A 72,089-nucleotide genomic window follows, 5' to 3' on the forward strand; every position below is an offset into this window, starting at 1 on the left:
CCTCCTACAACCAAAGTGAAATTGTCTGTCCTACTAAATACAAGTTGCAAACCAAAGGTCCTGCTCCATTCTTCCTCTAACTGGCTTGCTCTAGCAGGAGACATTCAGCCCAACCCTGGACCCAAGACTAGCAACAATCTCACTCCCCCTATCTCTTCAAATAGTACCAACCACAAATACCTCAAACTCATTACCATTAACACCCAGAGTATAAAAAACAAAATAGCACTCTTTCATGCTTGGCTAAACCATACTGTACCAGATATAGTAGCAGTCTCAGAGACATGGCTAAAACCCCACGTTTGAGATTGTACCCCCTGGCTTTCAAGCACTCAGATGTGATTGCCAAAGCAAAAAAGGAGGAGGAGTAGCCTTAACCTATACTAGCCTACTGGACCTCTGTCCTTACCAGAACCCCATTCCTCGGTTCAACAATGCTGAGCTAGTCATAGGAATTCTCAAAATGAATAACTATAAAAGTATTTGTGTTATGGCCATCTATATCCCCCTGGAGATAATACTACCACTCTAGAAAACATAATCTTATGGGCCACAACTAACATTAAACTAGAGGCATACATATTAGGTGATGTGAACATTGACTGGAATAGAATCAATAGCAATAATCCCTCCCTATCTATCAATCTATTTAGTTTCACGCAAGTAACAAACGACATTACCAGGGTCCACTCTGGACTGGATCTTAGTCTCCCACCCAAATAAGATCTCTCACTCTGGTGTACTACCAGACACAATGAGTGACCATCTCCCAGCCTTCATTCACCAAGCTACTCACCACTCCCCTCACCAACACCAATACACTCACACTCGTAATCTTACAAACTTTAATCCTTCTATATTCTCAGAAACCCTTAAACTAACAAAGTTGGGACAACCTAAAAACTCTTCCACTAGATAAGGCCTTAGACTTCAATACTACCTTCCTAGGCATCCTAAACACCTAAGCCCCACCTAGAACAAAATGAATAAAACCCAACTCCATCCCTTGGCTAACAAAGGACACCAAAACACTTATGCTACAAAGAGACAAGACCTGGAAACTTTACAACAAAAATAAGCACCCTGCTACCCTCCTTAAATATAAGCAACTTCGCAATCTAACCAAAAAGCATGTTACAAATGATAAGAAATCTTATTACACCAAACTTCAGGCTATCCACACCAAAAATCCTAAACAATTCTGGAACTCAATCAACTCTTTTGCACCCCAGTACCAAATCCAATCCCTTTCCTGACAATAAAACTGACACAGAAATTGCCACCCTTTTTAACTCCTTTACCAACTCTATAGCTGAACTTACCAAGACCTTCTCCAACCATATCTCTTCCCCTCCTCCCAATCCCACTTTCCCTTCCTCTCCTCAACCCTCCACTCCTAATCCCCCCTTTTCAGCTAAAACCCATCTTGACCCTCCACTCCTAATCCTTTCCCCCTTTTCAGTTAAAACCCATCTCAACCTCCTACATCAAAACGCTTCTTTCCAAACTTAAGCCATGCTCTAATGCCCCTGATAATATTCCCTCACTCTTTCTCAAGCTCACCGCAGATGGTATTGCCATCCCCATCAGCATTCTCATCAATAGGTCTATCCAGGAATCTTATGTCCCCAAAATTATGGCATGCTGCCTTTATCATAGCCCTCCACAAAGGAGACAAAAATAATAGCATCTTTAACTTCTGACCAATAGCCATTCTTTCCCCATTTTCAAAAATCCTTGAAAAATGCATCCACCTGCAACTCATGCCCTACCTCATCAATAATCAACTCCTCACCCCTACATAACATGGCTTCTGTCCTGGCCATAGTACAATAACTGCTCTCCTCTCTTTTTTAGACATAGTTAACCATGCCTGGGACTCTGGAAAAAATTGTCTCCACTGTCCTTCTCGATCTATCCAAGGCATTTGACACCATCTTTCATACCCATCTTCTGAGTCACCTTTCTAACATCAGTCTCTCCCAAAAATCCCTTACATGGTTCAGTAGTTATCTCTGACAGTTCCCAGGCTGTGAAATGGCAAACTGGTACCTCAACTTTCCTACCTACCCCAACCGGGGTCCCCCAGGGGTCTACACTCAGACCAATGCTCTTTAATATATTCATCAATAGTTTTCACGCTATAATTACAAACACTCAAATAGTGCAATATGCAGACAACTCCACTTTAGTCTGCTCTGCTCATAGCTTTCCCAATCTCCAGGCAAAAACTCAACTGGCCTTTACAACTACAGAGAACTGGATGCTTCAAAACCATCTCTCCCTTAATGCCAATAAATCCAAAATCCTTCTTTTCTCCCTCTCAAAGGCCCTATCTCTCAGCAAACAATCTTTCAATATCAGCCATACCAACTCCACTATAGTAGTTCCTTTTGCTAAACTTCTTGGGGTTACCATTGATGAACACCTGAAGTTCGATACACATGTCCAACTAAATATTAAGAAAACTCATCAGAAACTTGGTATGCTATACAGAAACTCTCACTTTCTCTCCCCTTCTACAAGTCAAACTCTTACCACTGCCTACTTACTACCACCACTACTGTACAGTGCTCCACTACAAACAAACCTCTCTTCCACCATCTCTGCAAAACTAGAAATCTGTTACAACACAATCTCTAAATTCGCTACTAAATCTAACCACTCCTCCCATCATTGTACCTCTCTCCAAATGCTAAACTGGCTAGAGCTTCCCAACTACATTGACTACCTCCAACTCACTACAGCCCACAAATTAATCTTTAAACCTACTGCATGCCCTGCTCTAGCAAATATCTTACCATTTTACACACCTCACAGACCCCTGAGATCTACCCAACAAAATCTACTTTCTGTACACAAACCAAAACGTCCCACTGGCCAGTTTCTGCTATCCTTTTCCTTAGACAAAAAATGGAACTCTCTCCCACCCTTGCTACAAATATCTAAAAAATTTGAACACTTCAAATCCCAGCTCCATTCCTACCTCTCCCATAATTGGAAATGTAATTGCACTCTACCTACCTAATCCTGCTAATGTCCCTATCCTGCTAATTGTCTCCTCTACATGTACTTCCACATGTACCTCTACACCTTGCTGTTTTTCCTCTACAGCTTCCCCTCTCTGAATTTAATGTAATATAACTTCAAAACCTTGAATGTATATAATGTAAATATTGTAAATAGGGAGAGAGAGTAGAGTTACAATGCTATCTAGAAATTTTCTTTCTTTTCTACCTACATATAAGGTTGATGCTAAGAGATGATGCTAACTAGCTACGATAATCATCTGACATGTGTGTACTCCACTTTTGCTACTAAACAACTGCCTCTTTTCCACTGTACATCCACTGTACATCTGCCTCTCTCTACTTACACCAGATTCTTTTTCTACTAAACAACCACATTTCTCTACTACTCAGCTTCCCCTCTCTTCCTTCACCAGAACCTTGAATTGCACTTTCCTTCTTTTTTTTCTTCCACATTCTACAAAACCTATACTTCTATCTTTCAAATATTCAGTCTTTGCAACTACTAACAGAAGATTTACAATTTCATAGTTTTTAGTATTTTGTTCAGTTTATTCTGCTGCCTCAGTTCAACTATATGCTGTGCAAATGGCTCTCTAATCACCTACATATATGTCATGAAGATTATTCACTTTTTTTCAATTGTAATTTGCTATATCTTTAAATAATCATATGTTTGATTTACTTGTATGTAATATGGAGCTTTTCTCACCGGACCTCCACTGAAAACAGGCTCTGAGCCCAGTGGACCTCCCCGGTTATCAAACTGGAAATAAATAAATAAATACATTTTTATTACAAGTACCTGGTGTGTGTGAATACAAATACAGGAATACAAATTTGCAGCTTATCTGAAGTGCATTGGTAGCATAGCATTCCCACCTTTCCTTTTTTGACTTAATAACCATCAGGTGTTTCTAATTGTTGTTTGTCTTTTGGCTTTTCCCGATAAGGGGTCACCACAGCGGAACTCCGGTCTGCTAATGATTGGCAGTAGATTTTTTTACGAAACGCTGAGGTGCCAGCTCGATGCCCAACCTTCAACGAAGACACACCCATTTACGCACACATCTCTTTTGAATGCTACCCAACCGCGGGGAGGACATGCAGACTCCACACAGAAGGCACTCCCAAGCCCAGCCGAGAATCGAACGGGAGAATCTCTTGCTGTGAGGTAACAATGCTACCGCCGTACCACCGTGGCATATTAATGATCTTTATTAATTATTGCAACAATGCATTTTTCTTTCTAATGTGGATTATATTTTGTGTTGAATAACTTAAACAATTTTAACATGTGTAGAAAATATCAAAGTGTTTGGAAAACAGACATGTATAATATTCATGTAAACTGTCTGTACTTTTGTCTAGATCTGAAGACTTTGGGATCATGGTTAAAAATGACCTTTTTTGAGTGACAATAAATATGTGTTGTTGTACAGGTTCAACCAAAACACAAGTCCTCTAAGTGAAAATGGTGTACATAACCAAATTTAACACTGGTACTTCCTGCACCACAAAGCTTGTTGTAGATGATGACCCGTGTGAATTAATACTGTTCCCAATTAATTCTTGTAGTTCCTTCCTTGTTTCTGTCCCCTGTTACAGGTAGTCTTTGATCAACGATCATGGCCAGAATATGTCTCATTGCTCATAAAAGTCTCCTGCTGGTTGAACTGTGCCCAGTTCCTTAGTCTCTGAGTATTTAAAGGGAAGGAAATAAAGGGGCATCCAGATGTAAATTAGGATTATCAGGGTCATGGATTTTAGACTAAATTCTTGTTCACAAAATTTGTATTCTGTTTAGCTGGCAAAGGATATGCAGAATTGGCATAATCCTTTTTGTCTCAAACAAGTTTCACAGTTTTTCTAGGAAGTTATCTTTGGTAACTTTTTTCCACTCACTCAAAAATGGCTATATATTAACCCAAATTGATCATAAACATAGGATCTTGTTTCAGACCATAGTCCAAATCAGTTAGTTCTTTAGTTAACTGTTCATTTCTCTCTTATTGTGTTCAGTTAATAAATATACAAGGTCATATCCAAACTGGTGAAACCATTTTAATAAATCATGATGCAGTTCAATCCCCCACTGAACAAGCTTTGGAAAATTCTACATCCAAAGGCCATTAGGTACAAGCTTTTGTTTGATACTCTTTAAAATACATATTTATGTAGAACTAATAGGTTTGGCAATGTTTTATGTAGTAGGACACATCTTATTTCTTGTGCTAAGATTTTTAAACATATATCCCACTTGATACATAGCTTTATTACTTAAGTTAACCATGTGTGCCAAAGGAAAGATTATCATTCATGATTATGCCCAGGTCTTTATATTGGATTATCTTGTTTAGTGGATATTCTAGTAGGTACACAGGTGAATGGATTGCAACCTTTCCAAAATACATTATGTTACATTTATTTATTTTATTTATTTGACATTTTTTTACTGGGCTGGTCTGACTGGGTCTATAAAACCCATTTTCAGCAGAGGCCCTGGGAGAAAAGCTCCACATACAGTACAATACAAATACAGTATAATCCAATACAATACACATGACATTAGAAATACTATACAAAAATAAAATGAAACAAACTATGTTACAAGATGTTACAATATATACTACACATCGACAATTCTATAGAGTTAAAACATTCTAGACAATAATAGTCACTCTCACCATACATGATGTAGATAGTGTCCAAAAATAGTACATAGGTAGTGAAATGCATAATATTGACTGTTATAGTACATGAAAATAGAATGTTAGTTTCATTTAGGAAAATAATAGCCAGAAAGTTTGTGAAGCAGAAAGATAGAGTTAAGAAGAATAGAAGCAATACAGCCTGAGCAATAGCTTAAGGATGTGGTATAGAAACAGAGAAGGAATTAGAAGAGCCTTGGGATCTTGCAGACTGTGAGGGATTTATATGACAGAATAGGAGGATGAGGATAGTGTGGAAGAACAGAAAGAGCTGAACATTAAGCAGGCTTTATGAAGGAGCAGAGCCATATATTTCTGAGATGATTTTTTTAAAGAGGCTTTGAAATGGGTAAGGCCTGGTGGCTAGAGGTAGTGAATTCCAAAGTATAGAGAGATAGAGTATAAATACAGACAGTGACCTGGTTTTCAGTTTGGGTTTTGAGATAGCTAAGAGATTTTTGTCTTCTGATCATAGGGATCGATTTGGTGTAAGGTGTGACTAGACTGCTTAGTGCAGGGCAGGCAGTAGGCTTGAAAATAAGGTTGTGCAAGGTGGATAGGTGAATAAAAGCAAGTTGGTTGGGGAGTTCAAGCCAGTTTAATTCTAGGAGTGGTTTACAGTGGTGTGTGTGATATTTATAGTTTGTGGCAAATGTTGCAACTTTGTTGTAGCACTGTTCCATCTTGCTTAAGGTAAAAGCTTGAGAGTTAGTTAGGATAGAAGCACCATAAAGAAGGGAGGAAAGTAAAAATGTTTTTGTATGTGCAACATTCCATTAAGGAACACTCTGTAGCTACCAAGATTGTATCTTTGCCTTGAGAAAAGAACATTGTCTGCACACTTTATGCTCATCTTTGCTTTCTAAGAAATTGTCTCTCATGCTTGACCAACAAGGTTATTTTTCTTTCTGCTTAACTGTCTTTTATGCATAAATGAAACAATTTATTTTACCCTTTAGCCTGTCTAATGTCTAATAACTACTTTAAAATGGAAGTCTCTAATGTAACAGTTGCCCCTGAGGTCCCTGACAAACGTTTACAAGGACCTACTTCTGTAGTTACCTTACATTTATATTGCTAACTACTGTATATAGCTTTATGCTACCTGATTTATAATCTGAAAATAAAAATAAAAATATTTGGTAACCCTGCAATTTTAATTTTGACCACTAGGAGTCACTTGGGCATTTATGGCCTATTTGGATTGAAGTCTTAAATTTTATGATTTGATTTTTATATTACCTAGATTTATAGTCTTACGAATCTTTAAGTCTAAGTTTTGATGTATTGAATGATTTAAAACCTGTACATTATTCTGAAAATAAATGTCTTTTAATTCTGTGACTTTTAAAGCTAATTAACCTGTCTGTGAATTTTTATTTAAGTTAGACAGAGTACCAACTGTTAACCCTGCCTATTTTTCTTTTATATCTCTATATGCTGTAATGGCAAATTTACACTATTTATTATCTATGTTTTTTTACCTTATGAACTGGTGCTTTAGTGTACTATGATGTCTTTCTTATAGTAAATGAAACCTTTTCCTATTGTTTATAGATTGACATCTATGAACATAGACTATACAATAAAAAATAGAACAATCAAGCATAATGGCTATTTTCTAAAGACTAATTGAAAACTGCACTAAAAAGGTAACTTTATAAGTGGTCTTGAAGCATAATTACCATATTTCAGTGTTAACTTGTGTCTATAAAATTTTATTTAAATTTGATCTATAATTTTACTTACATTTTTTAACTTTTATGAATATTTATGAGCTATAATAGTTTCCTAAAACCTATACTTTCTGTATTTCAATTCTATACCTTTGCATTGTCTGTTAGTGTCCTTTTAATTTCTGACTAATGTAAAGTGCACTGTAACTGAAGTTAATTTGTAAACAATGAAATATTGTTATTTAATTTAACCTTAAATTACAGATTAATGCTCTGATCTTTACAGATAAGTAAAAGAATGCATTCCATAGCTAACACTGAAGTCTGTTCTTCAGTTACACTGGAACATACTTTATTCAAATCTGCACTTTGATTCCGCTTATCTCCCTTCAGTGCAAACAATGCACTTGATTCTGAAAATAAGCTAGATGTAGTAATGTGAACTTGAGACATTGCTTGCATATTATGTATGTTGACTGTGTTGACATTTGTATGTTTAATGCTGCAACATAATCCTGTACTTTGAATTACATGCATTAGACTTTGAACATTTGTATGTTAAACTATATTACAACTGAAATCATTATGTTGAATTACATGTGCTGAAGCATTTTCACAGGGATCAATTATGTCTAAACCCATAGTGACATAAGATGACTTATAAAAATGCTTCTGTGGTTTAACCCTTGTGCATTTAGAAATATTTAACATTCTTGAACTAATAACCTTTAACTTTAAGAGAACATTTTTAAACTTAAACAAAAGATTTACTGATGTTTTAAATGTAGCAGTATTACTTGATGTGTTTACATGCAAATAGGTTCATAGGTTGATACTAGGCTAACAGCCTTAGGGCCTATACAAGCCTAGCCATAACAATTCCCTGGCTATTTTGTCCTACACTATTTACTTCCCTGGACCCCTGTCTAGCAGGGCAACTGATGTGATCCCCAGGGTGAATTTCCTTTCTCTCATCCAATCGTCAGGGTTCCTTTTGAAGAGGGCCAAAGAGGCGCTCTGCTTGACATCTATGGGCAGTCTATTCCAGAGTCTGGGGAGTCTCTGGGTCAAGAACCTATCCCTCCAGCATGTTTTGCTTATTGTGATAATGTTTAGATTCCTGGAGTGTGTGGCTCTGAGAGATTGGGATTTCTTTAAATGTAGCATGTCCAACAGCTCTGGGTTTGACACGGTCTTGTATGTTAAGCAGAGATTGCCTCTGAGTAGACAATATGTGACAGAGTATAGCTGGAGTTTAAGGCAGTCAGTGTAGGGCATCTGCTTTAGGCCTGTGATTCTTTTAGTGAGGTATTCCTGTGGCCTTTCCAGTTGTTGCAGATGTCTTGAGAGGTACATACCAAATGGGGCATTGTATTCTATAATGGGTCTAATGAGGGATGAGTACAGTGGGACAATGACCTCCTTTTTCCTGGATGAAAAGCCCTAAGTGATGAGGTGTGCCACACAGAAGGATTTCCTGACTGTTGTGGCGATGTGGTTATTGAAGGTAAGACCACTGTCCACCTGTGTCCCCAAGTCTCTTATCACACTTTCAGTGTTTAGTGTACTGCCACCTATGTGGTAATTCACGGGTACATGTTTTTCCCCAGAGGGGATAACATTTCTTGGCATTGAGCTTGAGCCCACCAAGGCTGCAAGCATCTGTTTCTGTAAGGCCCTTTTGTAGAGTATCCACATCATTTGGGGATTCAATAATGGCTCCCAGTTTGCAGTAATCTGCAAACTATGTTAGCCAGAGTCCCTTAGCATTTGTCTGTACTTCAGAGAAGTAGATGCCAAACAAGAGCAATCCCAAAACTGAACCCTGAGGTACTCCACTTGTCACTTGTCTGGAGCTGGATTTGGAGTCAGTTACTTTTACAGTGTGGGTTCTGTCAGTAAGCCAGTTGTCAACAAATTGAGTGATGTAGGGATTAATGCCCAGCTTCGTAAGTCTATCTATGATTCCAGAGTGGGGGATGGTGTCAAAGGCCATGGTGAGGTCCAGCTAGGCTGTGTGGACTGCCTTACCCTCGTCCATGGCTCTGGAGACTGATTCAAAGAAATCAATCAGGTTCAGGAGACAAGATCGGCCCTTCATGAACCCAAACTGGGTGGGGTCTAGTGTTTGAAGGTTGCCAATATCTTTGTTTATAGGTTCCATAATAATACGTTCCATGGCCTTGCAGATCAGGCTCGTCAGACTGACTTTAACTGGTTAATTTAAACTATTTTGAGCTGTCAACTAAAAAGTGCATATAAAGTCTTACATAACTTTATGGTCATGGAAGAATATAAGACATCATCTGTAGCTTATAAACCTTTTTCTTGCTTCTTGGCTGTGAAACGTCACACTAGAAACATGAAAGTTTGTGGCGATAGCTGTTAACTGGGTAATAGCTTTTATGTTCTGAAGAAAGAAAGATTCAATACTAGGCTGCTGAAGTTGTGTGAGGCTTTTCTGAAGTAAACACTGGTGCTCTGTTCTTTCTTTAACAGCTGCATTTACTATATGTACAGGTTGTCTGCTGTGTTCTTGTTCTGCATGAAGTATTGCTGTCATTTCTGGCTTATTCTATAAGCGTTTACAGTCTTTATTTATGGAAAAACACTGGTATGCTGTGCAGCTGTTTCTTTTGAAGTTTTCTGATAAGGCTGATTTTCTCTGTAGAACACATGTAGTTGAATGAAACACTTCTATTCTGTAGATTTTTGCAGAACACACGTAGTGTGACCAGGTCTGGAAATGAACAATACCTTTCCTGAAAGGGTGGAGTGTAGCACCATTGATTACATTTACTGGGGCCTCTCAGCTGGAAAGCCTTCAGAGTAATGATGAAATGTCCACAGTACGTTTGCTGTAGTGATTTGAAAGAACAGTTACTGTGAACTGTAGAAAATATATGCTGCACTGGAAACTGGATAACTGTCTGATTTTTAATTGTTCAGAGTTTCTGCTTGCTGGGTTGCAAGAATTATAGATCTCTCCCCAGACAGCAGGCGTGTGGATGCCATTGTAAGAACTGATAATACTGTACTGTATGATAATTAGCTAGAAACACTGTATGCAATGAGACTGAGAAATAAAAGTCTTTATCTGTTAATTACCCAATCTCGTGCTGAACAGCTGCCAGTCTCTCCTTTATGGACCAAGTCTTGTGCACTTTTCAGAATGAATTCCCCAAACACTGTAGTTCATTTTAATAAGGCTTTATTAGATGTTCCCAATATCTGAATTCTGTCTTCATTAACAGTACTGATAAACAATTAGTGTTCAAAGTTACTGCACATCATATTCTGATTGTCCTGAACAATGTAAACTAACATAGTTTTTATATGACCTGTTTTCTATACTCAGGCTCGAGTGTCTGTCATCTTCTCTGAAGTAACATGTTGAACGAACTTACTAACCTTAACTGAACTGCTGTCCTGAACACAACATATTATATTGCTTCAGTCCAGTAATTTTCCTTATTTACTTCTACTAACCTTGGCTTGTATGTACAACATTCCATTAAGGAACATTCTGTAGCTAGCAAGATTGCCCTCCGGATTCACAAATCCTCCATGTAAGACTTAATAAGTCTTACTCGGAGGCTGCAGTTGAATGGTATGACATCAGCGTGCCATGAATATTCATGAGGGCATGCTGACTCAACAGTAAGTCTTACACAGACCGGGTAGGAAAGCAGGTGGTGTGTCCGACTGCCAAGCAGTCTAAACGGCCATGCCCCTGCAAGGTTTGTAAAAGGAAAATGAAAGCATACAAGAGCGAGTCCGCTCAAATGTCCTAGCACCAAACACCACACTCCCTGACATTGTAAAGCCCATCACAGTTATGAAAAGTAAAAAATTAATTTTATTTTTTTTAAATTCCCAAAATAGCTGCCCATATTTGCGCACGTCCGCGCAGGTGTGCCCATTGCTTAGCTGTAGTTAGCAATTCCGACATGGAAGAGCATAAGAAAGAATGTTTATATAAATCACACCAAATAGCAATAGCGTAATGGTAGAGCGTTCGCATAAAGAAGAGGCATTTACGGTTTGAGCCCCACCACTCCCCTTCTTATTTATGTTTTAAATCAGTACATGGAATAATACCTGACACATATGATTAAAATATCAGTAAAAAGCAGTGAAATGGCCAATGTATCAGTGAACAAAATATTAAATTTTTAAAGGATCCTGATACATAATTGCTTGCAGTTAAGCAGTGCTTTACCCAGCGCAATAGAGTTGCCCATAGTTTAACAGTGCTTTACCCAGTGCAATAGAGTTGCCCATAGTTTAATAGTGCTTTACCCAGTGCAATAGAGTTGCCCAAAGTTTAAGAGTGCTGTACCCAGCGCAATAGAGGTGCCCATAATGAAATAGCACTTTAACCAGCGCAATCTGTTTGCACGGACGTGAGCGCCATGCCAACCAGTAGGGCAACGTGGAGCAACATAGAGCAAAGTTGCTTAAATGCAGCCACACCCCATAGCCTGTCTGGACAGTATGAAAATAAAATGAATGACAAGGTTCGAACACAGGACTCTGTGTTTCCTAATCAAAGCACAGAACCACTAAGTCATGATAACTTAGGAGAAACAGCCACTGTTAACATACATATACTTAGTAATGGTAGATTAACCATTACTAAGCAGGTCTGCAGTCAGCTGAGAATTTTCAAAAATGGTCAATCACAAAAAAGTGCGGGAAATGCGGCATATTTAAGCACCATAGGTGGGAATACTCACCATAACTGATTGTAGCTCACATCTGCAGTTAGAATGGCTGGTGCAGGAGAGGGTACACGCTTCCGAGCGCAACGTTGGGTCATCGAGGAGTCGAAATACATGGTTTGGCTCCTTGTCCACCGTCATGAGTCAAGACTCCTGCAGGGCCAGTTCCAAGGGATGGAGTACAAGGCAGAGGCTTGGAACCGGTTAGCTCATGACCTCACAAGTGTCAAAGGCATTCCTCGGACTGGTGAGCAGGTCCGTCACCACCATGCAGACCTGAAGAGACAGAAGCAGGACCACCTGAACCAATGGATACAGGAGGCCCGTGGGATGCAGGATGCCCCACAACTGAGTAGGTAGCCATGGAATGCAGTATATAGGATTTGATAATTGATTCTGTATAATAGATAGGTATGTCTCAATATCCATTAATTTACTTTACAGCTGCAGGTAACCGTGCTGCGAATCAGCAAGCCTATGCAGATAGGCTGCTAAGGCTGTGCCACCAGGCAGGTTAGTGATTATTCTGCATGTATTGTTATATAAAATAGGGGAGAGAGCATGAAATAAAGTGTTGTAGTCCAATAATACAGCCATAAATGGCCTGAATAACTCCTCTGCATGTACTGTCAGATAAAAAAGTCAGAGAGCCAGAAAAAGAGTGTAGTAACCCATTAAGAAAGGTAACATATGTCCGGAATAATATCTCTGCAGGTACTGTCATATAAAATAAGTGAGTGAGCCTGAAAAAGAGTGTTCTAACCTATTAATAAAGGTATAATATGTCTTGAATATGTCTTCCATATGCACCGTTATAACAAATAAAGGAGTGAGCCTGTGGAAAAGTGTGCAATGTCATTAATAAAGGTCTAAAACCCGGAGTGTGTCTGTGTCACTTAGTGTGAAATGTTGTTGTACCCTTGCATTATACAAATAGTACTGTTTTAAAAAGTGCTGGCAACCCAGAGTTGTGAAGTCCCATATAAAGTGGGTGATGGAAGTGCTAGTAGCTGTGAAGCATATATACAGTCCTCAACAGTCAGTTACTGGCTGGCATGCATAAGTAAATCTGGCACATGAGTAGCATGTTAATATGTTCCCCAGAAATGTGAGTGTATGTCAAGAAATGCAGGGTTCTGTGCAAATAGAAGTGAAAATGTCATGTAAAAACATCCAGATATGTAGATAAAGAAATATAAATGTAATCAAGGAATATTTAGCAGTAACATCTGCATCTTGGACAGTTAGTATGTCAGATATAGGTCAGGCATATATTGAACTAGTCAAACCCATTACACAACCTAATGCATGGTGGCAAGTGTAATTATACATGTAGGGGATATACACCTGCAGTTACTAGGAATGTAGTGTAGAGTAAAAGTAATTATAAGATGTTAATCGAGGTTTTTTCTACGCCCTACTGTATGTGTATAAACCATGCAATTCCACACCTCAATGGGTATGTGTAATCTTAAATATTTGTTGGGACATTTGTCCTATTGTTCTATAAATATTTGCATTCAGGTTGATGCATGTGCCCTGTTCAAACCCCACAATCATGGTGGCCTGTTGCTACCAAACATCCCTGCATGCTGTTGGAATATCCACTGTCGTTCAATATATACATGTGTTATGCTTGCTGTTCATCTGTTGGAACCGTGGTGTGTTGGGTTAATGGGAATATTACTGCATGCTGTTACAACTAATCTGGAATGCTGTTGTTTATGTTGTAATTAAACACACCTAATCACAGAACGTATGGGAAGGCCGGTCCCAGCGGACCCACCTGTCCCTCCTCAGCTGGTGAGTGCACCTGGCACCAGCAAGTCTGGTGCCCAGCCCAGGCTCCCCTCCTCTATTGGTCCTGTGCCACCTTTGGGTGGAAGCACTGCAGCGGATGGGGCTCGTCCCCCCAGTGCAAGTGTGGGTGGAGAAGGGCCACCTGTCACCCTTCGAAGGGTCCGGGCTGTGGTGCGTAGGGAGATCCAGCGTTCAGTCACTGATCCCCTACGCCAGCTTGAGGCAAGAGTGGCATGTCTCACGAGTGAGCCTGCCCACCCTACGCAGCCCCCAGCACAGCCACCCTCGGGGCTGTGAAGGTGCAGTGGTGACTGCCCATGGGTGGGGATCTCAGTTCAACTGTTACCATCTGTGGGCTCATGGGCTTGCGATTTCCAAACATCCGTCCCCGTCAATTGAGTTCACACACCCCATGTGTCATACACCGCCCCTGTATGTGTCTTGTCTGTCTTGTCTGTTTACCTCCCCAACCTACCTTCCCGAACATACCTACTTCCTCTACCTCACTTTCCACTCTCACCTGAAAAAAAAAAAAGGGCAATCTGTACCCACAAAAAAATTACGCCCCATACATAGCTGCCCATTTTGCACACATGTCCACTGGACATGTAAACTGATAATTATAATTGACAATACAACATACTTTGTTGTCCTCACTCCTCTCCCAGCTGTGGAAGGTTTCAAATTTCACTCCAAATTTATTGCATATGCACAGCTGTTGCTGGTAAAGAAATGGGCAGCTATGGACCTTCCCTACACCCGTCCTGCACATCCCGAGCTTGTTTACCTACTGTTTGTTCTTCTTTGTGCCCCCTTTTTCACCACTTTCCTATCTCCCCATTTTCTTTTCTTTAAAAGAAATTAGTGTGGGGGTTAGCGGGAGTAAGCACTTTTAAGTGGTAGTAAGCAGGTTTAAGCGAGTGTGCGCATGTGTGCGTTTAGCTAAGCATTGCTAAGCATCACGCAAACCCACGCAAACCCACTTACAACTGCTTAAAAGTGCCTTAGTCACTCTATGGAAGGGCCCTTGTTCTGCTCAGCAGCAAAAGAAAAGACCTCTGCCAGTCTCGAACCCCAGACCATTGACACAATAGACTGCATGAATTACCACTAAGCCACAGTAGATCTACAAATCACTTGGTGCTGACATAAATATATCATGCATTACAATGAGGGAATGTAAATGGAAATTAGGAATTGTATAACACAAATCCTGTTCTGTGGGTCTTTACCAGCAGTTGTTGTGGAATTGCATGACATGACTGTGAAAAGAGAACCAGCCATCCAAGCAGGGCATAATGTTACAGTAGCACCTTACAAACACCACAAAGTATCAGACCAGGATAAATACTGGTAAAGTTGACTAGGGCAGAGGGCAGACACCCCAACTGTGACTGCTTTACAGGGATGTCCCTGATTTGTAAACAAATGTTAGCTCTGCCCCACTGAATCACTCTGGAAAGTACTAACTTTAGGCAGACAAATGTGGAATCACACGTAATGAATAATCTCAATAGGTGAGAATAGACACTGCTTGCACATCAGAAAAGGTGTAGGCATACATATGCTCTGATTCCCAAGAAGGTCTCAACTGCAATATGTCTGTAATATATTGCAGGTGTATCTAACGTATATGTACCTTTCACTGAGGCCATTTAAATACATACCTGAGAGTATCTGAGGCTTGGCAGAGGCAGAAACACACAGGCATATCAGCATTACTGCTGTTACACACTCTGCAAATAGCTTTGGAAGGAGTTCCACAAGTATGCCCTTATGTAGGAGTACAACACAGAAATATCACAGGATGTAGCCATGTACTGCTAACAACCAACTGTGACAATGCCAATGTGCCAGTGCTGAAAAGACTGGTGTGGTGCACAGACAAAGTATAATAGGCTAACCTCTAGCTACCATCTGGATATGTCCACAGGTGGGAGCTATGCAGACAGACTACTTGCCTTGATAGACTAACAGGTACACAGCAATCCTGTATGTTCAGCAAGATAAACCTCACATGATAATAAAAATGCTCTTTGCAGTTCTGCACCCCTACCCAAAGGTACAACACACCTGTGTATTGAGGCAAAAAACAGGGTGTAGGTAGGCATACTCAGTACTGAAATATGTCCAGTTGTATTGAGCAGCCTGTGCTAATTGCAACACAAACAAACCACAAACTGTTCAGAGGTGAATAACGTAATAATTACAGTATAGCAGTTCACAAACACTGCATGTGCTACAGGAATACAGTGCACTAACCACATTTGTATGGCAGTTAAATGTCTAATTCAGACAGTACATACTCCCATGTATCCTGTGTTAGCATTTGGAGGGGTGAGTACATGTCTACACTGAGAAGTGTGTACTGGAAGCAGCAACATTCAGATTTGAGTACGACATCCGTATCACTGGCTACAACCCTAGCTTCAGATAAGAGACATATACCAACCTTCTGATTGACACAACGGTGTCCAGAGCAAACAAGTATGGGCCCCACCTTGGAAAGCTGAAAGGGCTATGCCTACCTAACCTAGCATTTTATAGCAGTGGGCTGCAATCACAGTGAGTAATGCAATCAGCACACAGCAGGCTGCATGCAATTACTGAATGGTGGGCAGCAATTGGTGCAGAGGCTGTCACATGCACAAGTGCAGATACCTAGAAAAGCAGGCTGTACCTGCTGTCCACACATGCAATAATATCATTGCAGGTACAGGGAGATAGAGAGCGAGAGTGAGAGAGACACAGACACAGACAGAGACAAAGGCAAAGACAACAGAGAGAGAAACCGAGACAGAAACAGAAACAGAGGGAGAAAACCCAAAACAAACAACCAACCAAAAAAAAAAAAAAAAAAAAAAACCTACAAAACTGTAACAGACGGAGCAGGGAAATACAAAAGTAAGGTATGTGTAACTCATATGTATGTGTTGGCATGTATTAGATGTTCCTGAAGAGTACTCTACACACTGCAAATCATCCATGTGTGGCAGCAGTAAGTTTCCATCTGTAGCTGCATATGTGCATAGGGCAAGGGACATACTGCAACTGTTAGTGAAGGGTGGACAGATATCTGTTGTTGAAGGTTGTTATGTGCATATATCTATGTAGGTCATAGTGTGTGGCATAGAAAACAGCATGCAGTGCTGATATATATCATGTGCTGGTTAAACGCTGTGGGACTGATTTGTCAGATCTGTTGTGTTACAGCCAGTGAAGCCTGCTAAAGCTACATGGGCCGAGGACACCCACATGCATTCTGCACAACACTGTGCAATATAATCACATAACTGTACATCCCACAACTGTCGCATAACTGATATCCCCACCATGAAAGGTGGACTGTACATGTGCCTATATGTACATCAATGTCTACAGCAATGGATGTGTACATGTATGTATATAGATATGTATATATATATATATATATATATATATATATATATATATATATATATATATATATATATATATACAGAGAGAGAGAGAGAGAGACATGGGGCCATATGTACTGCAACAGGTGTGTGGTGACCAAGGCATGGACTGTAGACAAGTGTAGATACTGCAGTGCCATTCCTCCTTTCCAAAACACTGTACCCATTAACTACCACATAGGTAGAGATCTACCCAACACCGAAGGTGTGATAAGGGAACTTGGGACACAGGTGGACAGTAGCCACCTCTTTGATAAAGACAGCACCACAGTAGACCTGTAAACTGTCTGTGTGGTATGTGTCATGACAACAGGTGTGTCATCTAGGGAAATATCTACTCATCACAATGCCCTGTGTGGTATGTACCTCACATGACAACTATAGCAGGTGAAAAGGCCACAGACATACCTCAGAGAGGGTACTACTGGCTGCAAACAGATGCCCTATGCAGACTGACTCACAAAACCACATCTAGACTGTATTGCATACTGGCCACACAGAGGTGACCTCTGCCGGACATACAGAGGTATGTCACACCCATAGCTGGGTGACAACCACCATGGCAACATATCACAATCCCTCCGGGATACACACTGTAGGGCCCTAAACCTCGTCAGCTCACTAAACAGCACATGCTGGAGGGATAGGTTCCTATCTCAGAGATATGCCATAGACTGGAATAGACCACCTAGCAATAGCAAACAAGGCTCCCCATCAGCAGTTGTCATAAATACCCATGAGGAGTGTTTGGGAGATTGATAATACACTCCAGGAACCCCCTCTGTGGTTCTGGTTGACAGGGGCAAGTGAAATCAAAGTACATGTGTGTCAAAGTCTAGGATAGCATATGGCTAGGCTGCCATCGGCCCTAGGGCCAATAGCATATAACCTACCCATGACACTATGTACTCACACATGTACTCAATGCAATACCTGCTATGTGAAGTTGAATAAGTGTAACGCTGAATGTGTGCAAGGTCTGTAAAGGTGTGATAGGTTAGTGTGAAGTTGTATCTGACATGGTAGTGTCTATCTTAGCTGTGACACCAGGGAAAGATGTGTATTGTACTGTTAGGCAGACATAGTAGTATGGCATATGATGTGATGTAGTTCCTTGTTGACGACCGTGGTGTCTCATTGTAGGCTAAAGCAATACATGTATGCTGAGTGAGTGGTACTGCTGGTGAATCCAACTCCCATAGGAACTGTAGTACTACCTGAAGCTGTAGGCCTAAACAGCACAGTATGGTGTGTGTTCACATTGCTTGGAAACACTGTCATGTGTGTTTCCTGCAGTCTGCACAGAGGACAAATCTCAGGCATAAGGGTCTGTAAGTAGTGGCACACAGTACTGTATGGTACACAGGTAATGCTCATCTGTGTTGGCATACAGTGGTGCATTGTATGTTTGTCTGATGTGCGTGTAATTATGCCTGTACCATGGCTGCAATCATATGTGTGTTACAGGGTATACGTGTGTATCCAGCAACATATATACTCTGTGACAGCAGTATGCCACCTATAGTAACAACTGTACACATATGTTAGGCAGGGCTATGGCATCAATGACTAGTGTGGTTGAATGGTACTACTGTAACTGTACTTTACATTCATTGCAATGGATGACATCTCTGTTTCGTGCATTGGTATGATATATACCCCTGTGTCGAGTTTGTGCATTGTGTCACAGAAAGTGTGCCGGGTACTGTTGTATAGTGCTGTGATATATGGAGTATGCCAGGCACTGTTAGTCAGTTGTGGCCTGAGAACCAATAAGTGGTAGTGAACGTTTGTAACCCCTGACAGAGAAATGGATGGTATATATGTCAGTAAAGTGATATCTTTGGTTAAAGGTGTAAAGTGTGCTACAGGACTCGCTCACACATATTGTTCATATCTTTTTCAGCCAGATGGCCCACCAACACAATCCATCGTATACAGCAGTGGAGGAAGATGAAATTGTCCAAAGCCTGGTACAGCAGTACACTATGCTGTTTTCCCGAAGCAGCCAGCACCAGCAGGAGTGGACTGCACTGCGGCAGGATCTTGTTTGTCGGGTAAATTACATAGGCATGCATAGCCAGACATATGAGCAGGTACGCCATCACTGCAGTGATTTAATTAGACATGTCCGGTGGCATGCGTCTGATATCTAAAGTCAACAGCTTGCCACAGGTGGTGGGGTGGCCATTCATCCCCCCCTCACCAGAGTGGAGGACCTGCTCCTAAGCGTGGTGGCTCCTGGACAACAGCATCAACAACCTGTGACATGTGTTGTCATGGAGGCCAGAGCCACCCAGAGTGTTCACATGGAGCGAGCAGGTAACATGCCCCATCTGTAGACTACAGTTAACTGTATTGTTAGATTATATCTACCTGAGATGTGTACTGTGTGTTTAGCAGTTGTGCTGCCTAGTGTTATGCAATACTGATATTTGGAATATTATCTCCACACCTGTGACTGTTGACTGTTGTTCCACTGTAGTTTAGCATACCCACTGTAGCAATGCCACAGTTGTGGCCACTGACGAACTCTCTCATATTCTCGTAGGTCCCTCTGGTGTGACAGCAGGGCAGATGATCCATGCTGGTGAGTGTGGTATAACTGCAATGTTGGTAATGAAATCATAGGTGAGGTGTAGGCCATGTACACGTAACACACCTACGCATAATGCATGCCATGCATGTTTGCTGTAAGACATTGCACAGCTCAGTGATGTCAGTAGCTGCCTCAATGACATGCAATACACAGAGCATCAGACACAGTTGTGGCAACACCGTACTGCACATTGGATAGGCATAGTTGCTACAGCTGTACACAACATAACACGTTTATCATATGCAGTACACAAAAACATGCTACATATGGCATTACCACAAACCCACTGTAAGGTCACACTTCAGTATCCCACATGTCATCCACACACACATGATGTACCTCAGGGGTAGAGGCCTATCATGGGGCTGTGCAACACTCTTCAAAACATAACACAGTCGTGTTAGGCAATGCTCCCTATTGGGCACCTCACACACCCATGTACAAAGTGGCTGTGTAATTGTGAACGTAGCCACTGCACTGCAGTTCAGGTACAGCATGCTAGGTGATGGTCTGTCACACATTAGTAGCCATGAGTGACCACAAGATGCATGATGATGATGGCACATGGTCCTACACCCCATCCAGTTACAGTGACCACAGTACTACACATACCTGTCATTGCTTTGCACCTCAATGTTGTGTGTGTGCAAACATATGCACCTATACACAATATGCATAGCATGTTGTGTGTGTGCTTACATATGCCAGTATACACAATATGCACAGCAGTCGCCATCTGTACAAAGTGTCACATATATGTCCCGGAATGCTATTGGGTGTATATGTCACATGACACACATTGGGTATGTATGGTGTTTAATGTTGCAACCATAACCACTGTACAACTGCCATGTTGAGCATTGGCATTCCTTCATGTCTACATGCACCACTCATCCCGTGTGTGTACATAGCATGCATGTGCTACACCTGTCCCCACTATTATCTGCTATAGACACAGACACTGTAATCGCACGTGGCAATCTATGTGCCACACATGTAACACATGCAGCCATGGTATGTATACTTGTGAGTGATGGTGCACAGGACATTGCAGAGCTGATAATACATGCACAGCAATGTTGTGTCCATGTACACATTGTGTTCCAGGGTGTTGCCAACCATTGAACAACTACACACATGCATTAAAGCCATGTATAATATCATTAAATAGGGCCATCTACACTTGCACTGCATGGTCTTGAGTAACACATATTCTGCATGTTGACTCATGTGAGGTGATTGTTTGCCTTGTGATACTGGCACCCACCTTCACCCATTATTGAGTATGTGTTGGATTGCTGGTGTGTGTGTGTGTGTGTGTGTGTGTGTGTGTGTGTGTGTGTGTGTGTGTGCTGTAGTGAAGAGTGTATTTGTGTGCATGTTTGCATGTGTGCATGTGTTCATGTGTTCATGTGTGCATGTGTTCATGTGTTCATGTGTGCATGTGTGCATGTGTTCATGTGTTCATGTGTGCATGTGTGCATGTGTGCATGCGTGAATGTGTTCATGTGTGCTAACATCATGTACAGATTGTAAAGTGTGTTTCCTGACTTCCTCTCACAGGTGCTGAGTTTGGGGTGGCTGAAAGCAGCAGGGAACCTGAAGTCACTGCCATTAATAGTGGAGATGATGAGACATGTATTTTGGCACAGGAAGGTTTGACAGGGTCTGTCGTTGGTTCACCAATCGACAGTACACAGCGTTCAACCCCATCTATGTGCACACTCATACTGCCGATACATCCCTCATCACCAATGGCCTTAGCCAAGGGACAGCATACAGTTGGCATTGACCAGGAGAGTGTGGTACCCATGGTACTTGCATCCCCTCACAGCAGCCATAGCCAGATTCCTGGAATGGTACCACATAGGCGGATGTCCAGGGGTTCTCGGGGGAGCACCACTGGTCATATTGCTCCTGGCAGACATGCCCCCAGAGGTATTACAACCTCCAGTATGTTCTGGGCTGTAATGCAGGCACAGGCACATATGGAAAGGTACACCAGACAGGGATTAAGGGCGCAGAGGGCCCATTACACTGCTAACAATGACAGCATCTGTGACCTTGCCGGTGCCGTCTGGAATTTCACCGAGGTCATTGATAGATGTTGAGGGGAGAAAATAGATGCCCTCCACAATGTCTCTTCCATGAGCCAGGACCATGCCGGATGGGTGAGATGTCAACGTGGATGCATGCCAGGAACAGCAACAGCTGGCAGTCAATGCAGATGGCAGACAGATCACAGCCGCTCCCGTAGTGGCAGTACCAGCCCCAGCAATGCTGGGGCTGGCCTGTCTGTTGACCGTCCTAGTAGATCACGTGCACATGGCTCTGTCCAGTCCCAGCAGGGACATGGGTCCAGTCATCATACCTCTGCCTCTGATGATAGTACCCAGTCAGGGTTGGTACCCGATACTGCCCGTAGCACCCCTGCCAGGCACAGGTACTGTGTCTGTGCCCAGAGACAGTGATCTGTATAGCCTAGCAGGAACAGTCTGTGGCTGTCCTACAACCTCCTGTATATGGCAGCCACATGGTGGAGCTGTGTGCATGCAGACACACACACAGTAACCAAACAAGTAGGGCTCACACATACACACACACATTACATCAACATTGGCCCATGCTGTACTGTTGTCCCTCACACACACACACACACACACACACACACACACACACACACACACACACACACACACACACACACACACACATGTCGATTGGATGGGTCAGTGTCGGGCTCTGGCAAACCAACAACACACCCTGTGCATATGATGACACCTGTGCCACCTCCTGTCATCTGTAACATTGATGCAGGAACAGGCTAACATGGTTCTGATGCACAAGGTGTCATTATAGCAGTGTAGCAATAGTAGCAAGTTGTCAACAGGAAAGTGTAATGATATCCTTGTAGGTATATCTGAGCAGGCATTATGCATCACAGCTCTGATTGTCAATGTAGCATTGTTTACACCAGTGTTAGGTCTAAGTATGTATTGTCCACCGATGTGCCACTTGGCTGAAGTGTACAGTGTTGCCAGCATGTGTTAGTGAGTGAACAGTATGTACATCTGTGAACATGGTGGGTGTGCACTGTCTGCATGTACGTGCATAGTGGACACATGGAACATGTGACATACCCTGTTGTACACATTGTTAACATCTCATAGTATCTTTCGATGGCCAGTATGCATTCTACTACAGATATGTACTAACATGGGTACACATGTGTGTATAACACGGGTTGACAGTATGCTGTGGGTGATGCTGTTGATACCTGTCAATGATTTGCAGTCTGGTAGTATACACATTCTCAACAGCATGATTATAACCAATCATTAGATGATGTCCTGACAAATGACACACAGTTGTAGGGAACTCAGTAACAGCTGGGTCCTTCCGGTACTATACTATAACAGTGACCACTGGTATTGACAGCCACCCATACCTGGGACCACACCTGTTTGGCATATAGCCCTCTTAGGTACATGCAAACACACTAGGGATATGTCCATCCACATCTGGAAATGCATGCATTGGCCTACAATGCATTCCCTGGATGGGATGCATATCCTACACAAGGGTATCATACAGACAGATACCTGTTGTCCAATACATGCTGTATAGCAGTAAGCCGACTATGGCATAGTCATCCACATTTACTATACATACTATCCCGAAAGTACCACATAGGTGGTAGCCCTCAACATGCATGTTGGGTAACAATGTGTACATACAGCCATGTGTTATGTCATCTGTCCCTTGGTATCCACATATTCATAGGTATTGTGGAGTCTCTCAGTGTCTCACATAAGACATTAGGGGCCTGAATGCATATCCACAGAGCTGTTGTATGCCTATGATGACTGTCCATTATTTCCAGTCGTTGTTGTGTATGAACGTCTGACATATACCCCAGGCATGTAACCTCACTCACAGTACTCTATAGTAACTGTCATGGGTGTGTGTGGCACAGATTACCTTGGACACAGATCACTACAGTGGCCGGGCTTGTCACATACATACATATGTGACCTATGATCTGAGAAGCAGTGGCGCAATCTGTCAAAGGTAACAGATGTATTCATGTAGTATGCAGGCTTCACACCTATGTACTGATTGAGGTCACATGTACACATATTTATTTGCCACGCAGATACCTGATGTGTGCAATGCACATACTGTTTTAATCATTATATGTCATACCATAGTAAAAGCAAAACCCACACTGCATTGATCAACTGTGTCACACTCACACATTGGAGGATTCAAACCACTACCTAACTATGTTATGATACTAGAGACATATGCATTACCATGACGCGCTATATGCTTTGCTGGGTGGTTTTTCTTCTCCTTCTATATTTGTAGGATGCTGACATCATCAGACTTTCCAAAAAGGAATGTACCTCTTGTAATTTGTTTTCCTAGTCTCCAAAAAGGGCACTCCTCTCAAAAGAAATCACACATGTACACCCCACCCCACCCCACAAACACTGCCAGCAGGATTCAAACCCCTACCTAGCTATGTTATGATACTAGAGACATATGCAGTAACACAGCATGCGATATGCTTTACTGGCTGGCTTCTCTTCTGCTATATTTGTAGGACGTTGACATCATTAGACTGGACATGGTAATGTGTGTATACTTTGTTTTATGCAATCCCAGGAATGAGCCATGTGGGTCGGCAGGTATCAACAGCTTGAACAGGACCCCATAATCCTCACCTTGTGTGATCTATCTATGGACACATTGACATCCCTTCATATGTCAACACATATTTATGCACAGATTGTTGGTTTTGTGGATATGACATGTGTCAGGGGTGTTGATAAAGGGCTATGTCTATGTGGGACATGTGTGGCTCTGTTCAGTGATGTATGTCCTGGGTATCTACCTTGCAAACAGTCTAGCATGTTTGGGAACCATGATCTGCACATGAACATACCACAGTTGGTAGGGTTGTGTGTTTGTCAGCTTCCAATAGCTCTGTGTATGACTTCAACCATGATGGACTCCATGGCCTTTCAGATCAGACTTCATAGGCTTACTGGGCTATACTTCCCATGGTGTGTTGTGCACCTACACTTGTGAGGAGTGCCATATGTTGCTGTAACACATTCAACAGTTCCAGATCCTGTGGAGAGGGTGAGGCTCAAAAGACTGTTCAGGTGCAGGGTCTGTTTGTTCTGTAGTTCATGCATGACACATATTGGGAAACAATGTAATCAAATTGCTGCCATGCTTTTGGCTTTGGGGGGAGCTGTTCAGCCATTCTACATGTGATATTCCCTGGTATGATGACTGGGACTATGGTCAGTGGGAGGTGGGTATGTCTATATGGGCCTGTCTGACAGGATGTCGGCATTGTCAGTCAGGTACAGTTGGCCCTGACTCAGGACATATATGAGTGTACATTGCTATTTATGACATAGCTGAAGGAGGTGTCATGATTCAGTCTGGAATCCTTCTCAGCTACTCTTTACAAAACACCAACAAACCTGAGCACTAATCGCTGTTATACTCTTTTACACACTTAACACCATACTGATCCTTTGCGATCAGGCTACGGAGTATGTCAACATAATATCCTGTCATGTTCAGGGGTCAGTTTCGTGTGTACTCTCCAGTCCAGCTAGTGAATATTGTGGTTTTGACACATTGTCACATCTGCCTCATGTACACAGACAACCCTCTCCTCCTCCCAACAAACTCAGATATATGTGAGAGATGCAACAATATTGACATACAGGAGACTGAGCTCTTTTGACCCATGACTGGCATAGTCTATCAGGTGGTGAAGGTAACCACACACACCACATATCAGTCTCACATAAACCTATAGTGACAGCAATTAAACCACATTATCACACATAAACATACTCAGAGGATCTACATAAACTCTGCCTAAGCAGCAGAGACCTCCAAAGCAGACATACAAACAACTGCTACCCCACTACCATACCCACATATCACATAGTTCACAATGTCAGTGTGCCACACAGTCACTGCCCTTTAGGCTAAACAACACATCTAATACACTTGTAATAGGTAACACTTATTGTCAGACACACTGACGTCCCACTCACCAGGCCAAACAAGGGAATAGTCACTTTGAGCTGTCTCGGGTGGCAGGATCCACAACATAACACATGCACTCAGGTCACTCCACAGCAAGTGCAGGACTGGCTCCAGCATTGTCCATGCTGGTGCATACACCCTCAGACGTCCCGCCCTGGGCCACATGACATGATACATATAGGAACTCTCTGATCATGTAGCCCAGGCCAGTATGACCCTGACCTTGTCTAGCATCTTACACTCACCAAGTATGATGTCACAGTATACCAACAAACTGATCATGTTTAACAGTTGGCTAACATATTGGTGTCATTCACAGGGGATACAGTGTCTGTCAGCCTGGGGTGACATGCTCGACATGCCACGTAGCTTCCCTATGGACAGCGTGCACCTGTCACCCTTGGACTTTCAAATACTGGCTAAGGCAGTTGTTACCACCATACTGCCTTTTTTAAGCGGGGATCAAAAGACAAACCCACCTCCATAGACATTACAGAGTACATGACACTGAGGGTAATGCTGCTCAACACCAGATGTTTTATCCTCAAATTGCGACCACTCAGGAATCTCCTCAGTATGGACAACAGTGATATCTGTGCACTAACAGACACCTAGTTCAGGCTCCCAAATGCACACCAGCACTACCAGGTTATATTTCATACCATGCTTTCTGACCACAAAACTCAGAATGGCCAACACAAATAGGGGGAGTATCCATATACATCACAGATACACATACCTCCGGGTTGGTAGCACTGCACAAAGCATCATAGACCATACATATGGACCTAACATTGTGCATATCTGCCTTTTGGTTTATTGCCTGCTACAGACCACCCTCCCAAACTCATGAACCACACTCGGCTTTCCTGGGAACACTGGACAATATGAAGGTCTCCCCAAACACCATTATATTGGGTGACTTCAATTACCCACACATTGGCTGGGGATAGTACTCAGGCCCCAACATCCTCGCCCAACAGTTGCTACTATTTGTACACTCATATGCTATGGCACAACCGGTTATGACACCCACAAGAGGGGACAACATATTGGACATGATCATCACCAACATGGGGACTCTATGTTCCACACCTGAGATATATCCCTCATTGGTAAGGTCAGAACATACATTTATCTCACTGGGCATCCATATCCTGTCCACACACCCATCCTGGGTAATCTTGGTGAACTTCTCAAAAGAAAACGTCACACTTCTCCAAACCAAGGTGGTATCCTTCAGAGACCCTGGGACAGTGGTAAGTATGGCTCTGACTGCTGAATCCTTTACATACACATTCTATGGACACCTAGTGGACTGCATGGATTGTGCTATCCCAAATAACAACTGGACTCATTCCTCCAATGGCAGGGGACCTGTCTGTTAGACCCTGGCCATTAATAAGCTATACAACAAAAGGAGGACGCTACTACATGATATAGCACAATCCCAGACAGAGAAGGCATCTGTGATCTGTACTACCAGACAGCTACAATCACTCATGTATTTATGTCAGGCCCGCTTCTCACGGACAATTGCACTAGACGCGTAGGACACTCACAAGCTCTTCTTCAGTTAATTCAGGTACCTGGGTGGACACTCACTGATATGCTGTGAGTTACTGCATACAGACTAAACATACCCTGAACCCACAGACATTGCCAACATCCTGGCAAACAGGTTCAGTGCAGATGTCTCCCCCCCCATCCTCCCTAAGGAGCTACTGTTCATCCCGACAGAGTGTAACCTCCCCTGACATCACAAATAAACAGGTGAGTTCTGCCCTCCCCACAGCAGACAACACAGCATCAATGGAACCAGACAGTGTCCCGGCCTGCATCTTACATGGGCTTCATGACAGACATAACCCTCACATTACGTCACTGTTCAATATTAGAGTTACTGCAGGATATGTACCCATGGAATGGCGTGCAGTTATACTGGTCCTGCTCCACAGAGTTGCTGCCACAACAGACCACAGACAATATCGGCCTATAAGGCTAACTAGCCTGTTCTGCAAAGCTATGGAGAGTATTGTAATGGGACTCATGCACATAGACATCGGGAACCTACAGACACTGGGTCCTACACATTTCAGCATTGTTGTGGGCAGATCTTGCCTCCTGGACCTGTTCATATTCTTTAAACAGTTACCAGGTCCATTGGTGTAGAGACGGTCATCCACACAGCCTGCCTGGACCTTGCACAACCCTTCAACACAATACCCCACTTGGCCATTATGCATAGGCTCACCGGCATCGATATCAACACATATCTCACACGATGGATTGCTACCTGGATCAGGGATAGCACCCACATGCTCAGTATTGCAGGTGCCATGTCTGACTATACACCAGTTACATATGGCATCACACAAGCCTCAGTCCTGGGATCTTTCTTGTTCAGTATATATTTGTGTGATGTATGGCTAACACAGGAGGAATATGGCTGACCATGTTCGCAGATGACTGCAAACTGGGTGCCATAATCAACTCTCCGGCTGGCACAAGCATACTCAAACGGGGTCTCACAGAGATAGGATGACTGGTGCCTGAGCCATGGACTATAGCTAAATGCCATTAGTTGCATAGTCTTCCCCTTTGGGAATAACAGCATGCCCACACATTACCACATAGGTAGTAATCCATTACATACCATAGTAGTTGTTACGGGTTTGGGGACACAACTTGTTTGTACTCTCACCTTTGACAATCACATTGCCAAAGTGGTTAGGAAGAACTTCTATATAGCCCACCTTATCCCATATGGTTTCACATGTTGATCAAGTGAGGTCATTGTGCCCATATACTCATCACGACCATGCTTGGTTACAATGCCACATTTGGGATGTACCTTACCCGACCCCTGCAGCAACTGTAATGGCCACAAATGTTCCACAAAAAGCAGATGTAGGGACTCACATGGATGCCCTGCACAGTTCAGATACAGTAACTCCAGCTCTACTCAGTCGCTTACCACCTACACAGATGTGTTGTGTGCCTGTAGTTTAAGGAAATATCCAAACCAGATTTAATGGACATGCTCCACCTCAGGATATCCGACTACCTTGGAGCTACACACTCCACGGACATATACCTCAGCACAGATGTTAATGGGACATGTTGGAGGAACAGATTCTTATCCCAGAGGCTCCACTCACTCCGGATTGTAATCCCGGTTTTGCATGGGCAGAGCCACCCACTGACCACCTACAGGAGACATCTTGACAAGTGGATGGGTGATCATATGTTTACCCATGGGATATGTTCTGGGTCCCTGCTAGACAGAGGCACAATACACTAAACATAAATGCGCTATCTTTTGTGACCTACTATTCACAGGCACAGTGTTCTACTTTGACAGGGTTGCGAAAGCCAAACACACTCTGGCTAGGCTTGTACATGCCCTAGGGTGGATAGGCTAGTATTGACCTCTGAACCTATGCTAATGTTCAGGATGCACAATGTTTATTGCTGATACTATTTGCAGGTTTTATCGTCTTTGCTTTCCCACTTTCTATGAACAACTTAGGCATCTGCAGAACATAATTGATAATGACAGGGTTCCACTATATTATATATGTGTCTGTTGTCCTATAACTGTGTGCACAGGGCAGATTGCTGGATAGTGAGAGGTTCCTGGGTTAACACATGCAACTGCCTGATATGTGTGGCCCACTGCTGTACTCCGACATGGCCTAAGTGTGTGATCATGCCCAGTTCAGACTGTCAGTGTTCTGTTGCCTGACATGTGTCTCATTTATTCAAGTGTGTGAGCATGCCCAGTGTGACCTTTCAGTATGTTGCTGTCTGAGGTCCACTACATCTGTTGATGTATGCGTACATGTCCAATATTAACATTTCTACTGTGTGTGTTGAAAGTCAGGTTTTATCCTTACTGTGGGACTCGCCTTTGTGTCATAACTCGACAGGGATTATGCTGTGCCTGCAGGGTTTCCATGGAATACTTAGCATAGATTTATCAACATTTCTTCATACAGGCTGACCACTGCAATGCTGTCATGGCTTAGTGGTTCAGTACTATGACTACAGTGCACAGTATCCTGGGTTCGAGGCCCATCACTGCTTTATATTTTCATACTGAGCAGACCAGACTGCTTAAGGGCCAGTAGAGAAATATGAGCATGTTGCCTTTTGTTCAGCTATGCCCTACTTAGGTTCATAGGTTCATACTAGGCTATCTGTCCTGAGGCATTTACAAGCCTAGCCAGAGTGTGTTTGGCTTTCGCCACCCTCTGAACTGATTTTACTGTGCCCTTTTTAAGGTTAGTTTACTGTGCCTCTGTCTAGTAGTGACACCGATGTAATCCCCGTGGTAAACCTATGATCTCCCATCCACTTGTCAAGATTCCTCTTGCAGAGAGTCAGTGAGGGGCTCTGCCTAACATGGACTGGGATTCTATTCCAGAGTGAAGGGAGCCTCTGGGTTAGGAATATGCCTCTCCAGCATGTCCAATTTATTTCTGTGCTCAGGTTCATGTCTCTCGAGCACATAGCTATACGGTATTTGGATTTTCTGAGGTGGAACATACTCATTAATTCCGGGTTGGACATGGCTTTATACGTCAGGCATAGATTGCCTCTAAGTAGGCGGTATGCAACTGGGTAGAGCTGTAGTTTCTTTAACCGAGCAGCATATAGCATCTGTTTGAGTCCCATGATCCTATTTGTGAGGTACTTTTGGGATCTTTCTAGTTTCTGCAGGTGTCAGGTAAGGTACATCCCAAATGGGGCATTGTATTGAATTATGGGCCTGATGAGGGATGAATAAAGGGGCACAATGACCTCCCTCAATGTAGATGTGAATCCTTTCATGATAAGGTGAGCTATATAGAAGGTCTTTCTAACCACTTTGGCAATGTGGTTGTTAAAGGGGAAATTACTGTCAACTTGGGTCCCCAGTTCCCTAATTACTTCTTCAATACTTAATGGATTCCCACCTATGTGGTAATTTGTGTGCACTTTGTTTTTGCCAAAGGGTATGACTATACACTTTTTAGCGTTTAGCTTTAGGCCATGGCTCTGGCACCTGTTATCCATTTCTATGCAACCCTTTTGGAGGATGCTTGTGTCAGCTGGAGAGTCAATTATGGTGTTCAGTTTGCAGTCATCTGCAAGCCTGGTCAGGCACAGTCCTCCCGTGTTAGTCTGTACCTCCGAAAAATATATGCTGAACACAAGAGGTCCCAGGACTGAGCCTTGTGGGATGCCACTTGTAACTGGTTTAGAGTCTGACATGGCTCCAGAAATTCTGACTATGTGGGTTCTGTCCTTGAGCCAGTTTGCAACCCATCTTATGACATAGGGGTTTATATTTAAGCTGGAGAGCTTATCTATGATGCCCGAGTGGGGTATTGTGTCGAAGGCTTTTGCAAGGTCCAGGTAGGCTGTGTGGGCTACCTTCCCCTCATCAATGGCCTTGGTGACTGTTTCAAAGAAATCAACCAGGTTTAAGAGGCAAGATCTGCCCTTAACAAAGCCAAATTGGGTAGGATCCCATGTCTGTAGGTCCCCAATGTCTTTGTTTATGAGTTCCATGATGATCCTCTCCATAGCTCTGCAGACCAGGCTAGTCAGGCTTATGGGGCGATAGCTTCCAGGGTCCGTAGAGGCACCACCTTTGTGGACTGGGACCACTGTTGCTGTACGCCATTCTTTGGGTACATATCCTGCAGTAAGGCTGAGATTAAACAGCAGCTGTATGTGGGGGTTTAGCTCTTCTTGGAGTTCATGTGGAACGCAGCCCAGGACACCATCTGGTCCCATTGATGCTGTGTTTTTTGCTTTGGAGAGGGCGGCTCTCACCTGAGCATCTGAGATGTCAGGGAGGCAGCACTCTGCTGGGATAGATATTTTCACTTTGGGGGGGGGGGGTAGAAATTTGCACTGAACCTGTCTACCAGGATGTTGGCAATGTCTGTGGGTTCAGTGTATTTATTGTCATTTTGGACTAACTCTGAGCATATCTGGGAGTTGCCACCCAGGTTCCTAACATAACTAAAGAGGGCTGTGTGATTATCTTTAGTGTCTTGTGCAATTTTTCTCTCGAAGCTGGCCTTGGATGATTTTATGAGGGATCATAGTTTTTTGCTAGTACTGATCAGAGATGCGTTCCCTTTTAGGGATTTTGCTCTATCATGTAGTAGCATCCTCCTTCTGTTGTACAGCTTATTTATGCCTGGGGTCCACCAGGCAGGACACCTGCCTTTGGATGATTTGGTCTTGGTTTTGTTTGGGATAGCATGATCCATGCATTTCTGAAGATGTCCATAGAATGCGTTTATAAAGGATTCTGCAGTTTAAGCCATACTTTCCCCTGCCCGGGGGCCTTGAAGGATTCCACCTCAGTTTTGGAAGTGTGACATTAGGTTTTGAGAAGTTTTTCACTGTGGTTTTCTGGGCTGTGGGTGGGATCAGGATGTGGATATCCAGTGGAATTGATTTATGGTCCGATCTTACCAATGAGGGGAATACCTCTGGTATGGAGCATAGAGTCCCCATGTTGGTGATGACCAGGTCCAGTATGTTATCCCCTCTTGTGGGGGTGGTGACTAATTGTTCCATAGCATTTGAGTTTATAAATTCTAGGAACCTTTGGCCTAGGGTGTTGGGTCTTGAGTACTGCTCCCAGTCAATGTTTGGGTAGTTGAAGTCACCCAATGTAATGGTGTTTGGAGAGACCTTCATATACTTAGACCCAGCTTGTCCAACATTGCTCAGTATTAACTAACAGTGCTGGACGTTGCCCAATATTACTCAACATTGACCACAGTTGTGCTAGTTGGTGTGTGCGATTTTCTTTACATATATTACATGGTGGTAAATGCTGTTTAGCACTGCTATATATTGCTTAACACATGTCAATCATGCCTCAGGTGGTGCTGCAGGGCTGGCTATGTCAGATGCACATACTACACTCCCTATACATGTTTGGAAGCAGGTGGTGTCAACTTAGGCATCCCTTTTACTATATGTGCAAGTCAGAGAGAGGTATCATTTCCAGGGTTCCCACTGAGCCAGTGCATGTGCTATATGTTGCCTCTTTGCCAAGGCCAAAGCATACTGGGCATGCCTCCTTCTGTATACTGGGGCAGGCTCAGGTTGTTCCTCCGAGTCACGCTCTGCCTGTGATGGCCTTGGCAATGGTGGGGGGCTGTTTGGCCCAGGCCTATGCTGGTCCTGCTGCAGCTGTTTTCGCAGGATCATATTTTGTAGCATAGCACATACCATGACAATTTGGGTACATGTAGTTGGTGAATACTGCAAGGCTCCACCAGATGTGTCCAGGCACCGGAACCATGACTTGAGCAGCCCAAACACGCGCGCGATTACATTTCGTGTTTGTGCATGTGCCTCATTATGGCGTTCCTGTTCAGGTGTGTGTGCATTTCTGATGGGTGTCATCAGCCACGGCTCCAGTGCATAGCCAGCATCCCCCACTAGGTGACCATGTGGGATGTCCCCATTGGCAAATGTCTGGTACAGCTGCGTCAGATGCCAGATATGGGAATCACGGTAGCTTCCAGGACAGCCAGCCCACACATTCAGTATTATGCCCTGGGCATCACACATGACCTGGCAGTTGATGGAGGGGAAGCCCTTGTGGTTGAAGTAGACCCTACCCCGCTCACCGGCTGGTGCTTTGATGCGTATGTGCGTGCAGTCTATTGCACCCACTACATCAGGGTATTCCGCTATTTGCTGGAAGAGACGCATATTGCTGGCCAGTTCCTCATGGGAATTGGGGAAATATACATGATCACCGACATGTGCTGACATGGCATCCAGGAACTGGTGCAGTACCCTGGATGCTGATGCCTGTGATATCCCCATCATATCACCAGTTGGTCTCTGGAAGGTACCTGTGGCTAATATTCTTAGGCCAGCACATACCTTGGTTTCCAGTGGAATGGGTTCCCCTCTGTTGGTTCTGTGTGTGAGGCGTGGCCTGCACAGCTCAACAATTTGCTGCAAGAGGTCTCTGTCCACTCTATAGTGCTCCACTATCTCCAGCTCATGTAGCCCCTGGTAGGTTACCCTTGGTCTGTACACTCTTCTCCGTCTCCTCACTGTGGGTTGTCCAGCAGCATTTGCATTATCACCACCCTCAGCATGTTGCATATGTCACCTTATAACAGCAATGGCAGCCCCTAACATTTCTTTGTCTCAGTGAAGCTTTTTCAGTTTTCACTTCTATTAGCTTACTGCAGTGTTGCAGTGTCTCTCGAGAGAAACATAATGGACTGTTGTTTGCAGGGTTTTAAGTGCTGGGGTGGGCTGGGCTAGTGCACTGCCTTTGTAATTGCCTGATTCTGATTGTTTTCACCTGCTAGCTCTGCTAGTACTCCCTGGTAACTTCCTACTGTTTGGTGTGCTTCCTTTTTCCTTTCTGTTTCCTCAGAGGGGAGCACTGCGCACACAAGCACAAACACACTCACAGCAGCTCACATGCGCGCACACATGCTTACACAGAGTAAAACTTGCTTATTCTTGTTAAAATGTGCGCACACCTGCACAGACACGCTTACAACTGTTTACACAGCCTTACATATGCTTACTCCGGCTTACACTCACGCACACACACTAACACGCAAGCACACTGTCTTACTCGGGTTTACTAGTGTGCACACGCACGCATGCACGCTCAGCAAGAAACTTTGGTGTTATCCATGGCATACACCTTCAATTTCTTTACTTTACCTAGCCTACCTGTTGACACACCTCTTTCAATGATATGTAAATGCCACCTGACACATGCCACTCAGCCCCAATGAGCTTCACTTCTTTCATGCATGCCCCCCTCGTGATGTCACCTATCTTCTACTCTGTTACTCCTCTTATCCTACTCCTACACTCCATTGACTGTGCTCATTTGCTATGTAAACTTGCGATTCACTATCCTAACCCTCATTTGCATGGGATTGCCTACTAATGCTTGGTTACATCTCTTAGACTGAGCTTCCCCCCTTAGCAACCTCTACTCGGTGGCCATGTTGTCTTCAGCCTTCCATTCACTTACATTGTAAATTCATAGCAGCTATAAAATCCACATCTGTGGATCATAATTATTAATTTTCTGGTTTTTAGGGTGCAGCACGTTTGCGTGGTGCTGCGCTACGCTTAAACCCCAGAGATCGGGATGAAAAAAAAAAAGTTATTTATTTTTATTTTGCATCAGTGAACATTGCCAATGGCCGTATTTTTGGCCATTGGTATGCTTCCTCCTGTAAATGCATCCTTTTTTTGGAGCTGTCACAGCTCTGTTTTGCTATTTGCAGAACCGTACTCAGTTGTCAACTGAGTACTTTTCTACAAATAACACTACTCCTACTTGGACAGGTTTGGGTTTCCTGGATCGCAAATTTACCTCATTTGCATAGCTTTTGCCTGCAATTGAGGTAATTTGCATATCCAAGCCCTGTCCATGTAGGACTAGTTTAAGAAGCTCTGTTACACGCCCCTATCGGCTCTTCCTGGATCGCTCGGTGGACATGTTGGCCGCATGGAGTCTTACTCTACTCTTAGACTCCGTGCAAGCCTTCGTGAATCCGGCCCTGTATCTTTCCCTTGAAGAACATTCTGTCTGCACACTTTATGCTCATCTTTCCTTTCTAATAAACTGTCTCTCATGCTTGACCAGCAAGGTTATTTTTCTTTCTGCTTAACTGTCTTTTATGCATAAATGTAACACAATTTATTTTACCCTTTAGCCTGTCTAATGTCTAATAACTACTTTAAAATGGAAGTCTCTAATCTAACAGTAGTTTTGGTTGCTGCAGTAAAGAAATTTTTGTTTTTATATAAGAGTCCCAATTTTTGATGAGTTTTCTGTATATTTTGCTGTATATGGGGATTAAATGAAAGTTTATTGTCAATGATAACTCCTAGACGTTTAGTTTCCTGTACTATTTCTATAACAGTGTTGTCAGATGCAAAGATGTTAAAATGATCAGTGACAGGGGAGGTGTTTTGGGGACGAAAGAGTACTAGTTTTGACTTCTTTGGATTAAGAAAGAGTTGGGCAGTTCTTAGCCAAGATTCAACTGCAGTAAAGGACTGTTGAGTTTTTGAAAGTAGTTCTGGCAGTGATTGAGCAGTACAGATTAGGCTGGAATCATCAGCATATTGAATGAGGTTTCCAGGGTGAGAGGCAGTGTGAAGGTTGTTTGCAAAAATGTTGAAGAGTAGGGATCCTAGGATGGAGCCTTGAGGGACTCCAGTAGGGTTGTGGAGAAAGGGTGAGAGTTCATTGGACCATTCAAATGCTTGTTCATGATCCTTGAGGTAGCTCTGAATCCATTTTACTGTGTCATGTGAGAAGCCAAAATTAGACAGTGTGTTCAGAAGTAAGGGTTGAGACACTGTGTCAAAGGCCTTGGAGAGATCAAGAAATACCGAGGCGGTATAGCATCCTGCATCTCTGGCCTTGTTCACAGTGTCTGTAATAGATAATAGGGCTGTAGCTGTGCTGTGGCTAGGTTGGAAGCCATGTTGGGTTTTTGTTAAAAGATTGTTTTCCAATAGATATTGCATTACCTGCTGATGGATACCTCTCTCAAGAATTTTGAATATGGGTGACAAGCTGGATTTATGTCTTTCGGCTTTTCCCGGTTAGGGGTCGCCACAGAGGAACTCCGGTCTGCTAATGATTGGCAGTAGATTTTTACGTACTGGCTTGTCGGGCCTAACGCACAATCTTCAATGAAGGAATGCCCATTCATGCATGTCGCTACACAGAAGACGCTCTAACTGAGAATCGAACGGGCAATGTCTAACTGTGAGGCGACAATGCTACGGCAGCACCACCACCGCAGTCGGTGACAAGCTGGATATAGAATGGAAATTGGATGGATCAAAAGAGTTGTGTATGGGGGTGATGTGAGTTTGTTTCCATATGGTAGGTACTTCTGATTTGGATAAAGACCTATTTATAAGGATACTGATTGGGTAGTCGATTGAGTTAGCAGCCAGTTTGAGGTAGTGTGGTGGAAAGATTATCAGCTGAGGTAGAGCAGGCTTTTAGTCTATGTAGCAGTTTCTTAATGGTGTCAGTGGGTATGGTATTAAATGAAAATGGGGTTTGTATGATGTTTTGTTGAGTAGAGGGTATTAATGACAGGGTTAAAAGTAGTTAATGGTCTGGGATTGATGTTTGAATAAGTTGAAGGGCGGGGGGTCCAGCATTAGGGGTGTTAGTAGGTCCGATATTGATTTTAAGAAGTGTTTGTTAAAGTTTTCAGCTATTTGTGATGGAGTAGTATCAGGTGATATGGTGTGCTCTCCATTTCTTCCAGGGTTAAGTAGAGAAGATATGGAGTGCCAAAATGTACCGAGGTTGAATTTATGCTGGAGTTGAAGCTGGGAATAATATGACTTCTTATCTCTGTTGATTAGTTTTTGTCACTTTGTTACATAGTGTTTTGAAATTAACATGATTTTGTTCATTTTTGTTTTGTTTTCAGGTTGACCAGGCTAGGACCCTTTGCTTCAGCAGGTGTTTACATTCCTTAGAGAGCCATGGTGTTCAGTTCTTTTTTTGATTCTTTTCATACGAATGGGAGCTGGTGTATTAAGTATGTGAAGGAAGGTGTTATTAAAGTATAGTACAGCATCATTAAGGGGTAGTTGTTTAAGGGGAGCCCAGTCTGTTTCATGTAAGTGATTGTTAAATTCATGCTGACAAAAATTAGTTGAGTTCCTAATTGATTTTACAGTGTGTACTCTTAGTTGTTGGGAGTTTGTTCTAAGGGAATACGCTGGCAAATGATCATTCAGGGAGCTAGAAAGTGTACCGGAAGAGGGGTAATTAGTGGGGGTGGGATAATAGGATTCAGTCTAGGGTGGACTGGCAGGTAAGATCTTTGCTGTAACTTGTTGGAGTATTGATAAGCTGAGAATAAACATCCAGATTTATACTATTTGTGGGGGAGTTGGAAGCTATGGTTTGCCAATCTATATTTATGTCTCCTAAGATTATTGTTTCGAGGTTTATTGTTTGGGATGCCCAGGATAAAATATTTTCCAACACTGGTATAGTGCTACTTGGTGGAATATATATTGCTATTATGTAATTTTTTTTATGTTGAGGTTCAAAAAAGAGATTAGTACCTCAGCATTGGAATAGATTGGTATATTACTGGTGTTGGGTGTGATGTTGAGCGTAGAGGGATATAAAAGTGCTACCCTTCCCTTTTCTTTAGATCTTTCTGTTCTGGTTATTGCAAAGTTTGGAGGTATTATTTCTGAGTCTTTTACATTGGGGTATAGCCATGTTTTGGTAATGGCTAGTATGTCAGATTTATTTTGATGAATCCAGGCATGCAGTGGGGCTATTTTATTACATATACTTCTAAGGTTCAGTATAAGTATGTTTAAATCTTTGGGGTTACTCTTGTGGTTAGGATTAGAGGGTGGGTCAGGATTAGGATGTATGTCTCCACATTTGAGTAGATAGGTAATGAGGAAGGAGTTCCATGGGAAGTGTTTTTATTCCTAGGTGATGCTACTGGTGTCAAGTGTGATTTCATAGGAGGTGAGGAGGCCAATTTAGGGCTTGTATAATATGGGAGGGTATAGGGGAAAAGTTGGGAGGAGATATGGGAGAAGCTTTGTTGTTTATTGCGGAGATGGTTGGAGGAGGTTGTTGATGTGCATTTGTGTGTCTGGGTATGTGAGTATATAGCTGTAGTGAGGTTGGGAATTAAGAGTAATGAGGCTAGGCAGGTTAGGAGGAGCATGTCAACTGTGATAGTGAATTTAAAATAGTAAAAGTTGTATTTGTGTGTTTGAATGTAATATCAGGTGTAAATACATATTGTTATCTTGTGATATGTGTGCAGCTGAAGGTAAAGTTGGAAATGTTTTGACTTCAGAGTGGGCTTTGACAATGTGGTTAGGTGTTTTGCCTTGTGGTTTGTGACAAGGAGGTGTGGGGGCGATGTGATTGGTCAGTATTAAAATTATGGTGCAATGTTAGTTTGTGTGTATAGTAGAAGAGAAGGTGGTAAGCCTGGAGTTAATGTAAGATAGTTTGATGTTATGATTGTATTGTGATGGTAAAGTTTAGTAAGATGCAAAGAATTATAGTAGGGGGGATGAGAATTCAAGATGATGAATGTAAGGGAAAGCAGCTACATTTGGTGAAATAAAATAAGGTAATGTGTGAATGAAATGTGGATGTGGACAAAGTAGAGTTGTATATAATTGGATCCTAGGAATCAGGAGGAGTGGTTTGCTTAAGATAAAAGTAGAGGTGCTGGCGGTTGGTGGGATATGGGGGAAGGGCAGGGGAAAGGAGTGAGCAAACAGAATGGAGCGGGAAGAACCCCCCCAGATGGCTTACTGCCATAAACAATCAGTGAGGTAGAATGTTCATGGATACAAAGATAAGGTGTCTGAACTCAAAATACTTGACTTGAGTCACAGCATCTAATTTTATAGTTATGGGATTTTCAATGTCTTTCCAGGGATGCATTACACTGAAAAGAGTACAATATGCTGAAGTGTTAATGGACCTTCACCTTCATTAGTGAAAGGCCTATGAGTATGGCTGGGGATATCCTTGCAGCAGATTCCACACTACAAAACAGAACACACTAACGCATGACTTAACAAATTAACAAATTAAGTTATCAGTTCGAGTCTTGGAAATTTATCATAACTACTGTATCCAGTCATTGATCTGTCTTGTATAAAAACTTAAATGTTCGATATCAGATGCATTTCATGCAATGAACCTAATCTTACAGTCATCTGTATACATATTTATCCGACATCTCTTAGATCAAGGACTGGAGGCAAATACAATATTAAATAATGTCATTCCAAGAACTGAGCCTTGTAGAACTCCAGGGTGGATAGGAAGAGAGTTAGAGCTTATGCCCTGTATAATTACATTTTGTTATTTATCAGTTAACCATGGTATACTTCACTTTACCAGGAATATACCGACCTTAACTTTGATATGGCTTTACTAGATCAGATGGTGAGGAAGGGAGTCAAAGACCTGGGCTAAGGCTAAGAAGAGAAATACAGGCAAAGGAATCCGGACATGGAAAACTTTGCAATTCAAAAAATAAGAAGACAAAGAGGAAAAGCAGAAAAGAAGATCAGTAATGGAGAAGTTAAAGAAATAGAAACTAAAGTTATGGAGTACCTGTGAAGTGAAGGATTCAGTGTAGAAAATCTAACTCTTTATTTTAACATTTGTTGACCGGGAATGTCCGACTAGGTTCCACAGAGCCTGTTTTCAGCAGGCCGGGGAGGGATGCTCCAGATGCATGTCTTTGGAATGGGGAGGAAACCCAAACCCACAGGGGAGAACAGAGAAACTGCCACACAGAAGGCAGGCACGAGAGTCGAGAATCGAACCGGAGAACCTCTTGCTGTGAGGCGACAACGTTAACCTCTGCACCACTGTGCCGCCCACTCAGAAAACACCACAGCAGGATAGAAGAATGGACATCCAAATTAAGGAAAAAACAGTGGAATGGGAAGCAACAAGTCAGTTGCCATATGAAGATATTTTGGAGTCTTTCACAGGAAACCAGTGTAAATATTCACTAGAAGCTGGACAGCAAGGGAAGGAACTGAAAAATGTGGCAACTCTGAAGCAGTCAATGTTGAGGAGTGATAGGTCATTGAGTTCTCATATGACAGAGCTATGGATGACACAGGATGAAATTGAAGAGAATGTGCCACAGGAAGATGGTATAGAACTTTCTATAGAATGCCCCCAGGAAATGGAGAACAAAAAAATTGCCCTCAGTTTAGAACAGGGGTCTGCAGCCTTCACTATCAAAACAGCCATTTCTGGACCCTCTCCCACCAAATAAAATGAATTGGGAGCCACAAAACCAATTTGACCCCTAAAATGAAGAAAACACAGCATATAAAGTTTTATATATAGTTACTATAGTAAATATAAAAGAACTAAGTTTATAAGAGCAATATTTAAAATCCAACCCTATTTTTGTTCCTTTGTTGGGATTGCTTGATTGCTCTCAGTGTGTGTGTGTGTGTGTGTGTGTGTGTGTGTGTGTGTGTGTGTGTGTGTGTGTGTGTGTGTGTGTGTGCACGTGTGTGATATCTTTGACCTCTTAGAACAAGAAATCTGGACAAAGCCATAAATAATGGGGCACAAAGGCCCAAAAATAGGGACACTTTTTAAATATTGCTCATACAAACTTAAAAAGTCGATAGAATAACAGATTTTGCATTAGCATGAATTTTCTGAAGGGTATAAAGTCTGAAACTTATTTTTTCTGACTTCAGCCCTCAATGATTTGTCAGAAAACCACAATTGTATGAGAAAAAGGCCAAAAGTATGAGGCAAACGTGAGGACATTTTGTGAAAATCTGCACAGTTGAGAGATAAGTGTGTGTGCGTGTGTGTGTGTGCGTGTGCATGTGCGTGTGCGTGTGTGTGTGTGTGTGTGTGTGTGTGTGTGTGTGTGTCTGTTGTTTGTGTGTGGACAATGCATGTTAACAGAAACCATGTTATTGTAGCAAGTTTATAAGTTTGCCAAAAACTTATAAAAGAGAGCCAAACAGTGTCAAGTCCACAAAATAAACCAAAAAGATTGAGCGCTTTCTTCCCTGCTACCAGGGATTTCATCAGAATCTACATCCATTCCCATTTTCCCCTATAAATACTTGAATTACGTCATGATGTCACAAACTGCTAAATTGATTTGTGAATTTAAAGTGCAAAGTGCATTAAAAACATGTTAAAAAACATATAAATACCATATCAATATACACATTTAAATGAAAACTAATAAAAACTTATAGAATACAATTACATTATTATTAATTCCATATCTTCCCATAAAACATCCATTTTCATTTTGTGAATTCCACTTTTCTATTTAATATAGGCTTTATGGTGATGATTTCATTTAAACCAGGGGGTAGGCTTGCTTGTAATCTTATTTGCCATTTGATTTCTCTTTCTTCTATGTATGTTCTATAGTCCCCACCCCTTGGATTTTTTGAAACCTTTTCTAAAATTGTAAATCTAAAATCTTTACAGCCATGAAAACTACTGATATGCCTATATAGGGCATTATTAGAGTTTTGTGTATTTATCTGGTATGTGTGTTTATATATTCTGTCTTTCAATTTTCTCTCAGTTTTACCTATTGAAAAACTGGAGCAGGTTTCACACATAGCCAGATAGATCACACCAGTGGTTTGACAATTCCCTCTTACTGGTTTCACCACATTTTGCAAATAATTATTGATTTTTATATTTTGTTCTGTACATATTTATTTACACTGTGGGCAATTGCCACATTTTGTAGTCCCGTGTTTATAATTCAACTTACTATGCATTTCAAAATTCTTTTTCAAGTATGCACCTACTTTGTATACAAAATTGGGTTTGTGACCCCCTATATTCCACAACTTGGGGTTATTCCTCAAAATAGCCCAATTCTTTGTTATAATTTTCTCTACCTCCCATGCATAACCTCCGAATAGTACTATCATAGCTCGTTCGTAGTCCTTATTATTATTTTCAATGTTATTTATTCCACTGTCTTCTCTCAAACCATAGATGTTACCTAGAAGTGGCTTATATTTTTTACCCCATTCTCCTTGAATGTATTCCACATATTCGTTTATTATTTTTACCGGGTACTCTCTCTCTTGGAACATATGAGCTACTTTTCCTAATTCCTCTTGTAAGTCTTCCTTTTTTGAGGTCATCTGTGCCACCCTGATTAATTGTCCCTTGACTATACTATGCTTTTGTTTAATCGGGTGGTCACTGGAATATTGCAAGTAAGAGTTGCTGAAGGATGGTTTTCTGTATATCTTAGATTTAAAACTACTTGTGTCCTTGTCTATATATGTGCCCAAGTAGTTTATACCTTGTGTATTATATACATGTGTAAACTTTAAAAATCCTGTACTATTATTGAGATACTTTACCAGATCCTTAATGATACTTTCAGGGCCCTTCCATAAAATAAAAATGTCATCCAAAAATCTAATGTAAAGTCTCATATATTGAAAAAAAACACTATTAAACACATAATTTTGCTCCCAGTTTAACATCACCAAGTTTGCAAATACTGGGGCGCAAGAAGCACCCATTGCTACACCTCTATGTTGCTTATAGTATTCTCCATAAAAAAAAATATAGTTAAAATCTAAGACAATTTCCATAAATTCCACTATTAAATTTTGTTTATCTTTATCCAGTGTTGTGTTCTTATGTAAACAATCCCTAAACATGTCTAATCCCTCCTGTTTGGGAATGCATGTGTATAATTCAACTACATCTATCGTTATGAATATTACATCCTTGTCCCACATTTCTTCCTTAATTCTTTCTAGAAAGTCCCATGAATCTTTGATTATGTGATCACTGTTGAAAACCTGGTGTTTCAGCCACTTATCTATAGTTGCTCCAAAAGGGTATGTTTTTGACCCTCGTCCATCCACAATTGGTCTGAAACTTAAGTTTTCCAAATTTTTGTGGGTCTTTGGTATCCCAAATATAGTGGCTACTTTTGTGTGTATGACTTTTAAGTATTTATAAATTTATCCTGTTATTCTTTCCTGTAAGAAGTAATCTTCCAAGTAGTAATCTATTCTTTTGTTACTAATATTTATCTCATTAAGAGATGCTGGTTGATATGTGTCTGGGTCATTCAACATTTCAAAGATTTTTTGGGAATATTCCAGTGTGTCAACGAAAACCATCCCTCCTCCTTTATCCGGTTGCATAACTCTTATAGTTTTATCCTTCTTAAGATTTTGCAAAACTTCATTTTGTTTGTAAGTCAAATTTCTATTTACCAAGGTAGGCTTCTCCTTACTTTTTAATTTGTAAATGTCCTCCATAATTGCTTTTTCTAAGACATTTAAGGTTGGGTCTAAAGGCGGATTGTACACACTTTTATTGCTAGGATCCAAAGTATTATTTTTTTCCTTTTCTCTCAACTTTAGTCCTGTCATGAAACATGTAGGCCAAATTTAACTTTCTCAAGAACAGTTTTAATTCTATAATAGTATTTGTGTAATCAAAAAACTTTGTTGGGATGAATTTTAACCCTTTCATACATAATTCAAAGTGTTCAGGTGTTAATTCTATCCCTGCATAGTTATAAATGTGATATCCATTCATAGTATGTACTACTCCATTTTCTAGTATCTGTTCGTTCACCCTTAATTCCTGTTCCTGTTCCTTCTGTTCCATCCTGTTGTCCATTGTTCTCTTTCCTGCTCTAGCCCCACATCCCATTCTTGTTGGTACTGAAAAGTTGGAAATTCACTAATGTCTTTATTAATTTGTTCTTTGTTGTAATAATGTATATAATTACACATGTATATAATACACAAGGTATAAACTACTTGGACACATATATAGACAAGGACACAAGTAGTTTTAAATCTAAGATATATAGAAAACCATCCTTCAGCAACTCTTACTTGCAATATTCCAGTGACCACCCGATTAAACAAAAGCATAGTATAGTCAAGGGACAATTAATCAGGGTGGCATGGATGACCTCAAAAAAGGAAGACTTACAAGAGGAATTAGGAAAAGTAGCTCATATGTTCCAAGAGAGAGGGTACCCGGTAAAAATAATAAACTAATATGTGGAATACATTCAAGGGGAATGGGGTAAAAAATATAAGCCACTTCTAGGTAACATCTATGGTTTGAGAGAAGACAGTGGAATAAATAACATTGAAAATAATAATAAGAATTATGAAAGAGCTATGATAGTACCATTCGGAGGTTATGCAAGGGAGGTAGAGAAAATTATAACAAAGAATTGGGCTATTTTGAGGAATAACCCCAAGTTGTGGAATATAGGGGGTCACAAACCCAATTTTGTATACAAAGTAGGTGCATACTTGAAAAATAATTTTGAAATGCATAGTAAGTTGAATTATAAACACGGGACTACAAAATGTGGCAATTGCCCACAGTGTAAATATATATGTACAGAACAAAATATAAAAATCAATAATTATTTGCAAAATGTGGTGAAACCAGTAAGAGGGAATTGTCAAACCACTGGTGTGATCTATCTGGCTATGTATGAAACCTGCTCCAGTTTTTACATAGGTAAAACTGAGAGAAAGTTGAAAGACAGAATATATAAACACACATACCAGATAAATACACAAAACTCTAATAATGCCCTATATAGGCATATCAGTAGCTCTCATGGCTGTAAAGATTTTAGATTTATAATTTTAGAAAAGGTTTCAAAAAATCCAAGGGGTGGGGACTATAGAACATACATAGAAGAAAGAGAAATCAAATGGCAAATAAGATTACAAGCAAGCCTACCCCCTGGTTTAAATGAAATCATCACCATAAAGCCTATATTAAATAGAAAAGTGGAATTCACAAAATGAAAATGGATGTTTTATGGGAACATATGGAATTAATAATAATGTAATTGTATTCTATAAGTTTTTATTAGTTTTTATTTAAATGTGTATATTTATATGGTATTTATATGGTTTTTAACATGTTTTTGATGCACTTTGCACTTTAAATTCACCAATCAATTTAGCAGTTTGTGACATCATGAGGTAATTCAAGTATTTATAGGGGAAAATGGGAATGGAAGTAGATTCTGATGAAATCCTTGGTAGCAGGGAAGAAAGCGCTCAATCGTGTACAATTGTTTAAATAAAGATTTTCGTGGTGTGGATCCCTGCCGTTGCAGTGTTTTACTTTTGGTTTATTAAGTTTATAAGTTTATAAGAATGATATTTAAAGTCCGCCCCTATTTTTGTTCCTTCCTTTGTTTCCTTTTACTTGTGGCTTTGTCCAAATTTGTTGTGGTAAGACTTTGAGAGATATGGAAACCTTTCAGGGGATGCTGCTGCTGTCAGTGGATTGGTTGTTCACTCTCAGTGTGTGTGTGTGTGTGTGTGTGTGTGTGTGTGTGTGTGTGTGTGTGTGTGTGTGTTGTGCAGTACAGAGGCCATTATTTTTCAAACTACAGGAAGCCACTGCAGAGGGGTGGAAGAGCCACATGTGGCTCTAGAGCCACAGGTTGCAGAGCCCTGGTTTAGAAGAAAATGAGCTAAGAGAAGAGTTGCTTGATTTAATAGAGATAGATAGACAGACATATTCAGAACAATTAAAGAATTAGACTGCAGAAGGTCAGTAAAACCCAAAAAGTTAGAAGTTTGATAAAACAAATGAACACAGTAATTAGAACTGTCCATTGAGAGCCATGCGATATAACAGAAGTAAACAGGATATATTACAGTGCAGCTAAATTAATAACAAATAAAATGCTACCACAAGAACACAGGGTAGTAAGGGAAAAGAAGGGGAGAAATCGAATTCCAACATGGAAGTATCGAACAGAGAAAACTATAAAGCAAATAAGACAAGCAGTGTCACTGTTAGAAGAGTATGGAAGAGGGAACAGATAACAAAAATAGCAGAAAGATAGATGTGATAAAAGCAAAGCCCAGTATTATAATGGATCAGGATTTTTCATGCACGATCGCAAATAATAATCTAAAAATATCAGCACAGGCAGAAAAACTTAGAAACTACACAGATAAATATAAAAGGAAAAGTGCAAAATAAGCAATTTATTGACGACCCAAAATTTTTATAGAAAATTGGGAAACAAGGTAAAAGGAATTGAAAGACAACCAAAAAAGAAGAAATAGATACATTTTGGAGAAGTATTTATGAAGATCTAGTGGAACATAACAAAGATGCTAAATGGATAGAAGAAGTAAAAGAAAGAATAAGAAGTTTAAGGTACAGAATATGAAATGGGATGAAGTAACAGCCAGAGAGATTGAAACAAAGTTAAGAAAAGCATCTAATTGGAAAACCTCAGTCCCAGATGCAGTACCTAACTTCTGGTTAAAAGTATTAACATCTCTGCAGGAAGATTTAGCCATGAGTAAGAACTATTTATATACACACCCCAAACAGATGCCAGCCTGGCTAACAACAGCGAAAACATTACTCCTACTTAAGAGTGAACCTGCAATTTACTCTAAAAAGTATAGATCAATAACTTGCCTTCTAACAATGTATAAACTATACACTGGAACTGATGCTGACAGAGTTTATAGTCATTTAGAACAAAACTCAACTATGACAATAGAACAAACGGCAATAAAAGAAAGCCATATGGCACAAAGGATCATTAGTTGTTAAATAAAGTTATAGCAGAGAACTGTAAAAAGGGGAAGAATTTAAGTATGGCATGGACTGACTACAAAAAAGGATTTGACAGTATCCCACATTTATGGATAAAGGGGAGGGTTAAAAGTGTATAAGATACACCCTACACTGATCGATTACATTACAGTGACCATGAAACAGTGGCAAACCACTTTGCAATTAAGCCATGATAGAGGACAAATTATTATTCCAGGGCTAAAAATTCAAATGGAGATATTCTAGGGTGACTCCCTGTCACCACTGCTATTCTGTCTTGCCCTTAACCCATTAAGCTGTCTATTTAACAGATTAGACCAGGGCTATAATTTGGCTCCTAAAAAACAACAAAGTGTAAAAACTCCTTATCTGCTCTTTGTTGATGATTTAAAATTGTATAGCTAATCAGATGAGAAACTGAAAGCATAACCGCAAGTAGTCAAAACATTTTCAGATGATACAAGTGTAATTTCGTCTTGATAAATGTGCAAAAGCAACCTGTAAAGCAGGAAATCAGTAGCACCAAGAAAACATCAGTTTGGGGCAAGAATGTGATATAAAAGAACTTGCATGAGGGAGTGTTTAAATATTTGGGAATTGATGAAGAAGCAACCACAAAACATGAACAAAATGCAAATAAAACTTAGGAATATTTTCGAAGACTTAAATTAATTCTGAAAACAACATTGACATCTAGGAAAAAAATTCAAGCTATAAACCAATTTGCTCTTCCTGTCTTAACTTACAGTTTTGGAGTGATTGACTGGCCCCAAAAGGTGTTGGATATATTAGATAGGAAAATAAGAAGGATGCTTCATGCTCATCAAATGATTTGTAAAAATCAGTGCATACCAAGATTATATATTCCCCATTCCAAAGTAGGTATGGGCCTCCTTGAAATTGATTACATGCATAGATCTGCAGTTGTGGGACTGTACTCATATCTGCTGACCTCACAAGACCCCAACATAGTGAAAGTTTTGAAGCATGAGGAGAATAAATCTAAGATGACCTCCCTGCTTAGTCTAGCAGAAGCATATCAGCATCCAGTGGGAATGGAAATCAAACCAGAAGTAGATGAAAATAAGACAGCAAGTGAATGTACCAAAAAAATAAAAGAAAAAATATAAAGTAAGGGATCACATGGGAAGGCAAGAAATGTGGAAAATCCATAAATATAGTTGCAAGTACAGAAAAATCTTGGAAGAACCTCATGTTCTTCAGGACCAAATGCAGGAATGGTTAAGGAGAGGCGAATTCAAACCAAAAGACGAAAGGTTAATATTGGTGGCCCAGTGGGCTACGTACATGTTGGTTTACAAAGTCTATTGAACATGTGGGAGAAAGATATAAATGTAGGTTTTGTAAAACAGAATTGGAAACAGTCGCACACCTTGTTGCTGGTTGTGACATACTAATGGCAGATGGACTGTATACTGAAAGGTATAATACTGTGGCAAGACTGTTGCACTGGGGATTGTGCAAACATTATGGTATTGAAGTGTCTGAAAAACACTGGAAACATGAGCCACAAAGCATCATAGAAAATGTTGAAGTCTACGTCACATGGGGCCACTCATTACCAACAGTCCAAAAAGATGCGAAAACCAGATATAGTGGTTCATGAAAAGAAGACAAAAGTAGCATTGATCATTGAAATGGCTACACCCAGTAACTACAGCATCTTGCATACAGAGATACACAAAGTCATAAAATATCAGGATTTGCAGGTAGAAAAGAGAGCAATGTGGAAGAAAGATACCCAGACAGTTCCAATAGTAGTAGGAACAACGGGTCTTATTTAAAAGAATCTACAATCGTATTTTAGATATATAGTATGAATTATAGAAGGAGTCATTACTGGGCACATTGCGGGTGCTGGGAATAGCACTTCTGGCTGACATCATATATTGAAATAATACTAATTTCATGAACTTTAATCATACTTTGACTTAGGAATGGAGTCTATTCCCATTATGGTATTAGAAACCTAAAGATTTGGAGAAATTTAAAAAAAATCAGGAATTACAATGTTAGTTGATAAACTGTAAAAAAAACTATAGGACCAGATTCAACAAAGCCTATGCTAAGTGTACATTAAATGTACATGATATGTATTCAATAACATTCTTATTACATTTTTTGTGGTTTCTAATCACTCAAAAAGATTACACTAAGTGTACATGTAGTCTACACTTTGTAGTAATCTTTATGAATCCCTGTCAATATATAAAGCTGCAAGAATATTAGCAGGAAAACTAAAATTAGGAGGAAGAAGTTGTGAGTTATGTCTGCATTGTCTGTCCACTCAGAACACTGTACACTTTGCGTAGACATTATCGAATCCCCTTGTATATCTAATAAAGAACAGAGTTGCATAGTGTTGGTTAAACAGATATGCTATCTTCTAAAGATCATTTATTATACTGCTTTCAAATTGTATAGAGTTTACTGGCTGATAAGAATTGTTAATACTATTAATATACTTACAAAATCTTTTCTTAGTATTAGTAGCAAGTTTGTTTTCAAAACTTATTTTCACCATTCTAATTTTCCTCTTAACTGATCTACTGATGTTATTAAAATTCTCTTATTTGCTATTGTTGGCATTTCTTGTAAACCTTATATTTATTTAGCATTTTCTTACACAGTTTGTGAACATCTAAATTCCACCACAGAGGAAAGATATTTTTATGCAAACTTTGCTTTTATGTAACTGTGGATTCAAAGTTATTAAGCAGTAAATCATGCAAAGTGGTGCATCCAAAATTTACTTTATGGTTCAATAAAAAGAGTGCCAGTTTTGTTAAGTGTATCGATTCCTATAATTTATTTTTTCATAATTATATTGTGCAGGAGTCTGCATTTCAATTGAAACATCAGTGAGTTGTATTCTGAAAGTCCAAGGGGTGCTCCAGTTATTAAATTGTCAATAATACCAGGGTTATTGGTCAGACCAGGTCAAGAATATTAGTCCCTCAGGTGTCTTCAATGACAAGTTGGGTCAGTCTTCATTGTACTATGATATTGACAAATTCTGTTTCACAAGTAGTTTTTGTAGAAAGATTTGCCAAGAAATGCCAAGGTAACTGAAGTTGCCCTTTAGTATAATGTTTTTCATAAGTAAGTTGTGAGTTAAACAGGTGAGATAATCCCAGTATTTAAGAGCATCCATTCTGGGGCTAGGGTAACAAAGAGCAATTGTAAAGGATTTACTTCATTAAGGATCAAAAACTGAATTAGTATACATTCTATCTCATTAACTGAATTCACATTTGAAGATGGAATACTGTTATGAATCCATAATGTTACCCCCCCCCACCCTGGGAGTTGTCTCTGAAGCATTCATATTTTGTGTAATTTTGAATCTGTACTGCTGTCATGTTCCACATTTCCAAAATTGCTATTACTGTGTAGTTATGTTCAGTAACTATGCCAACCACTTCATCAGACTTGTTTACCAGACTTTGTGTATTGCAATAAAAACATTTCAAAGTTGTATCAGATCTTTTGTATGCTGAGTTGCTAGAGATCGATGTGCTGAATTGTTTAAAAAAAGTTTTCAGATATTCCTTAATTTTCACTGATACGAAAAGCATCCCATATTGACTAAGATGAAGCTTGTCTTTGGAAGACATGTGATTATCATATCTACAGTCTTCCCAAAAGAGGATACATCTGAAGTTGTATACTGTACACAGTTGCCTTAACCAGCTAATGGAAATGCGGGCTTTTGTAAATAAGTAGTCATTCCATCATGGAGATGGTATTATTTCACTTAGTATTAGGTTACTAGAAGCTTCTTCCAGCATTTCAAATAGCTCCATAATGCCAATCTTCATATGGTTAAGTGGTGTTGACCTCAGATCATTGGTTCCTGGATAGACTAAGATCAGTGTGTAATGCATCTTTGAATGAAGCAGTTTTGATATCATATATGTTACATCTGGCAGTTTTAAACCAGGTAGAGCACTTAGTAATATGGTTCTATTTAGGCCAGTTATGCTTTTGTTTGCAGACTTAAGCATAGAATCATTCAGGACTAGCACATCTTTGGGAATAGATAAGTTAGATGCTGCTGAAGGAATAATATTTGTAATTTTTAAAGCCTCTCCCTAGTGCATGTCTTTTGTACCTTTTGTTTTGTGAAATAAATATCACATCATCAGCAGTATTATTAATATTTATACTTCTTTTCCTGATCTCTGTGGCAGTTGTGATGTCATAAGTGCAAGCCATGTAAGTTTGGCCAGAATAAGACTCAACTGTGCCTTGTGCAAATACGTTTTACATTGCCACCCATTACATCATCATGTGATCTGGGATGCTCACACTGGTGAACCTGATTAGTGTTTTTTGATCAAACATTGTGCTATCATCAGGACATATGTTAATATTGTCTGAGCTTGAAAAATCTGTTACTTTTGTATGGTCAGGACTTGACAGGACTGTAAATGTTTGTACAATAGTATAAAGCCTGTTGACAATCTGAGCCATGCTGTCATGGATCCAGCAGCTGGGAACTGCAACCTTCACATGTATCTGAATATGTGCTTTAGAGAAAATCCTGAGCATATCTAAACAATCCTACCTTGGTTTGTGATTTACTGTGGAGTTGACTGGTAAGAGAAGTTTTATTTGAATTTATATATTATTTGTTATCACTGTTTTTCACTTTTTGTAGGTAGGAAGGGGTAGCTTGTTAACAAGATTTACTTTGATTCATATTTTGTTGTTTTACCTTTAATTTCACTGCTGGTTGTTAGAAAGGGATACATTTTAGACAAACAAGCTCTAGCCACCCCAAGGGGCCTAGACAGCTACAGCTATAAGTTCACACAGACTGCAGAGGGGACTATCCTGAGCATATCTAAACTATCCTACCTTGGTTTGTGATTTATTGATCTTTACTGTTAAAAAGCGATAGTGAGTGACGTAAAGGAATTACAGCTTTTGTCTGGCTTGCAGAACATATATGGTCAGAACAACTCTCAAGTTGTATATTGCTTGTGTGAGTTTTTGTCATAGAAGTTGATTTAAGTTCTCTTTGAATTCTCTGGTTACAGATTTTGATTATTATTTTCTTTTACAATATTTCATTTGTATGAAGCTGAATATGGATTCCTTAAATGAGTATGCAATTAATGATTTGCTAATGCAGAAATATCTTGTACAGGGTAATAAATGCTATACATATTTAAAGGTAACAGCTGATAACACTGGTGATATGTGTTTCTCGTATCAAAAGTTGGGTGATTTGCTTACCATTGTTAGAAGTAAATTTAGACTTGATGATTGTACTTGTGCAATTGGCATGGCTTGGAGAACTGCTGTTTCTTATATTAATGACTGGACTGGTGAGATAAATAATGTTATGCAAAAACAAATACAATACATTTAGGAAATGATGCATTTATTGTCTGCAAAGATCATTCAAGCCATATATAACAAGACAATGTCCCTGATAACTTTGGAATTCTGGATGTAAGTATTCAGCAATCTGAGGATCTGGTTTGTTTAGAAGGAACTGAAAAAAGAAAGAAAGGAAGAAGTTCACAACAAATAACAAGGAAGAAAAAGAAACTGACTAATGACTGTAAAGGAAAGAGAATAGGTAGTAAAAAGGATTCTGCTTTGCTATGTAACACACTGATGACAGGGAATGAAGATATCTGTCTATCAGAAAACCCTCAGTCTACAGAAAAAGGCATCACCTTGCCAATGGAAAAGGTAGAAAAAAGAGGCAAGGGGCAGGTGAAAAGGAAGTAATCAAAACTGAACTGGAAGGATTGAAGAACATTACTGTAAGAAAAAAGAAGAGAAAGACAGATGTTTACTACATTGCTCAAGCTGTGGCTTTACAATATCAGCTGGATGAAAATTTAATACACAATGAAAACAGTGGAATTAATAAGACTAATGGTGATAAAGATCTTTTTTTTCTTCTTTCAGCTGCTCCCATTAGGGGTCGCCACAGCAGATCAACTGTTTCCATTTCTTCCTGTCCTCTGCATCTTGCTCTGTCACACCAACCACCTGCATGTCCTCTCTCACCACATCCATAAACCTTATCTTAGGCCTTCCTCTTTCCCTGTAACCTGGCAGCTTCATCCTTAGCATCTTTTTCCCAATATACTCTGCATCCCTCCTCAACACATGTCCAAACCAATGTAATCTTGCCTCTCTGTCTTTGTCTCCAAACCTTCCAACCTGGGCTGACCCACTTATATACTTATTCCTAATCTTGTCCATCTTTGTCACACCCAGTGCAAATCTTAACATCTTCAGCTCTGCCATGTCAAGCTCTGACTCCTGCCTTTTTGTCAATGCCACGGCCTCCAACCCATATAACATAACTGGTCTCACTACCCTCTTGTAGACCTTCCCTTTCACTCTTACTGGTACCCATCTGTCACAAATCACTCCTGACACTCTTCTCCACCCACTCCATCCTGCCTGTACTCTCTTCTTCACCTCTCTTCCACACTCACCTTTACTCTGAACTGTTGATCCTAAGTATTTAAACTCATCCACCTTCGCCACCTTTACTACCTGCATCCTCACCATTCCTCTATCCTCCCTTTCATTCACACACATATATTCTGTCTTAGTCCTGCTGACCTTCATTCTTCTACTCTCTAGAGCATATCTCCACCTCTCCAGGGTCTCCTCCACCTGTTCCCTACTCTCACTACAGATCACAATGTCATCTGCAAACATCATAGTCCATGGAGACTCCTGTCTGATCTTGTCTGTCAACCTGTCCATCACCATTGCAAATAAGAAAAGGGCTCAGAGCTAATCCTTGATGTAATCCCACCTCCAACTTAAATGCATCTGACACTCCCACCGCAGACCTCACCGCTGTCACACTACCCTTGTACATATCCTGTACCACTCTTACATACTTCTCTGACACTCCCGACTTCCTCATACAATACCACAACTCCCCTCCAAGCTCCCTGTCATATACTTTCTCTAAGTCCACAAAGACACAATGCAACTCCTTCTGACCTTCTCTGTACTTCTCCATTAACACTCTCAGAGCAAACATCACATCTGTAGTGCTCTTTCCTGGCAAGAAACCATACTGCTGATCGCTAATCATCACCTCCCTTCTTAACCTAGCTTCTATCCTTCATAACAATTGATAGAACAAATATTGTTGTGTTAGAAGTTGAAGATTTTTCAGAGCTGGCCAGCAAAGATATTTTTGTAATTGTAGATTCAATCATTAGAGGAACTGATACTTATATTTGCAGGGACGATAATGAACATCGAATGGTGCTATGCTTGCCAGGAGCAAAAATCGAAGATGTGAGACAAGCCTTGGAATGACTTAATGTAAGGAAGCATGGATCCGTTGTTATTCATGTTGCTACAACTGATGTCATCTGCAAGGACTCTCTGACAGTTAGGACAACTGACAGCTTTCTTAGATAGTATAGCTTGTACTGGTGTTAGGACATATTTTTTACAAATCACCTATAGAAAGGATAGTCAGGTCACTGTGAATAAAAAGATTTTTTGGGTAAACACCTACATGGAAAAGAATATCCTGTTTTAAAAAATGGAAATGTGTAGAGCATCCAAGCCTAGTTTTGGGCACACATGTGTTCAGACAGGATGGTGTGCATTTGTCAAGATCAGGGAAGAAAATTTTTGCAGCAGATATTTTTCATTATTTGACAAACACTAAGGATCATTTTTGCCAGGTCGAAAATTTAACAGTTCATAGATAGCAACATTTGATGCATCTCTGATGGTTGTTAATGCTAGGAGCATGAACAATAAAGTTTTTTTATTGGAAAATTTGCTACATTTCCACAAGATTGATGTTGTTATTTTTTGTGAAACATGGTTAAAGAACAATGACTGAAAACCAGTTCTGTTAGGGTATGAATGTTTTTACTGTAACAGACATTCTAACAGAAAATCAGGTGGAGATGTTATGATAGGGATTAAAGATAGTATGAGACCTGTGATTATTACATGGTCTGTGATAACACAAATACTATAGACTGTATAACTGTGACAATAAAGACAACCCTGGAACATAAAACAATTGTTGGAATGTATAGACCACCAAAGTCAGGTACAGATGACCTAGAGGAATTCATACATTTTTTGCATGAAACACAGGAGGGAAGAATAATATTAGCTGGGGACTTAAATTTACCAGAAACAGACTGGAATAATACTGATTCAACAACATTAGTAAGGAAATTATTCACAATGCAATGTATATTCAGGAACAGCAATTGTTTCAGATTGTAAAAAAACCTACCAAGAGACAGAACATACTAGATATTGTTTGTGTTCCTAAAGAAATTACTGTTACTTCAACTCAAGTTTTGCCACTGTTGACATGCAGGGATCATGGGGTTATAAAGGTTAATTTGTTGCTAGATAATTCTGTTTAACTGAAATTTAAACCAATGCACAGAAGGTTAATTACAGATTATATGGAAGCTAAACAGTCACTATATAAAACTAACTGGAGTGAGGTGTTCAGTGGAAAAACTGCAGATGGAATGTGGAAAGTTTTGAAAGAGAAACAGTGCAAAAAAATAAAAAAAATGTTTACCATCAGGATCTAGGCATACAACATTGTGGGATATATTTCCATAAGAACAAGATATCTGATTAAGGTGAGAGACAAAAAAATATAAAAAAATGGAAGAGAGGTCAAACTACAACTTTGAAAACTGAAATAAACAAGCTGGACAAACAGATTAAGCACAATGTTAGACAAGATGAAGAAAATTTTGAAGAAAATTTATATTAGATATTGAGCATAATAGGAAACCTTTTTATAGATACATAAGATGTGGAAGGAGTAAAGACACAGAAATTAATGAACTGTGTGCAGATTCTAAAATGTATTCTCAGACACCAAAGATTGTTGATATATTTATAAAATCTTATGCAAAACAGTTTGGCTCCACAAAAGGGGTGATAAATTATCCTAGTGACTTCTAGGTAATCCCAGATACTAAAATCAAATTAGATTATATTGAGAAAGAACTGTGCAAACTGGATCCAAACAAAGCATAGGGAGGAGACAGAATTAGTAACAATGACCTGAGAACACTTCAGCAAGAACTTACAGTACCACTATATTTATTATTCACTAGGTCATATAAATATGGGGAGATTCCTCAAGATTGGAGACATGCACTTATTAAACCTGTCTTTAAGTAAAGGGATATAGGACAAACCCAGAGTCATACAGACCCTTAAGTTTACTTTCATGTTGTAGAAAAATAATGGAAAAGGTAATATTGGATAAGTTGTCAGAACTGGATAGGTTGGGACTTGAAACATATAACAGCATGCATATGTTGAAAATATATCTATTACCACCTATAATATGATGTTCTATAACAATATAATAACAGATATGAATGAAAAATTGTGCTGTGATGTAAGTTATATAGATTTAACATCAGCATATGACAGGATCATACACAAAACAATGAAAAACAAATTAATACAATTAAGTATTGATGTACTGTTGATAAGGTGGATAGCTGCATGGCTTACAAACAGGACATGGCAAGCATCATACATCACCTGGTCAGGTGAAATCCTTGGTTACAGTCAGGGTGTCCCACATGGCTCTGTCCTAGGCACTTACTTGTTTTGTGTGTATCTTTCAGACCTAACTTTTTTATCTGAGGTGCTCTACAGTCTGTATGTAGACAACCTGAAATTGGGCAAATTGATTACATGTGTTACGGACAAGGCTGTCTGCAAAATAACTTGATTAAATTGACCATTTGGGCATATGAGAATAATATACTGATAACAATATCAAAAACTAAGCATATGAGATTTGGGAGACATAAACTGAAAGGTGAATATTTAATACAGCACACAGTGATTGAAACTATTGATTCATTTAAGGACCTGGGTGTATGGGTAGTTTCAGCTATGAGTTTTTCTAATCATATCAACCAATTGGTTAATGATAGTTATAGAACTATAGGTTGTAAAAACAATTTATAAAGTCTAGGAAATCAGAATGATGAAGTCATTGTTTGTCAGTTGATTAGACCTAAATGTGAGTATGGAAACCCTATAAGAAAACAAGCATGAGTAAACTGGAAAGAGTACATCGGAAATATCATGAGCATCCATGGATGTGAAAATTTAAGTGATTATGACAGACTAAAATATCTAAACTTGTACAGTATTTCTTATGGATATTTAAGAGGAGATATTCGGGTATATAGGGCATTTAGGGACAACTACCTGTGGTAATGTTTGGGGTTATCAAAAAGTACCAGAGAATCATCAGATAACATATGTAGAAGATTCTATAGGAATGAGAAGTGTACTAACTGGTTCTCTGACAGAGTAGCTTATGCATGGAACAGACTACCAAATTACATTAAAACAAGTACTAGTTTAGATATTTTTAAGAACAGCCTGGGCACTTATTATGGGAACAAGTGTTTTGGTATATTGGCAAGCTAGGAGGGCATTAATGCCCATGCTTGAAACATTTGTATGTATGTATGTATGTATATAAAACTGTCTACATGTGGGTGCTCATTTTCCTTCATGTTTATCATGCTTGATTGAAGTTACATCAGAAAGCTTTACCATAATACTTGTGTATTTTTCTTCCTGGGATTCAAATTATTTCTTACCTTTTTCTCTTTTTAGAAAATGTGAGTGGGTTATAATGGATGCAATGTTACTTAGCCCTTTCTTAGGGCTACTAGACTTAGTTAATTGTAGAGATGAGGGTTTTCAAGGTGAACTTGTGCTACCTCATTTATCAGTATACCACAAGCTATCAAATTCAGTAACAGTCCTTGACAATGAAAAAATATTACAAGAATATGAAGGTTGCTCACTTAATGTCTTACTCTCCAAAAATGAAAGACTTATTTTAATTTTATGCAGTGTCACATGATATGTATTTATTGTAGGCCCTACAGTAACAACATTCATGATGTTTGTTTTTAAGTGGGTCTTCCAACACTTAAGAATTAAGCAAATCATTATGGTTTACTTAATATTACAAGTCAAATAATGCTAATACTGTAATGCTACCTGGGCATTTTTAATTAAATCTTGAATATAAAGACCACCACAGAATTTAATAAAAAATAAATAAAAAATATCAAAGCCAACAAGTTAACAGTAAAGACATATACAGTGTCTGGTATAAGCCAAAAACAATAGTTAAATCATTGAGACTACCTTTTTTAAGGGAAGTTGGGAGGGGGGGTTGACATAATGATTAAGGTGTTAACCTTACAGGCACAAGATGCAGGATTTAATACACACATGAGGAAATTGGCTAGGCTTAACATTGCCCACAAGGGCAGTTAGCCTAGTAATAATAATAAAAAAAAATTAAAAAAAAAATGGCGATGCCCTATGTGGCAGCGGCTACTTCACTTCTGCAAGGAAATATGTACTGTTAGTCCTGTTCCATGTCTAAATTAAGAGAAAAAACTAAATCAGTGAAGATTGCTAACAGTAAGTTAATTTATAGTAGAGAGACTATTCTGGAAGTTTGATCCTCAGGCTTGCTGTGCAACAGGTTTGATGAGCTGCTACCCGTGGGGCCTGTGAGGCCTACAGCACTTCTCGAGTTACAGGATCTGGGAATCTTACTCAAACATGGAACAAAATGCCTGGCATGTACAGAACTGACATTTTTGGATCATGTTAAGAGAAGGAAATGAAAGAGATGTGACAGAATACACAAAAGTGGATCTAGGGCTGGAATCACTTCAAGGCTAAAATCAAATTCTGTAGGTCTGCACTCCCATCCATCCTGCTGGCAAATGTTCGATCACTGGAAAGCAACATGGACTATATATATATATATATATATATATATATATATATATATATAGCTGGAATAATCTGCTCAGAACAAGGTGAGGAAATGATGTATGCTGATTTTTACTGAGACCTGGCTAAACTCTAACATTAATGACAGTGCAGTTCATGTGGAGCAGCTATCACTTTTAGAGCAGACAGAATGCATTCTCTCATTGGTAAGTCCAGAGGGGGAGGTGTCTGCATATACATCAATAACAACTGGTGTACCAGCTGTGAGATAGTATCCTCACACTGCTCAGATAATCTAGAGTTGTTGTCACTGAAATGCAGACCTTTTTATCTACCCAGGGAATTTAACAGAATTTGCATCACAGCTGTCTACAGTCCTTCCAGTGCTAATCCAAATGAGGCAATGACCACATTACACCAGGCTATAAATGAACTGCAAAACTGGAATCCAGACTGTGTTCATATAGTGGCAGGTGACTTTAATTAAACCAACTTGAAAATGTTCTGCCCCACTATTTCCAATATGTGGACTTTGCAACAAGGGGCAGAACACAATGGACAAGGTGTACAGCAATGTTAAGCTGGAATTTAAGGCAGTGCCTCACCTACACCTGGGAAACTCTGACCACCTCTCCATATTGTTACTACCAGCATATAAACCATTTCTAACTAGAGGGAGACCAACAGTGAAACAAGTAAGAGTATGGCCAGAGGGTGCAGTCTCAGCACTCCAGGACTGTTTAAAGAGCACAGACTGGAGCATATTCAAGGAGGCGGCTACTGAGAGCCAGTGTATCATCCTGGAGGAGTACACCAAGGCAGGGATGGGCTACATCTCAAACTGTGTGGATGATGTGACAGTCATCAAAACCAACATCACGTGAGCCAACCAGAAACCCTGGTTGACTAGAGAGGTGTACGAGCTACTCTAAGCAGGAAATGCAGCCTTCAGGTCTGGAGACAGAGAAGCCTTCAGAAAAGCCAGAGTGAATCTGAAGAAGGGAGTGAGAGAAGCAAAATGCATCAATGGTAGAAAGACCAGAGCTACTTCTCTGACCAAAAAGACCCCAGGGGCCTAAGGCAGGGTATCCAGTCCATAACTGACTACAAACCTCTATCTTCGCAATGTGAGGACAACAAGGAAGTGCACATCGATAAGGAGTTGTCTTGGAACACTAATACAAATGCCGTAGTCAAGAAAGCACACCAGAGATTGCACTTTTTTAGAAGGCTGAGGAGAGGGAATCTCCCTTTGACAGTTATAACTACCTTCTACACAGGTACTATAGAAAGCAGTCTGATGAACAACCTTGTAGTATGGTATGGAACCTGCTCTACATCTGAGCACAAATCCCTCCAGAGAGTGTTAAAACAGAAGAGAGGATCATCAAGACCACCTTACCATCTATCCATGACTTGTACTAATCCAGATGTCTCAGCAGGGTTAGTGGAATAATTAAAGACTGCACTCACCCTGCTTACAGACTGTTCCTACATTGATCATCTGGGAAGTGCTTCTGAAGCATACATTGCAGAACTACAAGATTCAGGAACAGCTTCTTCCCTAATGCCATCAGGCTGCTGAACTCTAGTAACAATTACACTCCATGGTGGCCATCTGGGTCAGTAGAAACTGTAGTAGCTTGTCTCATATTGTGCATTAACCTGTTACCAGTCTCATGTAATACTTAGTGGAATATTCACCATGCCTGTTAACTTATAGGCCATTTAGAGCAGTAGCAATGCAGTAAAATATTTCTTCTTTCAGTGCAATACGTTATGAATTTGTAAATTAACCATAGTGCAACACTCTAAGGTCCAAATTAAATATCTCTTTCTGTGCAAGGATCAATGCAATGTCTTAACCAAGTACCTATGCAATACTAAAGTCTCATGGAAGTAAGTGTGTACTGCGAAAAGTGTTAAAATGTGTTTCTAATTATGTGCAGTGTTAGTCTGTCGACCTGCATGTCTGTGATGTAATAGCTAGGTGTTATATGTGCAAATGTCTGTGAAAATAGACTATATGTTGTCTGCACACTGAGTCCGGTCACACAGAATTATGTCAGTTTTTGCACTTGTGTGATTTCTGAATGACAATAATGTTTACTTTGACTTTTGACTAATCTATGAACCTATGAAGTGCTAAAGTGCATTTGCAGTGTTTAAAGTATCAGTAAAACCATACTAGGTGGCTTTGCCAGCAGTATAAGCAGTGCTGTCCCTTGCCAGTGATATCATTCTGCTGTTCTAACTTAAATCCGCTTCTGATTAGTTATTCTGCCTGCCAATCTACAAGTTCTAGCCATTGACCATCACATGTCTACAGTAGTGAGGAAATCATTCTATGTTGTCCAACTTATAAACAAAGGTATGAAATCTATGTCCAAGGAGGTGTTTCTTCCACTGTATTCAGCATTCATCATACCTATCATTCAGTACAATGCCCCCCCCTTAGTATGTACCTAACCAGGCACATCCAACAATTGGAACATTCATAGAGGTTTCTCACTAAAATAATACAGGGCATAAGCAAAACGTCTTATGCAGACAGCCTCAAAGCTCTACCTCTGTATTCTGTCTTCTACAGACTGTTGAGGTAAGATCTATGCCTGGCATACAAAGCATTGTCAGACCTCACCTTGACGGACCTCCTGCATATTCACAAAACAAACAACACCACAATTACCTGTTCTAAAGACATAAACCTTGCCTGCAATATAAATAGGACCTGCTGGAGAGACTGGTATGTATCCCAGAGATTACTCCTCTATGGATCAGGCTCTCCATCTATGTAAAGCATAGTTCCCTAACCCAATTCAAGTGTAACTTGGATAATTGGATGGGGAGCAAGAACTTCATCCCTGGTTTAATACCTATGTCTCTAATAGACACAGGCAGATGGTAAATGGTTCATATTCTAGACCCCCTGCTTGTAAATGATTCATCTCTCAAGCCCCTGTTTACACTTACCAGGGGTATCAGAACTTGTTAGAGATTTGGGATGCATGCTAGGCTTAAAAAAGCCCTAGTTGTCATTCGCCTAGTACACATCTATGAACCTCTGCACCTATAAAACCACTGTACCAGCATGAAAATAAAACTAAAACAAAATGGTGAGTTCCAAAGCCTTTAAAAAGGCAATGATGAGGTTACAAAGTAAAATAAAAAACTTACTGAGCCAAGAAATATGTACAGCAAAGCAAAAACTGTTACTGATTAAGTTTTGAAAGATGGGTAATAGCTTCCACTCTTAAGCAAATGCTATTTAAAGAAAATGTAGACTTATGATTAATTATTCTGCCTGGGCTGCCAATCTACAAAGCCCATACACCACCAGCAAAATGAAACTAAAACAAACCAGTGAGATCCCAAAGCCTTTCGAAAGGCAAGGGAGAGCTCACAAATTAAAAGAAAAACATATTGAGTTCAGAAATAGGTATAGCAAAGCAAAGCTGTAACAGATTAAATATTGAAAGCTTTCATCATGGGCTGTGCATGGAACAGTCAGCTTCTGTGGTGTTTTCTTCATTAAGACATAGCTGAAATTACTGCTTCCATCCATCTTTGTTGTCCAGAGGATTAGTGAGCAGGTTGCTGCTAAAATCCCCTTTGAAGGAAGTCTGATGACTATCTTTACCTTTCTGTCTTTGACTTGCAATCTGATAGTTTCTTTGTGGTTTCTGCTGAGTTTCTTTCCAGTAGATGGTAGAGTGCCTCTGATGCCTTGTTCTTTGCTATTGTGACTGCTCTCTCAGCCTCTTTGTTAGCCAATCAGTATTATTTCTTAGCTTGGTCTGTCTTTTCTATTCCCCACTTTTTCCTACACTCCTTTGTTTTGATAACTTCCTGGACTGCATTCCACCACCAGTTTTCCTTCTGTACCTTATTTCCGCAGCTGGGTCAGTTGATTGTCTGTTCTATAGCCTTCAATTATGCTGTTTTGAGACACTGCCTATCTTCTTCAGTTCCAGCTATCCCCTTTTCATCCTAAGGTGCTAGAACCTTGAATATTTCCTTGAACTGTTGTGCTTTGACTCTGGTCGACTTTCAGGTCTTCAGCCTAATCTTTTAGGGACTTCTTTGACCACAGCTTGCATCAGATTGTGGCCACTGGTGATGACTTTGGAATCTTTCATTCTACCTCACTGCCCTTTCCTTACTAGGAGGAAGTTGACTTGAATTGCATGTTGGATATTCTTGCATGTGATCTTGTGACTCTCTTTCTCTCTCTCTCTCTCTATCTCTCTCTCCCATTTGATGAATCATGTGTTGGGTACCATCAGGCTATTTGCCGGACAGAAGTCTAGAATAGCCTCTCCTTCCATATTCCTGTTACCCCAGTCATGTGGTCCTAGGTAGTCCTCATATCATGTTCTGTCTGCCTAATTTGAGTGTTCAGGTCCCCCATTATTAACACCGACTCACATTTTCTCATTTTATCTAGTAAGGCCTATAACTCCTGCTGGAAGTGCTCTTTTCTTCTCTGCCATAGGATCATGGGATTTTACTAGGCTATTACACAGGTGTTCATTTCAAGTCTATCCGTTTCATCCTAATGTAATACCATAGGTACTCTAGTCAATACCCAGGACTGCATTTAGTAATGACTGCCTATATTCAGGAGGGTTGTGGGTGCTATCCCCGGTAAGAATTTACAGTGCCCTATCCACTCGTCCAGGTTCCTTTTGAACAGTGTTATAGAGGTGCTCTGTTTCACATGCATTGGTAGCCTATTCCAAAGATGTGGCAGTCACTGGGAGACAAATCTGTCCTTCCAGCATGTCCTATTTAAGTTGCAGGCCATATTTAGGTCCCTGGAACAGGTAGCTCTATTCCCATTTGACTTACAGGACAACCATACTGTGGGGCAAAGGCAGAGATTATGAATATGGCCCTATCTTAATACTGGCATCTGATTGCCATGAGAGTATTACTAATTCTGCTGACAGACTGGTATGATGATAAACATGTCTGAAGTCTTGAAAAAGGTTGATTCAGTAGCACTTCTTACTGCCATAATATAATGAGTGTTATTTTTTCAGATTTACTGAGTTCTGCATATAAGTTGTATCAGGGGTTTTATTCCATATGCATACATTTTGTATAATGGCAAAATATTATATGGATTTGGAAAGTGAAGCTGTCAAAATGCTCCAATTAACTCTTTTAGTTCACTTCCAAATTATCAAAAAAGAATCATGTTAGAGAGAAAGAAAATAAAAACCAAATCCTCGGCTTGTTACAGTGCAGATTATCCTTATTTACAAAAAAGTTCTCTGCAAAAAGTTTTTAAGCCTCTTGCAGAAGGGGATAGTTTGTTCCAGTGCATTTGTTTGGGATAGTTATCACAATAAATTCAGAAAGGCAGTTTATTGATAGTAGCATGGATGCAAAAAAGGTAAGAGTATAAGCAATGTCATCTTTGTGTCAACCATCGTGAAAAGAGAAGCAATATGGATAAACATATTTACCAGAGAATTACATATTGCATCTTTAAAAGTCAGGCTGTTATGTGCAAGTTAATGCAATTATTCACAGGGAGCAGACAGTGGTAAGCAGTGATCTTGTAGGAATGAGAATAATTATAGTTGAGGTGAGTTACTGTGTCTTTAAGAGACAGAGTACTAGGTCTGAATACAAGGCGACCTTGTATGTGCGACCTAATGAAGTTATGAGACGATAGCAGAGGAAACGATATTTTATCTAAGTGGATCTTGGGGATGAGTGGCTGAGTTGCACTTGTTCAGAATTTCTTCAGTGCATTAATTTTCTTTAAATTGATGCAATCATATTTAAATGCACGTAGTGCAGCTGGAATTAGTGCTAGAATCATCTGACTTTGCAAGCCATTAAATCAGACGCTATATTCTTGCTGTGCGGCTTTCTGAAAATTGAAATAAAAGTATTTTACTAATATTTATAGTTATTTATTTTTCCTCAAAGGTAGCAGAAACGCTGAACTATGTTGATGCACCCTCGGGGTATCAGCTATCTAAGCTAGAGCATGCCAAGCTGTTCAAAAAAGCAAGGAATCTAATCAATGAAACATGATTTAGAAACATCAGTTTCAAGTGCTGAAGCAGTGCAGATGTAACCAGAATATAGACAATGGCTCCATTTTTAACAGGCACCTTTCTCCAGTCTGTTTATCTGTAAGATAGACTATAATTCACCAGTAGCACAGACCTTGAATTTAGAATTTATAAAATCCAGTATCAAGACAGTAAACTTCAAGCTTGTGTGTTTCTCCAAGAACTTGCAGTATCTGGTTTGTATTATGCCACACAGGAATACTAAATGAAACTACTTATAATTGCACTCATCAATTTACAACCAATGATCTAATTATTGATTTACTTTTCTGTGTTAAAGCTGCTTCTCTAAGGTAGTCTTAATGAGAGTAAGAAATAAACTGGATAAAATGGGCAATATATTATCTGGGAAGATTTCACTTATGTCCCTTGATCATAGATATTAATATTTAACTGGAGTTTAGAATTCATTTCATGCATTTATTTTAAAATGCTTTAATCCCTCTGTTCATGCTTCAGTTTGATTAGTCTCCTTGCATTCTACCAGGATGATTCAAAACAGGAGATTACGCAAGGAACTTTCACTTTAATGTCGGCTGGTGCATTTATAGATTCTATTGATATTATGCAAATGAGATAAGCATTTTATTTTACAGATATAAGGGGAAACAGAGGAATGCAAAACATGAGATGAAGAAAATTAGCAACATTCTGGAGGAAGAGAACAGGATGCATTCACTCTTTATAAAAGAAAATAAAGGAGACCTATCAAATCAGACCAGGAGAAGTGCCTGAGATATGGAGGTCGAACCTTACCCCTTAGAGAAAAAGAATCTAGAAAAAAGTCCAAACACTCAAGATTAACAAATGAATTGAACCTTACTGGATTTACCCCAGAATTATTGCAGTACTTGGTAATACAACTAACTAATCTTTCTGTAAACTCATGGGAGATGAGAAATGTTCCTGAAAGTTGGAAGAAGGTAGGTATAATTCCCATTTATAAGACTGTGCACAGGTGTAAATCAAGCTGTCTGTCTGACCTAGATTGTAGGGATAGTCATGTACTTAGCAATGAAGGAATAGATTCTAGAATGTATAGATACCATTTGGGCAAATGACTCCCAGGAATATAAATGTACAGTAGTAGCTGTAGCAAGGGAGCGTAACAACCCTCTCTGTTGTCTTTTTAAGCAATAATCCACAACTTTGCGTGAATAACTTCATTTACCCATGGTTGGTCTGGTTTGATCGCAAGTGAGAAGCCCAAATGGTTAAACAAAGCCAACTGTGGCTAAATCCAGATATACCCGTAAATAGGAGTGGATTAGTGTTTCTATACAATGACACTATTTAAGAAAGAAATTGCTTATCTTTCTGAAATAATGTCTTTGTATAATGACACTACAGTCTTCTTTTGCATTGCCTTCTGTGGGCTGATGTATTGCGCATGCATATGGGACTTGTGCTTCCATGCTTGTACAGCACTGCAATGCAGGAGAAGCAACAGGGAAAAGAGGATCTCCATTGCTGTTTTTTTTAATGTTTAAAAAGTCAGGATTATATGAGGGACAGTGGAGAAGTACAAGGAAAATCAGGTATGTTTCGGTTTCTTTTTAGTTTTGCAGAACATACCTTATTTTTCCTGTATTTTGCTGTCCCCCAGGATATGTCAATAGAAAGTCTGGCTGCCTGGTGGTACTTCAGCAGCCAGACTTTTTTCTATTGGTATATACCCAGTTTACAGTGGGCATACTGTTTGGGCTGTCCAATCTGTGTGCTTGTATTTGAATAGCAATGAGCAGTCATTGTATAAAAATGATTGCAATTGCAATTGCAGTTGCTTAATGACAACTTGTAAAATGCAATAACTCATTGCTACCTCTGAAAGGAAAGAACACTGGTGTTTACAAGCAGTCAAATTGTGTGATGCACCCTTTGAATTGGTGCAGATGGTAGCCACCTCCTTTGCCTGTTCTTCCTGTAGCTGTATACAAAGAAGGTCATGCTGACCAGATGGAAAAAAGTCCTCTGTGTGGTTAATCAGGAATGGAACACTAGCACACAAATATGAATTAAAAAAGAAAAAAAACAAACAAAAAAAAAAAAATACAAAAACACCCCGGTTTGTTAACAAAAACAAAAATAAAAACAAACAAAATAACTTGAAGTAAAAATAATAAGGCAAGTGTTTTTATTTTTGTTTTTGTTATGACAAGAGTTTTTATTTTTATTTTATTACCATACAAAAGGACATACAAAAGGTCAGTGAGCAGGCTAGGAAGGCATGAAGTGGGCCTTACCATGATGTCACTGGTAAAACACTGGACAAGTATCTGAAAAGGGTCATAGAAAAGAAATTCACTCAGATGAAGGAGGAACCAGCTGGACAACACACAGTAATTTTGGGGCAGATATCTTTTATTGCCTTTATAACAGGCTTAAAAGAAAAACTGGAAGTTTTTTTTTTTTTTGTGATGACACACTGTAATAAAACAACAATAATAAGACAAAAAGAAGTAGAAAAAATGACAGCAATCTTTTCAAGCATGGAGAAATGGTCTGTAAAATGACAGCTTAAATTGAATTAAAAAAGGAAAAATAATGCATGTGGGCAGCAGAAACATAGGAAACTAGCACACATCTAGAAGGGGTATTGCAAAAAAGACAATGAGTGAAGGAACCAAGACATCATAACACATAACCTCAAGTGCACTATAATTCTTTGTCCAAAGCCATCTCTATCGCTTAATGTTTGAAAATAATCTAAAAATTCAAGGGCATGTCTTTATGTCATTGCATGATGAGTGAATCAAGTGGTGGGAAACAGAGAAAGTATGTATTTTAGTTTATTGCACAGCTGAAATATCATTAACATTTTATTTTTATGAAGTATGAGCTGAATTTTTTACTTTTGAAGCAAACATTGGACTGTATTATAATATCACAGGCTCTGTTGTAGGTGGGATATTTTAATATATTTCACCATAGTTATGCGGTCATATTGTTACAATATAATTTAGCTGGCATTAAGTTTGTTATGTTATACATATTAATATTATAATAATTTTCATTAATAATTTCTAGTTTTATTTATATTTGTTGGGTATTTCAGTACAATGCAACCTTTGACATTTAATTCATTTAGTCACCTTGGCTACTGTTTAAATTAACCAGGAACCAGAACGAAAAAGACTAATACCACCAAAAGATGCCCAAGCCTGGAACACAGTGTCACAAGAACTCCACCAGGATAAAGGTTTTTGATTATTCTGGTGGAGTTCTTGTGACACTGTGTTCCATGCTTGCTCATCCTTTGGTGGCACTGTTTAAACTATCTTTTCAACTCGGTGCTGCAATTAGGAGACTGCAATTAATAAGACCATATTAAGCATATATTCAGTATTCTGTTAAACTGAAGTGATGGTGACTCATTTTAGACTTCAGCATTTTCCTTTGTTGTAATTTCATACTTTAATTGGAGGTCATATTTTTGTTGGTTCTTAGGTTTGTTTAATTTCATTGTCAGGGCTTAACTGCCCATCTTGTTTTTTCTTACTTCTTGCTTTTATAGGTTCATAAGTAAGTACTAGGCTAGCTGCCAGTGCTGGCCAAAGACTCAGCAATGTCCCCTGGCTCAGAGTGTTTTAAATAGCGTTTTATTTCTTTTGTACTTAGCAGCTAATATATTCAAGTTTGAGACTAGTTGCTGGAAACTGATTGCACTAGGCGACTGGTGTCACCTAGGTTTGAGTCTAGCTGCTGGCAATTTTTAAACTAGCAGTTTTCATGGATTTCTCTATGCTTAGTCAACTAACATGAGTTACACGTTACTGATAGACAAAATCAGAAAAGAAAAGTATGATTTTTTTTCTTGCAGGGGCAACCCCCTTACTTCTCTATTTAGATGGCTTGCCCCCCAAAACCTGTGTGTGTGTGTGTGTGTGTGTGTGTGTGTGTGTGTGTGTGTGTGTGTGTGTGTGTGTGTGTGTGTGTGTGTGTGTGTGTGTGTATATATATATATATATATATATATATATATATATATATATATATATATATATATCCACTTCACAGTCATGCTACAGTGGAAAAAGTAAAACAAAAATACTTAACATGCACTGCTGACTCATAAAACCTATCTAACTGCAGTAAAATAAACTGCAGTTTACAAAAAATATATATAAAAATTTTGAATGAAAAATGCTTTTTATAGAGTCACTCTAAAAAGTGAAAAATAAGGAATGCGAGTGAAAACTTTGCAAAAGAAACACAAACAAATTGATTTCAGAAAAGCATTCCAGGTTGGTTTTGCTGAGTCCTGCTACTTCTTTTTTTACCTCAGTAACAGAATCAGCAAAGCCATCCTCAAATGTTTTTTCTGAAATCTTTTGCAAAGTTTTCACTCTTCATTATTTTTCATTTTTTAGAATGACTCAATAGAAAGCATTATTTATTAAAAAAATCTTTTTTATAGTTTTATTTTTACTTTTTAGATTTTAAGTAAAATATAAAAGTAATCCTGTAATTACCTATACAGAATTACTGTTGTAGTCTGTGTGAGCTGTCCAGTGTGCTGAATTGCTGTGTATTGGATAACGATTGGTTCCAAGTGGATGTAGGTTGGAGCTGAGTAGTCAAGGAACATGACAGAACCACAGAGAGACAGAGCCACAAACCAATTTCAAAAAAATAATTCTAAATGATAAAAAAAATAATAATAATAATAATATTTAAAACAGCACTTGGCCAAAGATGCCTCAACAAAGTGTAGGTATGGTGTTTCTGTATGGTATAATTATATAGGAGACAGTGTATGGTCTTCAGAGAAATGAGGTTTGGAACAGACCCTTTTGTCCTGGGACATCTTCAGTGGTGTTAGATACATGGGATAAGAGGGATTAAAAGAATTAAGGGTAGGATAGGGGTTAAATGTGAGGGAGGGATGTTAGGAGGAAATGAGGTAAGAATAGGGAGGGGATTAGAGGGTTTTGTCAAGTGTAATTAGAGTAGGATTCACATTTTGGCATGACCTTGCTAAGGCAAGGTATGCTCGTGACGACCTGTAGGTATTCCAGTAGAAAAGGTAGGCCTTGGGGTACTGGTTAGTGGGAGGTATTGTTGTGTATATATGGCATGTATTATTATAGAGTTTTTTTTTTTGGAGACATTGAGCTAGGGGTATTTGTGTCTAAGTAAGGGATAATTTTGGTTAAGGTTGGGCTGGGATTTATGGTGTGGTTCATTGGGGGCAGTGTGTGGACTTGAAGATGTCTGGAGTGAGTGGTTGCAGTTCTGGCCCTTCTGGGTAATGCTGTCTGCATCACACTTCATTAACCTTGGGGGCTGATACCCTGCTTTAAAAGGAAAATGATACACTACAGGTTATACAAGGTTGTAGCCATTAGTGATTTTAATTAAATTTATGAGATAACTTTCGGCGACTGGTGTTAGCAATGGTCAGTATAAGCGACTAGAATCATCGCCTATACCATCAGGATAAGCTTTATTTAAACAAAGAAAGAGCACTAAATTTCTGGTAAATATGCTATATCAGCATGGTAGGCATTAACTGTATGGAGCAAATTATTTCAGAAATAGTGGTCACGGCTTTCTACTGCATGCCATTTATTAGTTAATAGTGGATAGATGACAGGAACAGAAGAACATAACAAACTGGCTGTTTTGTTTGCTGCAAACTCTGTGTGGTGAAGAGTTTGCCACCGCATGCACAGTGTAGTATAGGTGCCTAGGGAAGATGAAAAAAAAATGGAGACTACTGCATGTATAAGGCTGATCATGTATAAGGCTGATGGGACAGACCAGGCATCTCTCTCAATGGTTTATTTTAGCTGGGTGTCCTCCATTTGCCACGTTGTTAGCGGGCCATGCTTGGCACACAGGTTGGTTGATGTGCAGACTTATGTGGGCTTCGGAATTTAGATTGGGGAGGTTTTCAAGTGGAAGGGTGGATAATTTGTTCCTTTGAATGTCGCAGCATATAGCCTGAGAGTGGAGTAGTAGTACAACATGCTGGTAGATTTTTCTGTTGTAGATGTAACTCGTACCACCTGAAGTAGAAGGGCTGAGTTTGAAACGCTTTGGTTTAACTTGAGGGCGGAGCTGGTAGAATTCATTTATATCAGTACAAAATGTATAAAGTGATACTAGTCCTTTCAAGTTAATTTTAATTTCTGAAGTATACAACACAATTGAAAGTTATAACTGCTTATGGATAATGTCCTTATAATGAATTTCAATGAACAAATGAAATGATAAATGATTGAGATCTGCAAAATATTGCTTAAATTGGGAAAATAGTGCATGTCGGTTGTCTTTGTATGCCCTGCCAAGCAGAGAATTCAGTTTAACACTAGCTGACCTTTTACTTACTGATTTCATGCACTTAAAGCCTCAGCTGCTTGAATCTAATACCTAATGCCCACATATTTTCAACACAGAGTTAACACACTGCATTACCTGTATGTGAGTCACATAGGGCAGCTGTTGACAAGGTGTTGTATAGGTAGACAGCTTGATATATAAAATAGAGTTGTACGCAGTTTCTAACTCAGGTGTATGCATATCGGATGAAATACTTGCATACCAAAGGTATAGCAAACTTTGTTTTTTTACTTTTGGAACCTTGTTCAGAAAGTGCACATTTATGAAAACTTCGAGTGATTCCGGTAAAAATGAACGCAGGGACAGTGTGTTTATCTTTGAAGACGAGCAATGTGGAGGTTGTAGTGATACTGTAGTGATACTGTTGACACAGGTATGCATGTATGCATTTGCAATGCTTTCCGGTTTCTGAAGTTTAAGTGCTAGTGCACTAAGCTGGGGCATGTGCATGAAGCGGGACAAAGTAAATTTTTAATTAAGGGTCTTGTTACTAAGGGGATCTTGTGCTGAACAAATTAAATCAGTTGCTTACAAGGTGTGATGGGAAGGAGCAATGGTACAAATGAGAAACCTTTG

This window comes from Protopterus annectens, chromosome 4.part0 (genome assembly GCF_019279795.1).
Source record: "Protopterus annectens isolate FY-2018-M chromosome 4.part0, PAN1.0, whole genome shotgun sequence".
NCBI lineage: Eukaryota > Metazoa > Chordata > Ceratodontiformes > Protopteridae > Protopterus > Protopterus annectens.